This window comes from Microcebus murinus, chromosome 10 (genome assembly GCF_040939455.1).
Source record: "Microcebus murinus isolate Inina chromosome 10, M.murinus_Inina_mat1.0, whole genome shotgun sequence".
Classification (NCBI taxonomy): Eukaryota; Metazoa; Chordata; class Mammalia; order Primates; family Cheirogaleidae; genus Microcebus; species Microcebus murinus.
Window position 1 is genome coordinate 42612415 of NC_134113.1, and position 72089 is coordinate 42684503.

Here is a 72089-nt window from a genome sequence, read left to right on the forward strand (position 1 = left end):
CCTTATGGGATAATGCTTTCAATAATTTAAAAAGAAATCTTACCTTGCTTTTTTGAAATGTAAGACCAAGTAATATTTTTATCTATTTAAAAATTTATTAAGAAGGTAATGCAATAAACAATGAAGATAATTTCACTTTCAATCAAGATTTTGGTTGAGAATTTCTAGTAAGGATTTCTAACTAAATGTCTGTCTCTAGAAAAATGCCTTTAAGACAAGTATCAGATGAAAAAGTATCACTCAATCAATCACTTATTCTTTTGTTTATTCACATAAAGAGTATTTTTATTCCCTGATAAGTAACTATGGTAGAGAATAAAAAAAATTAAACCCAACTGGCACTCAGTCTTCCAAAAGCTAACTTTATTTGTTTCACATAAATGATGTTAGAGAATCAAAATAATTTTTATTGTTTGTTCAATTAATGAACTTGAAAATTTTTGTTTGTTAAAAAAGTAAATGAAAGAGTTTTATCAGTTAAAGGAAATTAAAAGGTTAAGTAAATATTTACAATTCCTATTAGAAGTAAAATATTTCACATCAATATATAATGAAACTATTCTGCAATTTTTTAAACTCATAAATAGATGCATAAATAGTAACAAATACATTAATCAATCAATCAATAAGTAAATAAATTTAAAAAGTCCTAAAACAACAGATGATATCATAGATGCAGAGAGAAGGGAATGCTTATACACTCTTGTTGGGAATGCAAATTAGTACAACATCTTCAGAGAACAGTATGGAGATTCCTCAAAGAACTAAAAGTAGACCTATCATTTGATTCAGCAATCCCACTGCTGAGTATCTAAACAAAAGAAAAGAAGTTATTTTATTCGAAAAGAGATCTATACTCGAATGTTCATTACAGCACAATTCACAATTGCAGAGATATGGAATCAACATCAATTGAATTAACAAAATGTAACATAGTTATGCCATGGAATACTACTCATCCCTGAAGAAGGATGAATGAAAGCCTTTTGCAACAATTTGGATGAAACTGGAAATGATTACCCTAAATGAAATATTGAAAAATGGAAAAAGAAACACCGGATGTACTGGTTATTAAATTAGAACTAACTGATGAATGCACATGTGCACAGAGGGAAGTAAAACTCAGCAGCAATAAAGCACAGGGGTAGGAGGAGGAGAGGAGGGATTAAAAACCTACCTAACGGGTACAATGAACACTATTTGGGTGGTGGGCACACTTATATACATGGCTTGAGCATTACAAAAACATTCCATGTAACCAAAAACATTAGTATCTCTATAATATTTTGAAATAACAAAAAACTGTAAAAGTTAAAACTATATCCTTTTACCCAGATGTAGATATAAGCCCATTCTCCCTATTTCTCAGGCTAACTACTCATTAATGAGGTAAATGAGTAATTGCACAATTTTCTTTTCAAAAAATAGAAATAATGTTCCATGATTATAATAAATTAAAATAAAGGAATGAGTAAATTATAAATTTTTTTAGATTAATTTTCTTTTACTTTTGGTAAATGCTAAGGCTGAAAACAATTATCTTTTTTCTAGAGGCCAGCATTTTTTTTTTTTTTCAGAAGTCTCAGGTAAGGTCTCAGGTCCTGTCAGTTTAGACTGTTTCACATGCAACTCCTCAAAGTTGTATACAAATTTCACTCTCTAAGAAAATGATTAAAAGTGTTTTTCTATAAGATAATAAATACCTTCTCTTCCATTATTGCTGTCCCACAGGTTAGAGCATCTAATTTGCAGAAAAAGTTGTAACAAACATTTTTACAAATTGCATTATCACTATTCCAAAGTGTTTTAGTTTTGTAATTTGAGACAATAGAAAATATATTCCAAAATCAATGAGTTTCTGAATTTTTTTCGGGACATAAGATTGAGTTTTTTTATACTATAAATTTAGTCTCCACATCACTATGTTACACCAGTTTATCACTATCCTTGGACATACAATAGCAGCACTCAAGTGGTAAATTTATGTATTGCAGACAGCCATTATTTTGTAGACATATTTAGTAATATGTAATTAAATCCTTAATCTAAATATTTTTTTCAAATTTATAAATTTTGAGAACAGCTAACTCTACACATGTCCAACAGAATTTTAGAATAACTTTTACCTATTTGTGACAGCTGGAAAAGCCAATGTTCATGCTATTTACACAGAAATCAGTGAACAAAACAAAACAGCGCAGGAGTTCGGAACCTGTGTGCTGGAATCCGACTATTAGCATTTAAAACCCGTTACTGCTGCTATTTATATATGTTAGAAAAATTACTTCATTGCTCTGTGGTACTATTTTCTCATGAATAAAATGAGAGTAACAATATAGTTTGTTTGTTTAACTCAAAAATTTTGAGAATTGAATGATGTGATAACATAAAGGCACCAAGATATATACCTGACACAGCATAAATGCTCGATAAAGATATGCTATTATTTTCTTTGAAATACATGTGTAGAATTCTAAAAAACAATATATTTAATTCCATTCTTTCAAAGGAGTGCATATCTAAATGCTGAGTAATTTCTTGTGAGACCTTATGGGATATACTCATAGCTCTTTTTTTCTATTGTTTCCTCTGGAGTTATTCAGAAATGCATTTCGTTTAAGCAAGTTCTAATGGCTGTCACTATGATTTAAAGCTTTCTACAGAATCTTTCACATAGGGTATGGCTGCCTAAATTACTTTGGACCTAATTTTAGATAAACTGCCATAGCAAGTGTTGAATAAATGCATGAGTAAGCAAAGTAAAGCAAAACAGATATTTAACATTTGTGACTGGTGTTATCTTTCTGAAGTGTTTGAATAGAAGTAGTTTAGGTTGGTTAATTAGGTTCCCCCCACAACAAAAATTCATGTTCAGAAACATTACTTTATATTTATCATCTCTCTAAAAGGCTTGTCACTGAATTACCTCTAGCTTGAGAGAGAGAGAGAGAGAAAGAGAGAGAGTGTTCAGATCAATTCCAGATGCATTTCCTTCCAAGACACCATTTCATCTTTAACACAATAATACCAAAGTATGAGGTGAAACTCTGTTTCAAAATACATTTGTGTCAGCAGGATTTTTCAGCAGAAAAGCTCCATGATATACACGGTTGTGTTGGTAGAATTAAATTCTATTCTATTGCCACAATGTACATACTGATTATACACATTAATTATTAAACTGGATTAACATCTTAAAAATAAAATAAAGCAATTTGTTTGACAAGGTGAAAAATGGAAGAAATAACAACATTCTACAAACTGCAGCTGAATTTTAAATACAGCTGAATGTATAATAGGAATGAAATTATGGACATTTAGAGAGAAGCTGATGCTGCCTCCTCCTTTATTTACTCTCCCTCACTGTATGTAACATTCACAAAAGTCTTGTAGAGCTTTGAAATGACTAGAAATATATTATAAAATGGTTTCACTTTAGTAGTATGTTTTTTAAATCTTGACTATTTAAATAACTTTTAATTAGTGTATGTGAATAATTTCCACTTTTTCAACTATGAATTTGTTTTAGGCAATTTTGGCAGACGACTAAGACATTGGCCTCTGAAACTCCTCATTAATAGCCAATATTATAAATGCACAAATGCACTGAATCAAATGCATCCTTTGAATGCAAATTGACCACAGGATGAAATCAATAAAGTACACCCAAATGCTAAATGAGATCAAAGAAAAAAAATAGAAAAATCAATAAAGTGATGAAAGATGGCTAAATATAAAAGTTATTATTATCAATCATAAGCACCAGATTCACTCTTAAAATGTCAAGGGGAAAGTTGAGCATTTAAAAGAAAGAAAAACAAGTGCTTTATTAATTTAAAGATTATAGTTTTCTTGTCTGGAAAATTGAATACTTGCAACTTTATGTTATTCTCATAATTACAAAAAGGCCTTTATTGATAGTTGAATCATTTAAAATTCTTCCTAGGTCTGTGTCATTTATATTCAACCATTTCAGATTTAGTTGACTTCAAACACAGTGAACATTTTTTTCATAGAGTTTTGGAGAAATGTTTTGAGCCTTTGGAATTTTAATGTCTGTGAAAAAGTGCATTTACTAACAAGGCCAACTAGCTTGGTTAGCAAGTTACACTTATGCAACACATTTTTTTAAAAAGTCAATTTTCCAAAAATCTGGATCCCCTGGCTTTCAACTACACATCCTAAATATTAAATCATCAAAGCCAATTGCTGCTGGGCATTTGAACTAATTCAAAAGGAAATTCTATGTCAATACTGTGCTTCAGTTTACTAGTATTATTACTGCTACTCTATTTTGGCCATCCAGTCTTCCCCTCCAGGTCATATGACTGGCTGCTACTGTAGCAGATGGACTATATATTTTCCACATAGGTATGCAAACCATTTTTTCCAAGATGTTCTTCAATTCTAATTTCTGCTCTATCACTTTTAGCTTCATTCTTCTTGGATCCTCCCTTAAATCCTAATTTCTTCATTTTTCTATCTCTATGTGTATTTTTGTCTTTTCACTCAACAGGCAGCATCTACCACAACCTCACAAATATTTAAGTGTGTTGAGGATCATAGTTGCAGTTAAAATAAAGCATTCTTATTGTCTAGCTCCTTACTCCTCAACGATTTGCTAGAAATGCAGGGGATATCCCACCCAAATCTATTGAATCTGCCTTGTAACAAGATCCCCAGGTGATTTGAAAACATACTAAAATTTTCAAAACACCAAAGCAACACAGTTCATTCAGCTGAGAAGGCAACATTGTGCAGCTGGAACTAAAGGGATGGAGAGAACATGGGTAAGTCAAGGAAAGTTATTCTCTTCCCGATATCCAAGATGCATGTGAAAAGGGCTGGCTGAACACATGCCACTGGAGCACACTAACCATCAAACAATCCAGCTCTCTAAACAGAGTTCTCCAGCACAGTGCTGTTTTATCACATGACCCCAGTATGTTACTACAATACATAAATATTTGAAATAGATAAAATACTAACTCATTCTAAAAGACTAGACAGTAGATAAGCATTTCCAAAAATAAACTTGATTTTGTGAAATCATATTCCACCAAGAACAATGTAGCAACTGTGCAAGCCAACCATTCATCAAGCAAATGAACCCAAAAGACACGGGGTAGGAGGAGCTTATTTATAGAGAACACAAAGATATAACTTTGTAACTGGAGAACTGGAAATAGATCTTATTTTTAGGAAGCAAATACCTACTCCTTCCATTATGTTTTTGAGTGTATATGATGTTTCTAGGACTGTCTCATTGTCAGTGCTATGCACTTTCAACATATATATGTATGTCTCTGCTGAGAAGTCTGCTGTTACACACTTCTGAGAGGTCTTATAAGCCAGAAAGGATAGGGGCTCCATTTTTTAGTCCTCTAAAACAGAAAAACTCCCAGCCAAGAATTCTGTATCCTCCAAAACTAGGTTTCATAAATAATGTGCAAATACAGATTTTTCAACATAATAATTAAACATGAAAGGAATTTGTCACTACTCACCTTGCCCTAGAGTAATGCTCAAAAGTGCACTATACATGGAACAGCATAACGGATACACACCAGTATAAAAATACCCAAATGATAAAGGTCACAGCTCTTATAAAATAATACCAAAAGAATGAAAATGAAATAATAAGATACTGTCCAACATGATGAATAGAACAGTATCCTACATATCAATACTAGTACTGAATATGAACAGCCTTAATGCCACATTTAAAAGAAATAGACTGGCTAAATAGATGAAAGAAACAAAACCCAATTATATACTGTCTCCAAGAAACCCATTTAACTCATAAGAACTCACATAGACTCAAGGTAAAGGAATGGAAAAAAATAGTCAATGCAAATGGAAAACAAAAATGAGCAGGCGTAGACATTCTCATATCAGATAAAACAGACTTTAAATCAAAACTGGTAAAAAAAAAAAAAAAGACAAAATGGTCATTATATAATGGTAAAGAGAACAATTCAACAAAAAGACAACAATACTAAATATATATGAACTAAACACAGGACCTTCCAGATTTATAAACAAATTCTATTTGATCTAAGCAAATAAATAAACAGTAGCATCATAATTGCCATGGACATCAAGACACCACTGACATAACTGGACAGATTATTTAAGCAAAAAATGAATAAAGGTGGGTACAGTGTACACTGTCTGGGGGATGGACATATTTGAAGCTCTGATTCAGGTGGGCAAAGGCAATATGTATAACCTAAACATTTGTACCACCGTAACATGTTGAAATAATAAAACAGATTGAATTGTGCAAAAAAAATAAAAAGAAACATTGGACATCAATGGGACTCTAGAACAAATGGATCTAACAAACACTTATAGAACATTCTATGGAAAAACTACTGAATATACATTCTTCTCATCAGCATATTGGACATTTTACAGATCAATCATAACTTAGACCACGAAACAAGTCACATCAAATTAAAAAAAAATCAGAATCATACAATGTATCTTCTTAGACTACAGTGGAATAAAACTAGAAGTCAATTCCAAAAGAAACTCTCAATTTTGCACAAAGTCATGGAAATTAAACAATCTGCTGTTAAATGATCCTTGGAGCAAAGATAAAATTAGGATGGAAATCAAAAGATTTGTTGCACTGAACAACAAAGGAGCCAAAGATTTAAAAAAAACCTATAGAATATAGTAAAATCAGTGCTAAGGGGAAAGTTCATAGCCTTAAATGCCTACATAAAAAAGACAGAAAGATCATAAATGAACAATCTCATGACACATCTCAAGGAGTTGCAAAAAGAAGAACAAACTAAACCCACAGCCAACAGAAGAAAAGAAATAACAAATCTCAGAACAAAAATAAATGACGTGGAAACTAAAATACTATACAAAGAATCAATGAAACAAAAAGTTCTTTGAAAGATAAACAAAATTGATAGACTACTAGCAAGACTAACCAGAAATAGAAGAGAAAGGAGTCAAAGAAGTTCATTCAGAAATGAAAAAGGAAACATTACAAATGATAGCACAGAAACACAAAATATCATCTGTGAATACTATGAAAATCTCTACACACACAATCTAGAAAACAGAGGAAATGAATAAATTCTGAGAAACACACAGCCTCCCAAGTTAGAATCAGGAAGAAATAGAAAGCCTGAACAAAGCAATATTGAGCAGTAAGATTGAAGCAATAAAAAAAATCTCCCAATAGAAAAGAATCCCCAGACTAGGTGGATTCACAGGTGAATTCTCTCAGACCTTCAAAGAAGAGCCAGTACCTATTTTACAGAAATTATTTCATAACATCAAGAAAGAAGGAATCCTCCCTAACTTATTCAGAAAAGTCAATATCACCTTGACACCAAAACCAGGAAAGGACACAACAAAAAAGAAAACTGCAGACCAATACCCTTTATGAACATAGACGCAAAAATCTTCAACAAAATATTAGCAAATTGAAATCAACAACACATGAAAAAGGTAATTCACTGTAATCAAGTGAGTTTCATCCCAGAGATGCAAGCATAGTTCAACATTTGCAAATCAATAGCCAAAGCAATCCTTAACAAAAAGAACAAATCTGGAGACATCACGTTACCTGACTTCAAATCATAGTACAAGACTATAATAACCAAATTAGCATGATACTTATGGAAAAGTAAAGACATAAAACAATGGAACAGAATACAGAACCCAGAAATAAAACCAAATATCAATGGTCAACTGATTTTCAACAAAGGAGAAAACAATACATGCTGGGGAAAGGATGATCCATTCAATAAGTGGTGCTGGGAAGATCGAACAGCCACATGCAGAAGAACAAAACAGGATGCTTATCTCTTGCCACACATAAAAATTAATTCAAGCTGGATAACAGACTTAAATGTAAGCCAAGAAACCATAAAAAATTCTAGCTATCAACCTATGCAAAGAATTTATGACTAAGACTCCAAGGATAAATACAGCAACAACAAAAATTAACAAATGGGATTCAATTAAGCTAACCAGCTTCTATACAGCAAAAACAATAATCAACAGAGTGAATGGACAACCTACAGAATGGAAGAAAATATTCACAAACTATACATCAAAAAAAGGGCTAATATCCAGAATGTACAAATAACTCATACAAATCAGCAAGAAAAATATAAACAACCCCATGAAAAAGTGGGCAAAAGCCATGAACAAAAGTTTTTCAAAAGAAGATATAAAAATGGCCAATAAACATGAAAAATTCTCAACATCACTAATCATCAGAGAAATGAAAATTTAAACCACAATGAAATACCACCTTGCCCCTGTCAGAATTGCCATTATTTAAAAGTCGAAAATCAGTAAATGCAGACAGAAAAGGTTGCTTATATACTGTTGATGGTATAGCAAATTAGTATAACCTCTATGGAAAATAGTACTGAGATTACTCAAAGAAATATTAATAAATTTAGAATTACCATGTTATCCAGCAATCCCACTACTGGGTATCTACTCAAAGGAAAAGAAGTCATGTTATCAGAAAGGTCCATGCACTCAAATGTTTATCACAGCACAATTCACAATTTCAAAGATGTGGAATCAATCTAAGTGCTCATTAATTCATAATTGGATAACGAAAATGTGGTGGATATATATGTGTGCATATATATATGTACATATACATATATTCACACACATACACACACATGTGGAGTATTACTCAGCCATATAAAGGAATGAAATAATGACTTTAGCAACTTGGATGGAACCAGAGTTTATTATCCTAAGTGAACTATCTCAGGAATGAAAAAACAAACACCACATGTTCTCACTAATAATTGGGAGCTAAATCATGGGCATACATGGGTGCAAAATATGTTAAGGACATTGGAAACCAAGAAAGGTGTATAGTGAAAAGTGGTGAGCAATGAAAATTTATCTATTCGATGCAGTGAACACTATTCTGGTGATAGGCACACTAAAAGCCCTGACTTAAGCATTATACAAGCTATCCTTGTAACAAAAACATTTGTATTCCCTTAATATTCTAGAACTGAAAAAACAACATGCATGTAGGGAAGATTATTTCAAAATATTATCCAAAGTGAGGCGACACGAGAACAAGAAAATGGGCTCCACATCTACTCGCCATCAAATTGGTACTGACTGATTAAAACTATGGTGCTCAAATGGTGGTAGTGTTCACCAGGGATTGGGGGCACCCACATCTTAGGGTTATGGCGAGCATGGTGGGATGGGGAAGGGAATACCTCTAACCCTTCTTAGGGAGAGGCAAAGATATACAATGTAACCAAAATGTCAAAAAAAACCCCACAACTTTTATCGGGTGGTGGGCAGGTGGGAGGGGGGAGGAAGAGAAGGATATATACTTACATAATGGTCCCGCTGCGCACCACCTGGGGGTTGGAAACGCTTGATGTTCTGGCAGGGGGGAGGACTGGCAGGGGCAATATATGTAACTCTAACAATATTTGTATCCCCATAATATGATAAAATAAAAGGAAAAAATTCTAAACATAATCATATACTGACAATAAAGACAACTGAAAAGAAAAAAAATATGGTACAGGCTCAGAGGCTGAAATTTTGAATTCTGTTCCAATTTGCAGCGCTGATTTTATAAAACAATAGCAATGGCACAATAAGGGTACAAAAACACTGTGTAAAATGTGTTTAGGGCATGTGTACCACAATAAACAAAATGCATATCTTTCAAAGCATGGTACTATTCCATTTTAGTTAAAGTATACACTGCCATTCTTAAAATAAACACTCCACACTCCTGCTGTCCCTCTTCTAAGGTGTATGGTACACGTGTACACTGCAGTTCTGATGGAGTAATATTATTTTCATGTTGGTTCACCATGTATGCAAATATATAATTTGCAATTTATATAAAATGCAATAAAATAAATAATTATCAGTAAAATGCAATGAAAGAAATTTAAGTTAAAGAGTAATAAAATTAATTGAAATCTATTTCCTTATAGGAGTATGCCTGGATTATTATTTAAAAGAGTAAGCTTTGTTGTTAACTGTTCTATTTGTTGTAGCTCCTTTGGAAACTTCATAAAGACAATTATTGTTAAAAATGAAAAGTATTTTGTGAACTTTCAATTGAAGTAAAAAATGAATAGTAGTATTTCCAAATTCTTGGAATTCAATCTTCTCTCTCTCTCTCCCTCTCTCTCTCTCTCTCTCTCTCTCAATCTGGGTAGTACATCATAATTCCCAGAGGACAGTTGACTAAATAACTGGAGTTATGACTGACTCTCTCCCATATACACACACAGACTGACCAAAAACATTATGGATCAATACTGACGCTTATGAAATCCAGGGAGCCATTAAAGACTGCTTTTGCTGAAAAAAAAAAAAAGGCTCATTGTTAGCTCAAGTAATATTGTTAAATATTTTCCACAAAACTTCCGTAAAAATTCAAATGTTAGGACTATACAAAAGTAAATTCATAAATTTATATATAAAAGCTCAAATGTGATGAATAACCAGATTATAAATGGCAGTTAAAATAAGACACTTTCTGAGTAGTTACTCAGCTAACTGATTCTCATTTTTTAATCTGTATTGCAAAATATTGGTGAAATACTACACATTCATGTGATATGTGAGGTTACCAATCCCAAAGTTGTTTGTCTAGTGATACAATTCTGTATCTCCCTAATAAAAGATAGATGTCATGATCTTAAAGTGTAGCAGATGATTGATTTTCTCCTGTACCTATTTTTCTCCTTAGCAATGAAAGTTTTGATTATATACTAATCATCCATGCAAACTTGTCAGTTCTTACTCTGTTAGAAACTACAGTTGGAAATGAACTATGATCAATTTGATTTATTTCTAATAATGCTGACACTTTACAAATTATAAAGGAAGTATTTTTGTCTCTGATGTTATAAGATCTAGACTGGAACAAGAAATGAAGTATAATCTTCCAAGAGTAAGGACTAGCTGGAGCTTTACTTCTCTGTGTAGCTACAGAAAACAATCTAAAGGTCACCATCTTACAATGAAAGCAGTGTGAGAAGAGTCGTCATAGGAGGGAAGGCTCTTTAAGGTCCTATCCACTGGTGTTGTCATGGCAGGTATTGATGCTTCAGGTGCCTAAATTTAAAGAAGGAAACAGGACTTCCTACCCTAAACCCCTATGGTGAGAACAAGAATAGGACAGCAGGCCAGTGTGAAAAGGAAATACCTAGCTCAATTTACCAAGATCCTTAGGCAATAAGATGATGCCTTAACTTGTTTCCTGACTTGAAGCTCCTGGTTGTCAATGAAAGTTGCAGAGCCCAAGTAAGACAGTACCTATTAAACCAAAATTTCAGATTATATAAAATGTTTAGGGCTTTGGTCATTAATCCATACTGCTACATGCAATCTTAGATGCTCAACTTTCAAAAAATTTCAGGTATACCTTAAATACAGCCTGAAAATGTATAAGAATCTAATTTCCAGCTTTGGGGAAATATACCCCAAATTAGTTCCCATATTTTTTTTCATATACATACTTTTATTTTTACTCAATAGTAATAGGTAAATTTTCCAAATCATTAAAACTGACGAGCACCTGCATGCAGTCTTTCTGAATAGCCATTGGGGAATATATCTATAATTTATTCATTTTCCTATTTTATATGCAAAATGTAAAAGTATGATCACTATAAAGTTTAGTCCAATTGTGTTATCTACAGTAAGATATAATATGGAAGTGTTATATAATTATTGCTGCAAAGTTACACTATTGGCAAACTATACTGAATGGAGCATGTTCATGTTTTTCTACAATGATCAAAACTGCCACAAGCAATACCCACGTAAGAGTCTGAGCACCTGACGTTTTGACATGTTGATGAATCCAAGGAGCAGCTGCTGGAACTCAATGACAAATCAAGGTTTTAAGAAGCTTGTGGTGTTTTGTGTCAAGTGCAGTCAAATGAAAAAACTGATGAGCATACAGTTAAGACAGGGGAAAATGGTAAAAGAAAATGAAGATCTATATTAAGTACTTACTCCAAAGTTCAGAAAAGAAAAATGTAATGATAGAATGTAAGAATGGCACAGGGATAGTATGTATAATGTTTGAAGAAATTTGGGATAAACGTCCACAACACCCTTTTTATCGAGAAAAAGACAAGTCTTCTTCTAGTCTCTCCTTTATACATCAGTAATTCTTTTCATTTTTCATCCTAATGTTCTGTTCATTTGCCTTCTTTCAGCCCTTCAATTATTTTCCTCCCTTCTCATACCTCATCTGTCAGTCAGACATCAATCTCTATAGGCCTTGTTCATCTCCAAGAGTAATACTTAGAAATAAAGGGTTTGTTCTTCAAGATCCCTCAGGGTTAGGATGAAATCTGGAAAATTATCACCTACAAATAAAAGTTTCCCATAAATCACTTTATAAACTATTTTGATAATGAAGACAGTGTCCAGGAATCATTATGAAAAAGAAAGAAAACTACATGTTTCTATATTAGAATTATAATGAGAAACTAAAATACAATATCGAATATGTTAACATCATCAAGAAATAGAAAGTAAAAAAAATAATATTTTAGAAAAAATATATACCTATAGAGGAAATTGTGGGTAAATTAAAGAAAAAAACATATTGGAAAAAGGAAACCCATTGGACAAATCTAAAGGCTAAAAGCACCACTAGAAACTGATAACACTGTACTAGCATATGGTAATAAGTACTTCTTAATAGTCTCTAGAAAACTCAGTTCAGCAATTTGAAGAATTTACTTCAAGAAGTAGATTGTGATTTCTCATTTGTAAAGCCTATGAGGATATTAAATGTATCCCAGAAATGCAGAAATGAAGGTAAAGATAACAGAATCACTAGCCAATTTTGAGCAACATTTATGGTTGTTCAGGAGGATTTCAATGTGTGATCAGAAGGTAAAGAATTGAATGAGAATGAGAAAGGGGCCCAGAAGGACTGGCAGAAAATACTAGATAGGCTAGGGGAAAAAATTCAGCATCTCTAATTTCAGTGATGCAGATATAAGTGTAGATATGTGGTATTAATCCTCAAGTGTTCTACTCTTTGACAGTGTGATATGTGTAGGGATTTAGAAAAAAGACAATGAAATGTTTCCCTTATAACTGAAAGTGTGTTTTCATATGACTGAGCTTTATGTGATTTGATGGTTCCAAATACTGGTTTAGAATTATCGTAGTCATGTTCAGTACCTGACCTTTGGAGGACTTGCCAGGGGCCTTAAGAAACAAAACACACTGTATTACATTCTCCCATTACCAGCATTGTCATCTGTCACTCTGGCACTTGTTAGGAAAAAGAAAGTTTCAAAGAGTGCTTTTATATATGACAAGTCATCACTTTCAAACAATAATGCATACTATACCACATATTGTCTAATACATGCTTTATGTGGTATGTAGACCAATAAATAATTTTACATTCTTTGTTTTAGCATCCCATTGGTTTATTTTGTACTCTAGGTTTATAAATACCAATTATGCCATGTTGCTCAACCTATATGAACCTTAGATTTGTCATCTATGACTTAAGAATAATAGCTGTCCCTGTGCTTTTCATAAAGATTAAATAAGATTCTTTAAGTACACAAAGTTTGGCACACTGTAGGAGTATAATAAATAGCAGCAGAACAATAAATAGCAGCATTTCTTATTGCTGCTGCTGCTGTTAACCCTTATCCCAGAGAGCACATGGATATGAGTATGCATGTGCATTGATGTACACCTTGAAGGCTTTAAAGGATGGATATTAAAATGTAAAAAGGCTAACTAAGGTATATTTTTTATTTATAAAATAAGATATGATAATAGTACTAAGAACTGAAAATGTCTTCAAGGTAGATATCTTGTGTGTAGTCTATAAATATGGACTATTTATTGTGATTGAAATGTATTAATTTGAAAGTACTACTCTCTCCCTTTCTTTTCCAAAAGTGGAAAGGAAAAAGAATTTTATCAAAATATTGACTTATGTCTCCTAATAAGGTAAATTATATAAACACATCAATTTATTTCTTGGCAAAAAGACCTCTTTCAAGTGCCCATCAATAAATGAGTGTTAATAAAATGTGGTATATGTGAACTATGGAGTACTCAGCTATTAAAAAAAAATATTAAACTAAAAGTCCTTTTGTAGCAAGCTAGATGGAACTGGAGACTACTCTTCTAAGGAAAGTATAGCAAGAATAGAAAAACAAATACCACATGTACTCACTATTAAATTAGAACTAATAATCAACAGCCTTGTGCACATATGGTAGTAAACTCAATGGAAATTAAGCAGGTGGGGAGGGGGACAATTAATACACAACTAATGTGTACAATACATGCTATCTTGGTGATGAGCACACTTATAATTTTGACTCAAACTGCACAAAAACAAATCATGTAACCAAAATGTTTATATCCTCCTAAATTTCTGAAGTAAAAAATAAAAATGAAAAATAAAATGAAAACTTCCAATAAAAGACCTCTTTCATACACATGAACATATATACACACACTCATACACACACATAATTTCTTGTATGGATCAAATGCTTGTGTGATCGTTGAAAAGTTCTTTAACATTTAAGTCTTAATGTTTCAGCCTATAATATCAAGTCAAATAAACTATTTTTGATGGTATTATTTTGAAGCTCAAATTGGATAGCTTATGGAAGTTCTTTGTAAGTTAAAGAAGTTCAATGCAAATAACTAACAAAAAGAAAATAGAGTGTTTGTAAAAGTATTACATGATCTCTTAGATCTGTACTTCTTGACATTTTAAATCTAGAAAATGCCTCAATTCCAAAACCTGGTATAGTTTGCCTCTTAATTTATCTTCTTCCAGCTGCTCTGCAAAGATCTCTCTTGTTCTACTCTTTCTGTCTTCTTAGTTGCTAAACTTTCTTTTTCTAAGAGGGTCCTCAGCCATATCTTCTGTATTAGAAAATTATGTTTATCTATCATTCATAAGTGTATTTCTTTTAAAAGTTCATTAAAATAACACAACGCAAGTGCAAATTTCTGGTTGAAATTTTGCCAATCACTAACAATAGTGATAAGATGTTTGCTATCAGAAAGATCATCACAAGTGGAGACAGACCATAAGACACACAGAGTCACACCTCCAGCATGTGGATTCCTTTGCCTTCCCCCTCTTTCAGAAAGCTTTCTCCCTCTGCTGTCTGGATATTCCAGCCTTTGGTGGGGTCTTCTCAAGTCATTTTCCAGATAAAGATATTCAAACTGCATTATTACCTGTTCCTTTTCAGCTGCTTCTACAAATTACTCTGCCTATAGAAGGCATAAATAATATTCAATAGATTCTAGGCAAAATCGGACTTCTATTTTAATTGATCCTTATCTCCTCAGATTAAACATGATACTATATGGAATATATGTTTCCACACCAGACAATTTAAACAAAGACCTATTGTCCCCACATATTTGCCCAAAAGTTATTTCACTGTTGGTAAAGTTTTACATTTAACTGAAACTTGTGCAGCTACAAAAAGGAGTGGCTATGTGTTTAGATTATCTCAAACTGTTCTATATCCACTCAAATCATTTGAATACTTCTGAGTGAGTAGTTCAGGATTATTTTTTCTTTTCTGTGTATAAACAGTCTCAGTGTGGATTATTTTTTAAAATATTAAAATGGAATAATTTTCCTTGTTCTTACTTGTATAAGACACTGACATGCTTTGTATGCAGTTCTGAAATAAACAAGAGGTTTTTTATGTCCCACATTCCTAGACACATAAAGATACCTTTTCCTAACTGAATACTTTTAGTAACTCATAAAGAATGTGAAACTCTACTTGAATAAATTTGGCAAGTTTCACTTCTATGTGAAAGAAATAGATTCAAACCCCTGAGGAATAGTAATTCCCATAAACCAAATCATTTTACCTAAGAATTGGCAGCTGTTGACATTGTAATACCTTGCAAGGGTGTTTGTAGTTTTACATGGTGATCATTATTAATATAAATAACTGTAATATAATGAGTTGCCTAGGTGAAAAATAAAAGATCTGGAATAATTAAAAATAAGTAACATGGGAGCCTGAGTTGCCAGTTTAAAACAGAAGGTAATCCTGCTTAATAAATATCACTTTTTAGAGATGTAGCAGATTATAGAACAACTAATTACTAACAGACCCTATCCTGGTAAGAATGAGTATTTCAAAAACACCCAGAGGCATATACAATCATCAACCAAAAATTGATTATTCACAGGTCAATTGCCCACATGGCAGTCTCCAGTCAGAATATTTCCTTGCTCAGCTGCTTCACACCACCTCAGGCAAACTTTGCTCTCCAGCATAGCATTTCTGCTCCTCAGCCAGGCTGCTCTGCTCTTTGCAAATTATGCACGGTCTTGGACACCCCAGTCTGTCTTCCCAGCTCTGCAAAGTCCAGTCAACCTCACCTGGCCTCCCACTGCCTTTGCATTCTCAGGTGACTCTCCAAGGTCCACAGGTAAGTGCAAGACTCCAAAACATTTCTAATTTGCCTTCCATTAGAAGTCTTAACTGTTCCCTAAAGATCACTATGCACAAACATAAATCTCTTTCTAATCCCTTTTCATTCCTTTTATCCCAGCACAGTATCTACTTCAGGGGATTGGGAGAGTCTGAACTGACCCAGAGACATTTCTAGTTGTAATAAGCAGTTCTAAGAGGTTGCCTTGAAAAAGGTCAGAAAGACAAAAACAACAAAATGGAAAATGAGTAGGCCCTCATATCACTCTAATCAGGACTAGGAAAACATTGAAGGGACATGCATTTTTGAGGAGTCCTAATATTTATGTAATCACAACATATGGAAGAACTTAGTGCAATTATAATCAATCATTCATATAATTTACAAACTACTGCTATTTAAGGCCTCATAAAACTAAGAACTATATATATCCATGTCACCTTTGTAATTCCAGTGACTAACAAGTTGCCTTGTACAGATACAGCCCAACAAGTAACTATTAATTGAATATAGAATGTTCATATAGAGAAATGATTTAGATTTGCCCTTATTTACAATTTATAAGAAATCCTAATTGGACTCAGTGGTGAAAAAAATCAACTGGGTGTTAATAATTAATCAAACACTTAAAATAACAAATACCCCCCAAAATAATTTCTCAAAATTATATTATGCAATTTATTGAATTGAATGACATATAATTTGATTCTCCAATTTTAATGAAAAATTTAAAAAATTTTTTGTGAACACTACAATAAATTTCTTTTTATGATGAATTTATATTAGATCCTATTTTATGTCATCACTAATGGGAGTTCTATCTTTCTCTTTTAGTCCTTTCTTCTTTATGTCTTTGATCTATTTGTTCAATATTTACTGAGGATCAAGTCCATGTCATGCACTAAGCAAAGACAAAGTACTCCCTATATTTGCTTCTGTTGCCTATACTTTTGAGGTCTTATAAATTACAAATCTTTGCCTGGACCAATGTCTTAAAGCATTTCCTCAACGTTTTCTCCTAGTTGTTTCATAGATTAAGTCTTCAATCCATTTTTTATTTGTTTGTTTATGATTAGACATAAAGGTCTGCTTTCATTATTCTGCATATGGTTATCCAGTTTTCCCACCACCACTCATAAAAGACAAATGGGTATTTGCATCAACTTAAAGTTTCTGCACAACAAAGAAAACAATCAACAAAGAGAAAACCTACAAATCGGGAGAAAATATTTGCAAACTATCCATCTGACAAGGAACTAATAACCAGAATATATAAGGAACACAACTCGATAGCAAAAAAATATTATAATCTAATTATAAATGGGAAAAATATTTCAATAAGCATTTCTCAAAAGAAGACATACAAACGGCCAACAGGTATATGAAAAATTCCCAACAGCACTAATTTTCAGAGAAATGCAAATCAAGACCACAAGGAGATATCATCGCACCACAGTTAAAGTGGCTTTTATCAAAAAGACAAGCAATAACAGAGGCTGGTGAGACTGTGGAGAAAAGGGTCCCTCCTACACTGTTGGTGGGAATGTAAATTAGTACAGCCACTATGGAAAATAGCATGGAGGTAACTAAAAAATTAAAACTACCATATAATCCAGCAATCCCTCAACTGTGTACATATTCAAAATACACAAAAAATAATTATATTAAAGTAATATCTGTACTCCCATTTTTATTTTAGTGCTATTCACAATAGCCAAGTTAATAGATAAAGAAAATGTGGTATATACACACAATATTATTCAATCATTAAAAAGAGTGAAATTATGTCATTTGCAGCAACATAGATGGAAATGGAGGTCATTTTGTTATGTGAAATAAGCCAGGAACAAAAACACAAATATTGCATGTTCTCACTCATATGTGGGAGATGAAAAAGCAGATATCATGAAAATAGAAAGTAGGTTGGTGGTTACAATAGGCTAAAAAGGGTAGGGGATTAGGGAAGAATGAAGAAAGACTAAATAATGGTTCCAAAAATACCATTAGATAGAAGAAATACAATACAATGTTCAATAGTTCAGTACTATGACTAGAGTTAACAATAATCTATTGCATATTTCAAAATAGTTAGCAAAGAATTTGAATGTTCCTAGCATAAAAATATAAATATTTGAGGCAATGGATATCCCAATTACCCTTGATTTGATTGTACATTATATTAATTTATAAAAATATTACATGTCCACTGAAAACATGTACAACTATTATGTATCAATAAAATAGTAATTCCTATAGTCAAATTATGGCTGTCACAAAAGTGACTTATTATAGGGAACATGATCTTTTCTTGGGCATCAGGAAAGGCTACCCTGAGCAACACACTGTACATTCTGAATAGGCACAGGTTGAATATTGTAATCAAATAAAACTTACAGCCATTTAATATGCCTTTTATTGATCTGCATGATCACTGCTAAGTAATTAGAATAAATATTAGGGAGTTGACCAAAAAGACTGGTAGTAGTATTAACTTCACAAAATATAGTATTACTATAATCAGCTCTGACTCAGGAGGTTTTATGGAAAATAAGACTCCCTTTAGAAATCTATTGAATCTTTACCATTGTATCCACATTTTTAAATTGGCTTGGTTGGGAGTGGGAAGAGAAGAGCAGGTTTGTAGAGTGGCATACAAAGTATGATAAGACACTTTCTTCTTCACCCCTATTGAATACATGCTGCTAGATCCAGAGAACAAATACACTCAGGTAGCAAGTGTACTCTTCCAGAAAAGTGGGAACATAATGTGTGGTTTCCTGTTTGTTCTGTTTGAGAGATATAACCACATAATGGTACTGGGAGATATACAGAGCAAACACTGGGTTCCCACAAAAAGCAAATTTGTTGGGTTTGATCTATCTCTCAATGACATAAGTTGAGCAATTACAAGCCAACTCCTTTAATAGGAGTTTGGATTCATAGCAAGAGAGACAGGATGAAATGTCCATGATCAGAGTAATTGAGGCGGGATAATGAAGAAGAACCTGATAACAAATTAAGACAATGTTTGGCCACTGAATCAAAGCTGGAGAAGGTTAGGAAAAATAAGGAAGGCAGTCTATGATTTCCCATCACTGTCAAAAACCTTCCTGGTACATAGTGTGTCTGTGCTGGGATAGTTACAGGTACAGAATCAAAAGCTACATGACATTAGAAATACAGAACATAGAGTGAGATGAAAAGTATTATAGTAATAGCAGTGATAGACCTTAGACGTTAGGAAATGTTAAAAGGAAGGATAGTAAAAAGACTTAACCATGATGCTAAATATGTGACAAAAAAATGATGGTTTATAAAGAGGAAACAGAGGAAAATGATAAGGAAATTCAGTTTGCCTGTTTGTATTGAAGGTGAGATCAGAGTACTCAGGGAAAATTTCAGTAAATACATGTGAGTAAATTTGGGTTGGAGAATAGGCTCACAAATGGAAATATGGATATGAAGATCATTTGCATAGAAGTGATAGTTAGAAGTCATGGCAATGGATGAAATGATAGTGGAAAGAGAAAGTGGTGAAGGATAAAAATTGAGAATCCTCCACATGAAAGTGGGGGAAAAGCAATTGTGAAGATGTGCTTGGAGAATCAGAATAATGAAAATATATTGCCACAGACTCCAAGAGGGAAGAGTATTTAAACATTAATCTCCTAATAGCCCAAATCAGAGATATAAATGAATTAGAATTTCCTTGTTAAATATCAGGACCTCAATCACTGTTGCACTTCTCTGATCAATACAATCTCTTGTGCAGGTCAAATGGCTTATTTGTTTCCTCTGCAATTATTGTATTAAATAAGAGTTAGAAGCATCTCTGTATTTGCCATGCAAAGAGCTGATCTGCTTTTCTTTGGTCAATATTAAAATTCTTGTTTTTCTTTGTATGCTCTCTCATGCAATTACATATGTAGTATTTGGTAAAATATGGCTGCATGGGGAACATTAATTGTACTGTTATTTGATTCCTTTTCCTTTACGATTCTCTGGTGAGTCTTCTTGGAAAGAACTTAGCAATACTGTACATATCACTGATTTATTGCTTGTTTTGTGTTTTCCCTTGGTGTCTCTGAAATCATAGCTTAAATGTTAATAGAAATCTCTGTATTTTAATAGAATATTCTTGTCTACAAATCCAATATGAACTCAATTATATATTCTAAAAAGCTACTTATGGCTTTAAACCTAATGCAAATAAGGAAATTTAATTTAAAACCTGAAAGTTACTCAACAGTAATAGAAATTTCATAAATAGAAAATGACTTTTTTGTCTAATAGATATGAATTACCCAACATTTTAAATTTATGCTAATTCTAATTACAGTATTATACCATGAAAATGAACTTGGAACTTAAGAACATTATCATTGGAGGCATCAAGAAAATTGGTTGTTAACTTCCTACACAGTTGAAATGCCTTTTTATTATTGCCATATTTTATTCCAACCAAAAGAAATCATCCATATTCCAGCAATGAACCATTACAATGATTTTGTATAAAAATCCAACCAATAAACAAGAAAGATTATTCCTAAGTTTAGTTAATCAGTCCCCATTCTACAACAACACATAATAGTAGAAAATGAAGCTGAAGATATCATAGGTGCTTTCATTTTCATTATAAGAATCTCTTTTCTAGTGCAAGGAAATATACATGTTATAGAAAGGCTGAGAGAATATATTTGTGATGTTGATATTTTCTAGTACATGTGAGAGAAAAGTAATGTGCTATCTTATTGAAAGGCCTACATATGTTTAAGGTGATTAATTTCTCTTCCAGTTCAGCTCTTTTCTCTGTCTGACCCTTTCCCTTTTGTGTCCATATGAACTCACACAAGCACAAATGTGATATATTTGCTCACTGACCTCATATTTGAGAGGCTGGCCAGAGAAATGCACGGGGAAAACCTCTCCTGCCCCCCCCCCCTTTGTAAGAATCAAAGTCTTTATATCTCCACTAACTTTGGCTTTGGTTTGCCTTTGAGTATCTCCAGGGTTTTTATTATTATTATTATTCTCATAATATTTGTTATGTTGAATTACTTAGCTAGTAAGACTGAGAGGATAAAAAATATGCAAGCACAAATACTGAAAATGAAAAAAGGAAAAGAACTGTTAAAAATACTTAGTTATTTATAGCCAGAGATCAGAGTAAAATCTTTACTTCTGATTCATATCCTAAAAACAAATGTTCATATTTATTTTCTCTCTCTCTCTCTCTCTCTCTCTCTCTCTCTCTCTCTCTCTCTCTCTCTCTCTCTCTCTCTTTCTCTGGCTGGACAAAATAAAAATATCCTTTATCCTCTTATAAGAAGAAAAACCAAAAAAAAAAAAATTATAATTTAAAGAACATATTTTAGAATGCTGACTTCTTAACCAAATTTTGAGATATTATGTTGCAGAGTAGTTTTTTTGCTCAATCATCAACCCATGACAAAGTAAAGCTTTTTTCTTAAAAAAACAAATTATTACTAAAACCACAGAGCTAGAGTCAGATACAGAATCAAAAATATTTTTTACTAAATACATTATAGAAAATAAATACAATTATTAAGAAAAATTTCTGTTTTGAGTAGGATGTTGGAGACAACAAGTGGACAGAAAAATGATCTGGTATTTTGCAAAACTATACTCAAATAAAAGAATATATAGAGTTTCTTGTGTACTGAGCTTTCACAGAAAGCTTAACTTGCTTATTTTGATATGAAATGTCAGCATAACAAAGCAGGGGAACAGGAGTGCTGGCAACAGAAGAGTGCCCAGGAGCAGTGGTATGGAAGTCTCCAGTCAGGTCGCCTTTGGACTAAGACATCTGTATGCACAGCTGTTTCTAAGATGATGCCATAGGAAAACAGACTGCATGCTGAAGCCAGAGGGTTTCTCCTGCAACGCCAGGTGACACTAAACTGAGTAGATTTTCTAGTCCATCTCTTACCCTTGGCAGAAAAAGCTCTAAACCAGAAAGATTAAGACCACCTATTCAGTTCTCTGATCTGCCATGGGCCATGGGCATGAGCTTTAGAGATAATCCATACTATGTGATTGGACATTGAATGTATATTTACAAACTGTTTATCAAATTCTAAAAAATTTTTTTGTAACTCATTACTTCTAAGTGACTCCTTAAAGAAATCTATAAAATGATGGGCAGTGTATAGTGCTAAAATTACTACCAGAGAATTCCATAACTATTTTTCTCAGTACTAGTATAGATGGTTAACAGAATCATCAAATCTCAGGTTTACAAAGTATCTTAGAGATGAACTCTTTCATTTTACAGAAAACTAAATTAAAACCAAATGAATGAAAATCATTCTGTCACTATTATATAGCTGAGGGCTTTAGAATAAGCCAACATTTCCTTTTCCTGTTATACTTTTGAGTTTAAAATATTGACCTTGATGAAAGCCTAATAAGTTAATGAAGCACCCACATACTAAAGAATAAACCACTCAAGGCAACCAATGCCATTTCAAATAAATAATATATCAAAATCAGCCCTTTAACAAATATCTAGGGGCAGATGAGGGCTTTACTGTTGTTAATAGCATATGTCTTTTTTTTAGGTTACAGTCACGATAGTTTAGCTATCCACCATATAATTGCACATAAATGCCTGAAAATAACAGATGGTATTTTAAACAAACATAGTTCCCACTGTATCATCAGCATAAAGTTAGATACAGATTGCCTGTTTTCGTTCTGACGTAGCGTCAGTGAACTCATCATTAACACATCTTGGTTAAGCTCAATATTAATTATAACTCAACTGTATCTTCAGAGTGTAAAAATGTTGCTACTTAAAAAAATTAATAAGCCAATTATTTTTCTTTACTTTGTCAAATCTGAAATATAAATTGTATTTTGACTAAGTGTAGCAATTAAATTTTTTCAGATTGTAATCCAGATGCATAGGTAGATTAGCATAAATGTGCTTCTCTTTGCTGATACTGACAGAGAAAAGAACTAACGAAATGAAAAAGAGTGAAATGTAACTCAGAATTCTCGGAGACTGCTGTCCTGTTGTGCTGACTGGGAAATCTCTAGCTCTTAAACTACATGGGAATTTGACAGTATACCCTCAAGCTTAACCCACTGTGCTTACCAAGTGTAAATTCCAGTTTTTTTATTTTATGTTTTCTATATAAGTATCACTAACCTATTGAGGTTTTTCTTTTCTAAAAAAGATATTTTAAAATTAAAAACAAGCAACCAAAAGACTTGGCATTTCCAATGCTTGATAATAAGATTAGGAAACATGACACAGACCTTGACTCGTAAGATGTGCCTCAGCCACAAGTATATCCAGGGGCTTATTTTTAAACAGAACCATTAGGTAGGCAGAGTAAGTGAAAACAAAAGAAACTGCTATAGCATTTGCCTTGCAAGTACATGAGAAATTAATGTTTTAGGAAGGATATACTTTTGGAAAAAATAGTGTATATACTTACTAAATATTAGTATAAATAAGTTTACATTGTAACATATGAAATAAAAGAATACAAAATATTAGCATATTTTAAGTATGGACCCAAATACACACTAATGTACTTATAGATTTTAAATTTCCAAAGCATGTTTAATATATTAATTATAATAGTAATTATTCAAAATTCCATTCAGTTAATTAAAATGTATGTTTATTGAGAATTTATAATATGCTAAGTACTCTGCTTTAACAAAGTATTTAATAATAAAAAAGATAAAAATCTTTACTTTTGTGGATAGTATAGCTCTTCATAATATTTAACTATTGCAAGAAATGTATTTAATAAATTGATATTAACATAATCTATTCAAATTATTTTAACATACTTCATGTTTTAATATATAATATTTAAAGGAAAGCTATAATGTATTTCTTCAGAAATAATCTGTTTTTTCTTTCAGTTTTTTCATTGTTGTAAGATAGCATGACAAATAATTTACCATTTTAAATATATAGTTCAATATTACCAGTACTTTCATATTGCTATGCAGCCATCATCACTGTCCATCTTTAAAATTCTTTTCATCTAGCAAGACTGAACCGTTAATACTTAAGCATATTAAATACTCACCACTTACCCCTTCCTGCAACTACTGGCAGACACCATACTACTTTCTGTCTCTATGATTTTGACCACTATAGCTACCTTGTACAAATGAAAACATACAGCATATACCTTTTGATTTATTTCACTTAATATAATGTCCTCAAAGCTTTTACTTATTGTACCATATGTTAGAATTTCCTTCCTTTTTAAGGCTGAATAAAATCCATTGTATTCATTAACATTTTACTTATCCATTCATTTGTCCATGTTTATTTGAGTTATCCCCACATTTCAACTACTATGAATATTGCTCCTATAAACATGATTCTATGGTCTGAATGTTTCTGTCCCCCCAGTTTATTATATTCAAGCCTAATCACCAACGTGATGGTATTAGGAAGTGTAGCTTTTAAGAGGTGATTAGGTCATAAGGTTGAAGGCCTCATGAATAGATTAGTGCTGCGTAAAAGAGGCCTGAGCGCTGCTCTGCCCTTCTACCATGTGAGGACACAGTGAGAAAGCTCTGTCCATGAACAGAAAGTGGGCCCTCATAAGACAGTGAATCTAATAGCGATTTGATCTTGGACGTCTAGCTTCCAGAACAGAGAGAAACAAATTTATGTTGTTTATGAGTTACCAAGTTTATGGTATTTTGTTATAGGAGCTTGACTAGACTAAGACAAAGAGTGTGCATCTTTTTGAGACCCTGTTTTTAATTATCTGGGATATGTACACAGAAGTGGATTTGCTGGATCATATGGAAATTCCATTTTCAATTTTTTAAGGAACCACCATACATAATTTTCCAAAGCAGCTGTACCATACTATATTCCCACTAACAGTGCACAATGGTTCCAATTTCTCTCTATCCTTAACAACACTTGTTATTTTTGTTTTTTGTTATTTTTTTTATAGTAGCCATCCTAATGGTTGTGAAATAATGTCTCACTTTGGTGTTCACTTTGATTTCCCTAATAAATCAGTGAAGCTGAGTATCTTTTTATATGCTTATTGGAATCCATGTATCTTATTTATAGAAATGTCTATTCAAATCATTTGCCCTTTTTTTTTTTTTTTTAATTTTTTTTTTTTTTTTTTTTGAGACAGAGTCTCGCTTTGTTGCCCAGGCTAGAGTGAGTGCCGTGGCATCAGCCTAGCTCACAGCAACCTCAAACTCCTGGGCTCAAGTGATCCTTCTGCCTCAGCCTCCCGGGTAGCTGGGACTACAGGCATGCGCCACCATGCCCGGCTAATTTTTTATATATATATCAGTTGGCCAATTAATTTCTTTCTATTTATAGTAGAGATGGGGTCTCGCTCTTGCTCAGGCTGGTTTTGAACTCCTGACCTTGAGCAATCCGCCCGCCTCAGCCTCCCAAGAGCTAGGACATTTGCCCTTTTTGAATGTGGTTATTTATTTATTTTTGTTATTGAGTTGTAGGAGTTCTCCATATATCCTGGATATTAGTCCTTTATCAGTTATATGATTTGTAAATATTTTGGCCTATTCCATAAATTGCCTTTCCACTCTATTGATAGTTTACTTTCATGAGTTAAAGTTTTATTTCTGGACTCTGTATTCTATTAAATTAATCTATGTCCATCTTTATGCTAATACTATACTTTTTTGATTCCTGTAGCTTTGTATTAAGTTTTGAAAACAGGAACTCTGAAATCTATAACTTTGTTCTTCTTTTTCAAGATTATTATGGCTACTCAGGGTGTCTTTTGACTCTATGTATATTTTAGGATGGATTTTTATAGGAATTGCTTTGAATCTGTTGATCACTTTGGGCAGCATTAACATCTTAACAAATTTAAACCTTCAATCCATGAACATGGGATATATTGCCATTTATATGTATTATCTTTCATTTCTTTCAGCAACATTTTATAATTTTCTTTATACAAATCTTTCATCTGCCTGTTTAATTCCTAATCTTTTTATTCTTTTTCATGTTATTATAAATAGAATCATTTTCTTAAATTACTTTTCAGATTGTACATTGTTATTGTATAGAAATGCAACTAATTTTTGTACACTGACTTTATATCAGACAACATTGCTAAATTTGTGTATTAGTTTTAATACGTTTTGTGGAATTTCTAGGGTTTTCTTCACATTATATTTTATTATCTGCAAACAGATATAATTTCACTTCTTCCTTTCTAATGTAAATGCCTTTTATTTCCTTTTCTTGCCTAATTGCTCCAGTTAGAAATTCCAGTATTATTGAATAGAAGTGGCAAGAGTGGGCATCTTTGTCTTCTTCATGATCTCAGAAGAAACATCTCTGTTCTTTCACCATTAAATATAATGTTCACTGTGAGTTTTTTATGTTGTGGCCTTTATTGTGTTAGTGTAAATTCCTCCTCTACCTAGTCATTGAGTGCTTTTATCATGAAAGCATGTTGAATTTTGTCAAATGATTTTTTCTGCATCAACTGAAATAATTCTGTGTTTTTTCATACTACATTCTATTAATGTGTTGTATTACCTTATTTTATTTCTGTTTGTTGACCTATACTATCATTTCAGGAATAAATTCCACTTGGCCATGATATATAATCCCTTTAATAGGCTTCTGAATTTGCTTTCTAGTATTTTGTCAAAGATCTTTGCATCGATGTTCATGAGGGATATTGGCCTATAGTTCCTTTTCTTGTAATGTATTTGTCTGGCTTTGACTTCAGGACAATGTTGGCTTTTGTAGAATTAGCAATTTCCCTTGCCTCTTCAATTTTTAGAAGAGTTTCTAAAAGTTTGGTCTTAGATATTCTTTAACTGTTTGGTAGAATTCAGCAGTGAAGCCATCCAAATTCTCCTTATGATGGGATTATTTCCTCAAAAAAATCATTGTAAGTCAAAAATACATTTAACATCCCAATACATCCATTGTAAAGTAAAACGAAACAAAACAAAAACAAAAATGATAAGCCAACCATTATAAGTCCAGATGCTCCATAAGTTATGGTGAGGTTATATCCCAACAACCCATTATAAATTTGAAAAATCATAAATTGAACCAAAGTTAGGGGCCCATCTGTATTGAGGATCTCTTGAATGTGATGAGGCATGTCTCTTTTGCTATTTTCAAGATTGTCTCTTTGTCTAGGATTTCAAGACTTTAAATACAATGTGCCTCTGTGTAAGTCTCTTTAAGTTTATCTTAGTTTGAGTTTGTAGAGTTTCTTGGATATTTATATTTATGTCTTTCATAAAACTTAGGAAGTTTTTGTCATTCTTTCTCCAAATAAATTTTGTTCCTTTCTCATTCTCTTGTCATTCTGAGACTGCCAGAATTCATATGTTGGTTCACTTGAAAATGTCCCCCAGGTTCATTAGCCTTTGTTCATTTTTCTTTTTTTTTTCTTTCCTTTTTATTTCCCAGACACAGAAATTTTAATTGTTATACCTTCAAGTTCACTGATTTCTTTTGTCTTCTTAAATATGCTAAATCTGCTTTAAATTCCTCTAATAATTTTTTTTTATTTCAGTATTGTACCCTCAGCTTTATAATTTCTTATTTTTAGGTTTTCTTCCTCTTTATTTATAGTTCCATGTTTTTCACACATCATTTTATTGGCCTTTTCCATATCTCATTTTAGTTCTTTGAGCATCTTTAAGAAAGTTGTTTTAACGTCTTTGTCTAGCTGGTCCCCTATCTGGTCTAAGAGATAGGGTTTTTGTTTGTTTGTTTGTTTTTGTTTTTCTTTTAATAGGCCATACTTTCTTGTATCTTTGTATGCCTTGTTGTGTTAAATACTGGAAATTTTAACTTAATAATGTGGCAACTCTGAAAATCATATTCTCCTCATTCCCCAGTTTTGTTTCATTGTCTTTTGTTTGTATTTTTTTTTTTATTGTTGTTGTAGGCTTTCTCCAAGCCAAGGATCAGTCTAAGGTCTAAATTTAGAATCTTCTAAATTTTTGTGTCTGTTCATTTCCCTCAGTATTCACAGTGGCTTTCTGTTAATAATTACCCATGTAAATGTAATTGCTTTCAAGTATCCTAGTCTTCAATGTCTAGCTCACAGATAGGTGTAAAAGAGAAAAAAAAAAAAAGGAGGTAAAAAGGCACTAGATCTTCAAATCTACCCCATGGAAATTGCTTTAACCAGAGGGGCAGGGACTTGCATGAGTGTATAGGGGATGGCTGCCCCTGTTTCTGCACCTCTATGAGGAGATGTAGCATTCAGTGATCAAAACAAAATCCCAGACATTCGGATAACAAGGTCCTTAATGCCTAATTTGGCTCCCATGAGCTATGTGCAAGCTGCTCCTAAAATTCCTACAATGCATTCCACAGGGCTGAGGATAGAGGATAGAAATCTTCCTTTGGGATAAGAGCTGAACTTGACCAAAAACTTCAGTTTATCCTTTAATTCCTCCTCTGGAAGTCACAAGCCTTCAGTAGACCGTAAAGTTCCATCAGATTGATTGAGTTACATCAGATTGATTCTGTGAATGCAATGATTTTCTAGATGAAAAGACAGATTCCTAGTGTTTTCTACTTAAGCCGTCCTCCCAGAATTCTCTAATAAATAGGTATTTTGTAATGTAAATAGTATTATATATATATAATGTCTATTATTTGTCATTTTTAAGGTAAACTGATATTTCAGTAATCTTGATACTTAACCCTGAATTTATAAAGTCAAATATTCTATTGTTAATAGTGCTTTCTCCTATAAAGACATTTCTTACACATTCAGGTAGAATACATCATTCCTTCAGGTTAATCCAGTATATGCTTTATATAGATTTCTCCTAGTTCATAAATTTTGTAATTGACAACAGGAATTTTGTCTTATTTGTACCTAGAATAATTTTACTTCTGGTTATAATATTCCATCTAAAGTATTCAAAAATTGATAATTAAGATGACAAATTAATATTATAAGAACAGATGCCACAAGAAATCAAAATAAAATAGCATAGCTGAAAGATGGAAATGGGTGTGACATACATTGATAACATAGTCCAACTCTGTTGTAGTAATATATTCTTCACTTTTTAGATTTGGAAACTAGGATATAGAGCAGTAGCCTTTACTATGTTTGCACTGCAAGTTATCTATATAAGATGACCCATGAAAGTGAAGAACAAATATTTGAAATACTATATTTTTTACCTTACATTGCCCTTTGTAAAATCTATTATTATGGATGTTTAAAACTATTAGTGCAGTAGCATTGATACTTATACATGATTCATGAATAATATATTTGTGTATATGTATGTGTACATATCTATATACACATACATGCATACATACATGTGTATATACATATACATGTATATACATATACACATACATGTATGTATATGTGTATATCTATATGCACATGAATGTGTATATAGATATATACACATACATACATACACACATATGTTTGTGGGTAGCACAAAATATTAATGTAGTTAAGAGACTTGTCTAAATAAATAAGCTAAGAAGTAAAACTGAGATTTCAACCTAAAGGTTTTAGCTTAGTTCTTCCATGCTGGAACTGAAAATCTTAAAATTCTGTCTGTATGCCACCCTCCGCTTTTGTTCTATCTGATTCTGTTTATGTAATAGTTCACCAAATTCATATTCATTCTTTGAAACCAAGCATCATCACCTCCACTGTAAAATCTACAGTCTTTCATGGGGCTTCCTGCACATATATCTGTTATAGCAGTTACCACATCATATTAAATTTATTTTGCATGTCTTACTCTTCACACTGTTATTTTTTTTTAAGCTGCAAGTATGCCTTACTTATTCAGTTTCTGGCATGGAGCACAATCACTGAAACTTGATGAATTCCCTATAAATGATGAAATGGAGAGGGTGGGAGTTAAAGCCAGGATAGGAAACATTTACTTAGTAGTGAAGTATGTTCCAAAGCTTAGAATTACAAAAAGAGTACAGTGTTTAAGGGCAGCCATGCCAGTCTGGTTGGAATAAACAATTTAGGAAAACAACATATGGCCTCATGTAATATTTAATTCAACTAGAATAATTAAGTAATATAGAAAGCTCTAGTGAGTGTAAGAAAAAAATGTAATTTAAAATTTCAATTAGTTCAAACTACTATATTTAAACTACTGCCAGAAGGAAGAACAGTATGTATCATATGTAGATCTAGACATCAGTTTCTATGAGTAAAATTATGAGTAAACTGATTTTAACAAATTCTAGGTCAGTATCTTCTAACAGTTACCACAAAATGGGCTACCATGTCATTTAGCTCCTTGCTATCTTTGGAAGTTTTCAAGTAAAGTTCAGATGACTCCTTGTCTGGGCATTCCATGACGAACTGGAGACTGAACCAGAGATACTTGATCTTTCTAACTCATGAGGAATTTTAAATGTCATTAATAGAAAATAGGCATATTTTGAGATGTCAGGATTCCAGTTCACGGGATTACTGATTCCCCAGTCAATGTTATATCTTCTATGGACAGTCGATAGCAAAGGTGCCTTGGTATGGATTTAGAATATTTATATAGACATGTTTGAAATAATAAGACTGCCCTTAGAGAGAAAGGACATCTCACAACAAGACCAGTGCTAGAGGTGTTGGATGTCTCACTTTTCTAAGAGTCCATGAAATATATTTAATTTCTAATCTTTACTGAATAGGAAGTAAGCCATTTACTCAAACTCTGGTAGTCTAAAGTTCTATTTTTCCATCAAAAATCTACATTGCAAGAAAAAAAGGCCCTGGATATTTTACTTTAAAATGCCTTTTAAAAATGTGTATTTTAGAGAAAGGATCAACAAGCTATAGTTGGCAAGCCAAATCCAGCTTACCTCCTGTTTTTCTAAACAAATTATTATTGAAACATAGCTACACCCATTCATTTATATGGTAATTTTATACTTAAACAGCAGAGCTGAGTAGTTACAACAGAGACTGAATGGCCAGCCAAACCAGAAATATTTACTATCACTCCCTTTATAGCAAAGGTTTACTTATCCCAGTTTTACATTATGGAAATTTTCCAGAAAATAAATGAATATATTTATTATGGCATTACAATTTTGCAAGCCCTACTGTATTAATACATCTAGGCATTAGTGACAATCATGACTACTATAATCACAAAAAGATAGACAAATCTATCTTTCATGCTAAAACTACACAATTACACTTAAAGGTCTTTAAAAAAACATGACAATTATAATCACAAAAAGAGAGAGAAATCTATCTTTCATGCTAAAACCCTACAACTACATTTAAAGGCCTTTAAAAAATTTCAACAAAACCAGAAATCTTTAACAGTGAGCCTAAATATAATTTAGCATCTAGATCATAGTGTGTCTAATGTATAGGTAATGTAGGAAAGAGAGGAATTTTTATTTAATATCATGTACATACCATGAGCAATGCCTACATGGTATGAAACTCTGCAGAGCAAATAATTCAGTTTCCCCAACAAATAACTTAGAAGGAAAATAAAATAAATATAAAAAATTAAAACTTAAAAGGTTCCAATTTCAACCAATCACAATGCATGTACTGGAGCCAACCCCTGCATTGATCAGACACTCTGGGCTGAGGGCTCAGAATGGCGTCAGTTGTAGCAACCTGGGATCAGAAGCCAGTGGGTGCTGCTGTGCTTGCTTGCTGGTGCAATAAGGATGTACGGTCTTAAGCAGTTTCTTTATCAGTTTGGAGACCTGCGTTAGTGGGGTGCAACCTAGCAGCTCAGTTTAGGGTGACCAAGAGGAGTGTGAAGCCCTGGATTTCCCTCCTCTGACCCTTTCCCACATGTTGGACTCTCCCCAGGTACCTTCTGATCTTGCTGAATGGATTATCCTACCTTCCTTTCCTTCACTTTGGAAGTCTGCAGTCATTCCTCTGATGAGTCACAGTGCTCTCCCTGAGGCAGCCTATCCCTAGGTGATTGCAATTCTTGATCCTCTCCCTGAGAATGGTGGGTGCAGGCTGCTTCTAGCCTGATGTGTTGGCTCCCTCCCAGAGTATTAAACTTTTGAAGAAACATATTAAAAGATTTATGAAAACAATATAAAGTCTATTATTTACTTCAAAATATTAATAATCATGTGGGGGTGAGGTTGTATTGAGTTAAATTGGGCTAGTGTTGCATAGGGATGGGTGGTGAATGGAAGAATTAGATTAGGGTAAATTAAAAGATTGGTTATACTGATTATTGTTAAAACTGGGTGATGGGTAAATGGATATTTATTATATTTTTCTATTTTTGTGTACTTTTGAAACTTTGCATAATAAAAAGATTTTAAAAACAAAAAAGAAGGACAAGTAGAAAAATCACCAAGGGGGGGTTTTAAAACTATTATGAAGGTAGTATTTTCAAAACTCTCCCAAGAAATCCTCTTCTTGAGTCAGCCAGATTTTGGGGGAAAAATATGAAAACTGCTATGTACTGGAACAAAAAGTTTCTGAAAAACCTTTCTTCATTCCAACAGATATAGTCGTCAGTTTATCCTCAATTATAAATACTATGTAATGAAGAATTTTGCTTTATAATTGTCTCACTCATATTTCCACTGCTCATGAGTAGCAGGTTCTGTTTGCCCAATGAGACTCTAAGATTTTTTTTTCCAGCTATGAGTTATTCAGAGCAAGAATGAAACATAAATTCTTTAAGAGCTTTTTCACTAGAAGTGATTAGCCTGTCCTTTCAGAGACCAAATCCTGAGTCCTCAGAATCAGATCCTAGCAAGTTTGCCTGGGGAACCCCAGGATAAACTCTTTTTAGAATAGCCCCACGGTCTGTAAGTTACTATTGTGAAACAAAGAAACTAAAAATTGTTGCTTTCTTTTTTTAAAAGGACCTGTGACCAATGGTGTTTTTTTTTTTTTCTCTCTCTTCTCTCTCTTCTTAGAAATAAAAAATTTGTGAAGATTTTTTTTTTCTTAGCACTTGTGGAAACATGATAACAAAACTTTTATTCAGGTACCAAGGAATTGAGGTCATTGCTTGTCTTTAATAAAGTTCAAGAAACACACCAGGTAATACTATGATTCTATGAGATAAAATAAGAGCATCTCCAGAGTTCAGGAATTACCAGCAGAAGCTGGTAGGCACAAAACCAGGCAGGAACAAAGAAGCACTAGACAGAAGTCACAGGAGTAAGTAACTCCATCAAGTTTTCACAATAGGAACAGTCTACTAGGGGCTGCCATCCTGGACAAGATGTCATTGAATACTTGGTGCCACAGTCTATTGCCCTAGGATATCTCTGGTACCACTGAGAGTGATGTCTTAGCTATTCCTGTGATAATCTGTGATTTTACATTACTGCCTTTTAAAGTCAAGTCCAGTATTAGGAGAATCTGATTGGTTTAGTCTAAATGACATAATGCCTTGGGGTTTAATTGTAGGACTGGAGGTGGATTACCACTTCTTTCCTAGACTCACAAAATGCCTCACTTCTCAAAAAAAAAAAAAAAAAAAAAAAATTAAGAGGCAATGAGTTCAGATGTCATGCTGATAGCCAAAGTAGAACAATGGCCAATATGCCATCTTTGCAACAAAATCTGTTCAGCAGCCAGTTGTATGACTAATCACAGAGGTGAAGCCTCATTTCTCATTTGGCTTATATATCAAATGCTATACCTGACACTCAATCTTTCAAAAGGAACCAAGTAACAGAATAACTTACTAGTTATGAAGAAAGTCTATGTAGCTAGACCAGCTATGATTTCATATTCTAGCTTCCCCATTATAAGATATAAAATCATGGGCAAGTTATTTAACCTCTTGAAAATTTAGTTTTATTATCTGTAAAATTTGGATTAAAACAGTATTTACCTCAATGAAATAGAATTATAAAGGGCACAAAACCATTTCTGGCACATAATGTTTAGAAAATGCAGATATTATTATCAATTTTATTAGTATTAGTAAAAGTGTTTTAAAAATAAATAGAAATGAAAATAAATCCTTACAAGTATTGTTGAGAACTATTCATAAAAAAAAAAAAGAAAAGAAAAGAAAATGCAAGTACAAGGAAATCACCACTATAAAGGAGAGTTTTAGTTTTATCAATAGTTTCTCTTTACTAAGGAACTTCTCTGTTTTCTAAAATGTACAATGGACATTTATGCTCTGAGCTGGATTATCTTGCAGAAATCAAACAGTATCTTAAGAATGGACCCAAAATTTCTCACAATATTTCCTCAGATGCAGACTTGAGTGTTCTTATAATCTGAAAACCAAGAATATATTTTAAAAGTTTGCATTTTAGCTGATGCAAACACTTGGGAACTGTATAAATTCTATTAATTTAAATGACCAAAGATCACTATATATTCTATCCAATGCAAATGTTTCTTTCTGCCTTTCCCCCTCTGATCAGCCAGACTATCTCTTTGATTTAAACATTTATAGCTTTCCACTATCAGCCCTTTGTCCTCACTCACCACAGAGATGAAAACTTCCTTTCTATGTGATAAAACCTAACATTTTCAATTTTTTCCCCCCAACTATGACTGACTAAAGAAAAGGATGCCTTGGGAGAATGTTTAAAATCTTGGCAGCAGTTTAAAAACCTCCCCATATTGATTTTTCTACTTCTTTTTTTTATTAAAAATATTATGGAAAGTTTTAAATATATGCAAAAAAAATAGAAGCATAATCAACCTCCATATAGCCATCATCAAGTTTCAATAATAGTCAGCATGACAATCTTGTTGATTTACTCAAACATAATTCCTCTATCCACCACCCATCCCTACCCAATACTAAGTTAACATAACATTCTCTTTAAACCATTGAATATCCTAATTATTTCTCTGGAGAATAGTAGGTAAACAATAAATGGTGGGCAACAAATAAGTTTTTAATTCTATAAAATAGACTTCAGACTCAAAATCAAGATTTTCTTAAGTTTGATATCAAAATTAAATTATTATACTCATATTTGTTAAAAAAAACCTATTGAAAATAAGAGTGGATATTGAATTTGGTCCCTTTCTTGCTTTAATACTAAAAAGACTACTAAAAACAAAAATTCACCATTAGTCATTTCATTGAATTTAATTGAAATAATGTAATTGAAACTGCTTTGTAAACTGTTATGCTACATACAAATAGAGTATTATTACTAACCATCTGTTCTACCATATGATGTTATAGTTTCGATTATGCAAATAAAATTTTACTGTGAAAAAAATATTAAATGGTAAAATCATGTCAAAAGAAAGTGTAAATTGGTTTATATTTGGTTGGGTAATGTATAACTTATCACTTATTTATATATCATATGTGTATATATCATAATATATTATATATCACTTATACAATAAATGAAAATATATACACATATATGTTTTTTAAAGTCAATATCAAAATTAATTCATGGCATTTTCAAGCATAATAAGAAGTTATAGTTCCATAAAAGATAAAAATAGGGCATTAAAATTTCTATTTTATAAATATGAAATTTCTAGACTTTTACAGGTCAAATTTCAACCATGGAAAGTGCAACAGCATATACTGATCAATCCATTATTTCATTGAAAAGATGAAATAAAATGACTAACATTTATGTATGCATTTACTGCTATTTGCAGACATGCTTTTAGAGATCTCACTAGAAAGTCTTTTCTTTCATTTTTTAGAACTAATCTCAAATAACTCTTTCATGATTAACCTACATCCTCATCCAAAGTATTATTAATAGAATACAAATGAAATTTACCTTCAATTTCCATAATAATCACTGTAATTTACATAACATTTGCATAATAACAATCATAATTAAGTAGCATTATAGTAATGGTTATAAAAACAACCATCATAAATAGCATATGCTGATATAAGTTTGACAGAAATAGGGGCTTTAAGCAATATCCATATTTATTTTATTGTCTCATTTTACTGGAAATGTATTTATGCCACTAATCTATTGTAATATTTGTGTTTAAGTTCAACACAGAGCTATAGGAACATATTCCTTTTTTATTTTGAGAATAATATGATGTATTTTGGTGATTGGAAAACCAGAAATGTATTCACAAATTTTCCATTTGTGGCTAACACATAGAAACTAATGAAAGGATTAAATGATCAACTTTTTTGGTACTGTACCATTGTAATCTATTTTTTATGTAATTTATATTATTTTTTTATTTTACTTCTCTCAATTCATCCATTATTTTGGATCAGTTTTACCTCGTGTTCTATATTTAACACTTTTTTTCCAAAAATGTTTTTTTCCTGTGATACTCTGATATTTTATTCTGTTGTTTTCGTCGTGCCAGGAAAATGAAATCTTTCATTTCCTACATGCTAGTGTAGGAAAATTGAATGAATAGCTTGATATATAGTGAAAGTAATATTTCTCTACAGAGTACAAATTAATTAGGACAACTGTCAAAGAAAACTTGGACAGAGTTAAATAGGCAAGGAAAACTTTATTGAAGACTATTGCAATAGAGGAGAGAGATTGAGCTCAACTCCACTGAAACAAAAAGTGGGAGGGTTTTTAAGTGATGAGCTGAGATACTAGAAAAGTATTAGAGAACACTAAAGGTAGATCGGTCATTACAATTAGGCTATCTGCATTTGTTAGTTGGTGCTTATCAAAGATATGCTGTAAATATCTGCAAAAATATCAATATGGGGTGCTATTTTGTTTCTTTTTAATTTTTTTATTGTTGTAAGAACAGTTAATATAGCCACGTGCGGTGGCTCATACCTGTAATCCTAGCACTCTGGGAGGCAGAGGCAGGAGGATTGCTTGAGCTCAGGAGTTTGAGACAAGCCTGAGCAAGAATGAGACCCCGTCTCTACTATAAATAGAAAGAAATTAGCCAAACAACTAAAAATAGAAAAAAAAATTAGCTGGCACAGTGGCACGTCCCTGTGGTCCCAGCTACTTGGGAGGCTGAGGCATAGGATCACTTTAGCCCAGGAGTTTGAGGTTGCTGTGAGCTAGGCTGATGCCATGGCACTCTAGCCTAGGCAAGAGAGTGAGATTCTGTCTAAAAAAAAAGTTAATATAAGATCTACCATATTAACAAATTTTTACACTATATGGTATTAAACAAATTTTTACACTGTAGGCACTGTTGTACAACAGATCTATAGAATACCTGTTGAATAGCAACTCCCTGTCACCACCTCTGCCCAACTCTAGCAGCTACCATTCTACTCTGTTTCTATGAAATTGATTATTTTACATATCTAAGTGGGATCATGCAGTATTTCTTATTCTGTGACTTGATAATTTCACTTAGCAAAATGTCCTCTAGATCCATCCTTATTGTCACATATGGCAAGATTTATCTTTTAAAGCTAAATAACCTTTCATTTTATGTATAAACCACATTTTCTTTTTTTTCCTTTTTTTTTTCAGATTGGGGTTGTTCCATTTTTATTGTGGATTGGAGCTTAGAGGATAAGCACTGGTCAGCATCACTGGCTGCTCCATCTGCCATCCTCTGTGAGCAACCTCTGTAGGAGTCTAAATTTAGCCCCAAGGAAACAGGATCAAGAAGGGGGGAAAGCTGTCGGTACATCACCGCTCCCACTGTGTCTACAACTAACAGTCACTCACCTGTGCATGACAGTTCTGCTAGGGAGAATAACTTATTTGCCTACACCTTCACTCTCTCTTCCATGAAAGAAAAGCTGGCTTCTAGAAATAGATGTGGAATTAAAGAACACTCCAGGGAGCTGAGATGAGGACTAATCACAGACTTGTTTCTCCAACACTGTTATGAATGCATTCCCTGCACCATCATACATGTTTTTCATAGGGTCAAAAGTGTTTCTTGCGCTCCAGAACCAGGAGTACCTCTGTCACGTCCCCCAGCAAGCCGCCTGCCGCCAGGCCTTTACGAATCACAAGCCTCTCTAGAAGTCCTGAGACTGGGCACTCTCAGAAGCCTGGAGGTTTGTGCGGAGCTTGTACACGTGATCAAGCGCGCATGTGAGAAAAGCCCTGCTGGTGTTGATCTCCATCAGGGTCAAGTTATCCAGCTTGGCGTGCGCCTCCTGCTGTCTCACAAAGCTGTCAGTGGACACTCGCAGTTTGGCTATGCGAGTGTCCCACATGTCCTTGACCAGGGTCCGGATCTCATCTGCTTTCGGGATGTTGTCCGACGCATGATTTAACAGGAGTTTGGTAAGTTCCATGTAGTACGGGCTAGGCATCGGGGTGAAAGTTTCTTCCTTCCGTTCATGATCCCTCATCTTTTCCAACTTTTCTACATCCATCCACTCTGGAGGGAGCAACCGGCATTTCTGTCTTTGTTTCAGGTTAATTGCCAACCACAGAGGCACCTCCACTGGCAAACCAGGGTTAAAAGGCCCCAGGTCCCCCCCATGAGGTAGATCTTATCCAAACCGAAGTTCGGGATAATAGTAACCAGCTCCTTCTCGGCCAGAAACTCCACCTCGGCCGCGTCCATGGCGGCGCAAGCTGCCGGCCGGACACTCCGCCGTCCCCTCAGGCCCCTCGGCGTCCGGGAGGAGACGCCATGGCCGCCGCTCTAAACCACATTTTCTTATTCCATTCATCCATGGATGGACATTTAGGTTTTGTCTATAACAAGGCTATTGTGAATAATGTTACAGTAAACCTGGGAGTACAGATTATCTCCTTGAGATCCTTATTTCAATTCTTTTGGATATATACCCAGAAGTGGTAGTGATGGATTATATATGGTAATTCTATTATATGGTAATCATATGGCAATTTTGGAAGAACCACCATATTGTTTTCCATGGGTGCAGCAAGAGTTTACATTCTCATCAACAGTGTGCAAGGGTTCAATGTCTCCATGTTCTAATACTTGTTGTCTTTTTGTATTTTTAATATAAACCATCTTAACAAGTATGAGGTGATATCGCACTGTGATTTTAATTCACATTTCCTTGATGATTAGTAATGATGAGCATCTTTTCATACACTTGTTGGTCAATTCTATGTCTTCTTTAGAGAAATGTCTATTGGTGTCCTCTGCCCATTTTTTAGTAGGGCATTTTTTTTCTATTGAGTTTTTTTTCTATTGAGGACTATATCGTATATTTTGAATATTAATACTTTATAAGAAATATAGTTTGAAAATATTTTCTCCATTTCTGTAGGTTAGCTTTTAACCCTGTTGATTGTTTTCTTTGCTGTGCAGAAACCTTTTAGTTTGATGTAGTCCCACTTGTCCAATTTTGTTTCCGTTGGTTGAGCTTTTGGTGTCATACCCAAGAAATCATTGCCAAGCCTAGTATAATGTTCTCCCCCTTTTACTCTATGTTTTCTTCTAGGATTTTTACAGTTTCAAGTCCTAATTTTAAATTTTAATCTATTTTGAGTTGATTTTTGTATGGTGTAAGATATAAATCCAGTTTTTCTTTTTTAACAATGAACTATCTGAAAAAGAAATTAATAAAAAATCCCATTTATAATAGCATCAAAAAGAAGAATAAAATACATAAAGATAAACTTAACCCAAGAGGTGAAAGACTTGTATGCTAAAAACTACAAATCACAGGTAAAAGAAATTACAGAAGACACAAATAAATAGAAAGATGTTCCTAACAGGTACAATGAACATGATTTAGGTGATGGGCACACTTATAGCTGCGATTCAAGCATTACAAAAGCAATCCATGTAAGCAAAACATTTGTATCCCCCTAATATTTTGAAATAAAAATAACTTTTTTTTAAAAAAGTCATTCAATGTTCTTGGTGGTTTAGAAGAATTAATATTAAAATGTCCAAAGTACTTGGATTCTGTCTTTCTTGATGATTATATTCCAACAGGATGACTGCCAGGTTCTTGAGAAAGACATTCCTTGATTGTAAAACTGGTCAGAGGCTGAGAGAAGATTCACATTTTAAAGGGGAAATACTCTACAAAAAGGGAAGTAAGGGGGCTATATTCAAGAAAAATCTGTCTAAAGTGTATTTATCTCATGCAACAAGAAATACAAGTATTGAAATTCAACAATACCATTAAAGAATCAGGATTCTTTTAATTTTCTTCTCCATCATCCTTAACATGTAGTTTTCCTCATCATGAACATAGGTTGCCTTGAGTCACACAGCCTGTGAATCCAAGCAAATGGATAGGATAGAGAAGGGACACTATTAAAGTTCTCCTTACATTTTATTTCCATAATTGGCAATCCTTAGCTGTGTTACTAATATAGCTGAGTTACTAATATAGAGGCAGGGAAAAAAGTTAAAAAACAATTTGTGAAGTACTTTTTTAATTTTTAAATTTATTTGGAAATTAGTTTAGATTTATAGAAAAGTTGCAAAAATAGTATGAATTCCTTTATGTCCTTCACCAATCTTGCAAAAATGAAAAATCTTATAAAAATCAAGGTAAAAATTAATATTGGTGCCAAAGGAAACTATAGACTTTATTTGGACCTTTCCAAACTGATTTCTTATCTTATGATGAGACTGAGGTTATGGATTTGGTGGAAGCATATAACGGCAGTGAAGTACCAGTCTCATCACATCATATCCTGAGATAAATGATAATAGAGTGACTTATCAAAATTGATGTTGATCTTGATCTCTTCTTGATTAAGGTAATGTCTGCTAGGTTTGCTTACTATAAGTTATCTTCTCTAACCCTATTGTCTGAATGCAAGTCACTAAGTTCAGTCCATATTCAAGTGGGGAGAGGTGGTTAAGCTCTACTTCTGAGAGGAGGTAGTACCTACATATATTATTTGGAGTTCTGAAAAGATTTGTCTCTTCTCCTTCATTCATTTATTCATTCAGCCATTTATTCTTATCAGTATGGATATATTTATGTTTATCACTACTTTAGGTTATACTCCAATAGAATGCTATTAATTTTCTTGCTTAAATTTTTACCACTTTGGCCATTGGGAGCTCTTCCAGATCGGCTCCTGCCTCTCTTGTGTGCCTCCCCATTTCCCCAGTCTTTTGTTTTTGAGTACTTCTTTACTTTCTATCATAGAAGATTCTTCAGGTTCAGCTTTCATTTTTCTTGTCCTAACCTTAAAATTGTACATTTCTGCAAAGAAACCCCAGTTCCTTATATAGAGAATGTTATGTAGACAGTAATATCTGGGCACTGAGGATGCTCACTGCTACTGAGTTGTTACTTTTAGGACTTTGTGGCCTACAGCTAGGAAATAAAGGAATAAATATCAACACAAGTATATACACATTTTCATATTTATTTATGTATCTCTCAGTACATATATGAAACTAGTTTATACTAATATTGTGGGGTTTTTGGTAATAGACAAATATATCTCTGTAAAACAAACAAGGATAATTTAAAAGCACAATATTGGCCAAAAAATGTAATAGCCCAGTAAAATATATTTATTATAAGAAATAATTTCCAAACACCTCTGCAAACTCCTTGACACTCATCTCATAAAGAGATGGAGTCTAATTCATAATCCTCCCTTGAATATCGCCTAGATTTAGAGACTTACTTCCGATACATACAGCAATAAAATGTAATAGAAATGACTTTTAAAGTAAGTTAAAAAAAAAAAAAAAAAGCAATTGGATGGTCTAGCTGGCTCTTTCTCCTGGATGCTCACCTTTGAAACCAAGCCACCACGTTTCAAGGAAATCCAATGAAGAACCATATGTACAAGTTCCGGTTGACAGACACAGCTGAAGTCCCAGCAAACAGCTAACATCATCGGTGGGAAATAAGCCTTTCCACGGTCCAGGCTTTCAGCTGTTCCAGATGATGCTAAGTGGAGCAGAGATGATGAACTATCCCTACCCAGATCTGCCCAAATTGCAAATTTAGAAGAAAAATAAGAGATATTGTTATGCTGTAAGTCAAAAAGCTTTAGGAGTGGTTTATTATCTAGACATATATAATTGACCAGTTAAAATGTGTATGTTTTCCAGAAGGATTCAAAACAGCACTATACATTGTTTATCAATACACATGTGTGATAATAGCATATTAATATGGATGGGAGTGATAAACTAAAAGTTCAGAATACTGAGAAGGAGGGAGAGAAAGGGCCTTGGGAGCTTACAAAAAGCTGTAAGGTTTTTGTGGTGGTGGTTGTTGTTTCTTAAATGTCACCTGTAAAATTAACTAAAATTTGATAAAGCTTGATGATGAGAATATGGGTTTTTGATATATTAGTCTAACAATCTAATATTATTGAATTGTATCCTAATAAGAAAAATAATTAATTTGTCCTCAGAAATTAAAAAAAGAGGGAGATTAAAGTTCACAGAGGCAGCACAGTATAGTGGAAAAGGCTGAAGTTTACAATTAGAAAACTTCGTTTTTGGTTTTGGAATTTTGTGGATGCTAATCACTCACCACCAGAAACCACCTTAAAGACAAACACTGGGGACCAAATAAGAATCAAAATTATCACGTGTTTTGTTATAGACAAAACTGAGTCACCAAATTTAACAGAAACTTGTGTTCTATCCCTGACTTCAAGCCTCAGGATCTCAATGTCACTGACTCCCACTGAAGCATAGGACAAAAGATGGAACTATTTGGAAAAAAAGAAAAAAAGTGATCAGATAGCTTACTGCATGGAGTTTCATAACCAATACTATGTTTGATTCCTGATTCTGCCACTTGCCAGCTTTGTGACCTCACAGAAATTATTTGAACAATCTAAGCCTGAGCTTTCACATTTACAAAAAGAGGCTATTTACATCTGCCTCGCAGGGTTTTATGAGGATTTGAGATTGAGGGCTTATTGTATAGGACACATGTACACAGATACCCAATAACAAGCAATATTTTAAATATTGAAGATAATCTTTTTTGGAACAATTCCAAAGATATTTTGAATCCTTGTTGAATCAGGATATCTGTTCATCTTTGGGACGATTATTTTGAGCTGATCCTACAAGCATGTATGAATTCAAAATAAATGGGAATTATAATTACATAGACTAGCAGAAAAATGATGACTAATTTTTAAATAATCCAGTTTCAATAAGCTGCAGAAACAGTATTTGTAGTGATTTTAACACAAAATAGATTGCTCACTATAATCTGTTTGACTTAAAATTGTAGATAACCCAATTAACTGGAATAAAATTTTCTAATGTATGTTTAGAACAAACATGAAAATAGATCACTCATTGTTTAGAGTCATAAAAGTTGCTGCAATAGACTGGAGTAAAAATGTGAGACGGTGACTCCTCTGAATACATGTTTGGACAGTTTAGGACAAGTGGCCTTCCTGATCAGTATAATATCCCCAGTGATGATGATGAGGTAAGATGGCAATTGTCTCCTAATAAATGGATATCTATTCTTCTTCTCCTCAAATCCAAGCTAAAGGAACATTTCTGCTACTTTGGTGACAGAAAGAAAGCAAATTTTAATGAAAAGACGATGAGTTTTATAGTCAGATAGAAATTTCTAAGTCTGACCTCATCAGTTCTCCATATGTGTTAACTCAATGATAGTAATGATAATAATAATAATAATGCTTACCTCACTCACAATGTTATTTTGGGAATTAAAGTAATATATGTAAAAAACACATTATACAAAATAGGTGCTCAATATATACTAGCTCATTTTTATTTTTCCCAATCAGTTTCAAAGAATGTCCTATTATTGCTCAGTTCAAGCGCAAAATAAGATGAAGCATGACATCATGCAAAGACATAAATTCTCCAGGTATGGATTAATACCAGGGTGACTGAACCATACATAAGGAAGATAACTTCTCTGATCTGAAGAGTTAATTTATTGAAACTTTTGCCCATAGAATAAAACACAGTCTCTCACCAAATTAGAAGAAAATTTTCTAGGCCCCTCCAGGAGCTTTAGGGGGACAAATATGGAGATAGAGGAGAATACACTAGACTATAAAATAGGGGATTATAATAATACGCAACACAACAGAAGATTGGTTGGTGGCATCCATGTCTCTGCAAGCAGACTACATAGGCATAGAGGCCATAGCAGGTATTATATTCCTCATGCATACATTCACTCTGATGAAACACAGACACAGCACAGCCTATCTTGGGGAACAGCTCTGCCAACAGAATGGTATCCAACAGACATTTCACAGTGAAAGTTCCCTCCCCTAGGAACTTTAAGATATACTAGAGAATACCCAGTGATAGAAACCCTGGAGCATTGGTTGATAATAATTAGTCTTTGGACTCATTTGCATGCTATGGGAGAGAACGGTTGCCAGCCTCTTGTATTTATAGGTTTCCAGGGGGGAAGTCTGAAAGTCCTAAAGGTAACTGAATTTCACGGTGAAACTGCTGTACTGTTCCATTTCAAATGAATAAGTGTGATGGTCATCTCTAGCATGAGAGAAGAATTCATAAGAATGTATACAGTCCTTATTAGGACAATGTGGGGAAATTATAATTCTCTAAAAAGGATATAGATATAGAACAAGTAATGAATAATCTTAAGAAATAAAAAGTAGAGTAGATAACAATTCAGAATGAGTATTCTTTTCTACTTTGGAAAAATAGACTAGGAGTATTATAGAACAAAGAAAGGAAAAGACTTAAATTGAAAAACAACAATGACAACAAAAGATTATCAGACTGAGAAGAAGAGGGCAGGCAGAAAATGTGAACCATCACCACCTAGTTTATGATTAGCTGAATTACATCCTCATGACATATCTCTAATACAATGTGTCATTGTACACACAGCTCAGCTCTCTGTGTCCTTCTGTTGTTTGTGATAAGAGCAATCATCTTATTTCCTATTGTTCTTTAAAATATAAACAGAGCTATGACTGGAACCAACATTACCAAAGAGTCTGCCAAAATGTGCTGATAGCTAGGATGTTTCAGAGCTGTCACATTTAGTTTCTCTTTACAAAAATAATCCAAAATAAACCAATAAGTAAATATAGATTATGCCCACACCATGGAATTCTGACATAATATTGTGAAAGTATAAAATAATGCATAGAATATAGAATCATTTGACAAATTTCTAATACCTTCATTCTACGTGCTCTAAAAAATCACAACTTATTTCTTCATAACACACTCATAAGAAGGTCATTACTTTAATTTCTCCTTTACAATACTCAAATTTTGCCTTTTAAGGCCAGGGAATAGGAATTAACTTGGGATCAAAATGTGGGAAAATTATGACCAAATTTGTCATTTCATTGCTAATTTTGGTCTGAAATAAACTGACCAAGAAATCTTCAATGAAGTGTCATTTTCTTCAGATAGTGCTGTGCTTAGGATGTATCAGAATTACTTCTAGGGGAAAACAGCTGAAAATGCACAAATATGTTAGTGATACATATTTGTATAACTTTGAAAAAGCTTCTAAATGGATTCTTCAATGTAACCAAGTTTGTCATAGTTTGAATAGATATTGTCTTGAAACTTGCTATTATTTCAGAAGCTAGAATGACATTTGTCTTTGTCCATTTATGCAGCTACAACAGATATACCACAGACTGGGTAATTTATAAAGAACAGAAATTTATTTTCTTATAGTTTTGAGGCTTGGAAGTCCCAAATGAAAGCAGTAGTAGGTTTGATTGTCTGGTGAGGTCTGGTCTCTTCCTCCAAGATGGCATCTTGCTGCTGTACCTGCAGAGGAAAAGAATGTTGTGTACTCACACAGCAGAAAGCAAAAGGGCAAGATTCCCGAATGCTGCATGAAGCCTCTTTTGTAAGGACCTTAATTCCACTCATGAGGGAGGAGTACTCCTAGCCTAATCATCTCTTAAAGCCTCACTTTTTAATATTATCACATTGACCATTTATTTTCAACACCTGAATTTGGGAAGAGACACATTCAAAGTATAGCAACATTCTTAACTAAAATGTAACTTACTAGAAGACAAAAGAATATCATCCTACATTCTTCTCTTTTTCCCTGATGGTGGTATAGCATTTTTTTACCTGCATATTAGAGGCTGAAAAATAGTTATTATTTGACAGAACTAATTGTTACAAATTTAAGTATTAGCTCTGGAGAATCTAAGTGGCCTAAAGTCAATTATCGGTATCCCCCCTATCTTTTTTTTTAACTTCCACTTTTTCATTTCTACCAACCTCTTCTCATTTTACATATTTGCATCTTTTTCTTTTACTCCTTCTTTTCTAAATGTGCCTTTCTATGATAAAAAATAAACAGTGACCCCTGCAGACCATTTTTATAGTCCCACTCATGGTACTCATAGCTAACGGGGTTAACTGACCACTGTCCTATTCCCTAGAAAACAAGGAAGTGATGTTGAATTGACTTAGCTTCAATTGAAAATATGCACATGAACCTCTGAACAGAGTGGAAGTGAAACAAAAGTTACTGCTAAAAATAGCTCCTTTTCCACATTTAATGTCTTTCACCATATTTAATAAATCTGAGAATACCTATTCATTGAGTCAGTGTTTTTGTTCATCTTATGAGTATCATGTATTGATTTCATTTTAACATATAACTGAAGAAATTTATTTTTACCTAGGAAATATAGTTTTTAAAAACAAGTAAATTTCTCTATTAATTCAATTGCTAAAAATCCTATCTTTGCAATAAAACACATTTTTTATCTTCTCACCCAAACAGCCTACATGGAACTATGTTAAATTAGGTGTGTTTCAGTCTTTCATACTCTACCCTCCAACATCTATCAAATTGGAATAAAGGTACAACAAAAATTCAGAAAATAAAGATTTTCATGAGTTCTATGCTTCTTGACAAAGGGGGAACTTTTATGTATTCATCAATATAAGTCACAGAACACAGATTTAATTAAAGTCATTAAGAATACACTCTATAGAGCTCTCCTTTAGCACTCCTTGGCTTTTAGATATCTATTAAATAAGAAGAAACTTTGAAAGAAGTGGATCACTGACACATATGAAATATTTGAGTTATAAGGAAACTATTTTAGATAAAATGAGGACCCTGGCTGATCCCGGCCCACTTTTGGAGATACATTCAAACCTTAAGCTTTTGTTATTTCTAAAATAGGTTGTTAAGTGATTTTCCTTTATATTTTCTTCCTTTCTGCCTGAATGGATCTACTTTTAAACACCCACATTGGATGGTAAGGGCATTTCTAGAATAATAGAGAATAGTTATAAATTTTCTCACTCTTTTTACTTACAAAATAGGTCTTTATGTGTTTTTTTTTTCTTTTTTGTCTTGGGGTTGTATATGTCAAAATTCTAATTGTTCAAATAAGTAAAATACACAAATACTAATCAAATAAGCTAAATTTGGAATGCTAATCAAATATATGATTTGAAATTCTGAGCTTCGTATTCTAAGTTTCAGTACAGATTTCTGGAAACCATGCACTTGCTTGAATTTCACAATGAGAAAAAAGAATATACCAATCACAGGGAAAGGGTCATCATTCTGTTGAACCAAATTTACTCTCTGTTCTATTTCTTTGCATTGCTAACAATAGAATTTTTAGTCCAACTGTGATAATACTTCTGCTGTGAACACACCCTTCCCTGTATGAAAGTAACAATAGGCAATTGACATTGGGATGACTTGGAAGAAAATAAATATACACACATATAAAACTTATACAGAAATAGGGAAGAAAACTTGAACCTACACATGTTAAATATAATATAAATGTCATGAACATCTATCAACATTAGTTTTTCCTGTCCTTCTTGACAGTATCATTGTAGCTCAACTACCAGGAAGAATCATCAAGCCTATCAGAGACCAAAGAAAGCAAACCAGTGACTAAAAGGTGAACTTTCCCAAGTAGAGTATTGTTAAAATAGCATTGTTACAATAGGCAACACAAGTCAATACACGTATTAGCCATTCGCCTTCATGAGCAAAATAAGAAATTCCCAAAGTCCAATAATGACACTAAAAGTGTTTTTGTTATAATTGTTTCAAGGTTAATAAAATTAATATTTCAGGCTGGGTGTGGTGGCTCACGCCTATAATCCTAGCACTCTGGGAGGTGGAGGCGGGCAGATTGCTTGAGGTCAGGAGTTCGAAACCAGCCTGAGCAAGAGCAAGACCCCATCTCTACTATAAATACAAAGAAATTAATTGGCCAACTAATATATATAGAAAAAATTAGCCGGACATGGTGGCACATGCCTGTAGTCCCAGCCACTTGGGAGGCTGAGGCAGTAGGATTGCTTGAACCCAGGAGTCTGAGGTTGCTGTGAGCTAGGCTGACATCATGGCACTCACTCTAGCCTGGGCAACAAAGTGAGATTCTGTCTCAAAAAAAAATTAATCTTTCACCTCCATTTCTCGAGTAAGTTAAATATGGAAAGCATTCCTCTAATTACCACCTATGTTGTTTATGATAAAATAACATAATTGATTAAATGACATATTAGCCATTCTATACAATTATATAGAAATGTCTAGGTCATGAATGATACAGCTTATTTTAGCCTTGAATAAATTCTCACTGTATTTAGTGTTGTATTTAATTTGTAGATTTTGTAAGTATCCGTATTTTGATATGTCTCTGGATCTTTTTATATTCCTAGATCTTGATATATTCCTGAATATAGGAGGTTGTGAATAAGAGACTCTTTGAGAAATGAAAAATGATACTAATGGGTATAAACACAGCCCATAGAATGACTGGGAGGGTTGAAAAAATACTGTTTTTCTAGGCTTCCAAAACTGACTTTAATATCACAATGGTACAGATCACCAAGGAGGTCGATGCCATGACCCATGACACTAAATTGCATGCCCCAAACCCTTTCTCCTTTCATTACACAAGTACAAACCACAGTATTATATGAATGTATCTGATGTCCCCAAACTAAATCAATCTGTAACTTTATCTACAAGGAGACCGAGAATAGTAAATTTATGTCTCCAGCTTCTGCATTCCCATAAAAAAAAAAAAAAAAAAAGGATTGGAATGGCTTTTGAGAGAGCAAATCCACTTTCTTCCTCTATTGCATTTGGAAACCAAAATATTTATAGGTAAGGACTAAATAGACCAAGATTTTACTGCACTGAAGGTAATTTGGTTTTACCATGAAGCACCATAATTTATTATAAAAGCACTCCATTTGTACATGATTTCTAGCTAACAGGAGTGAAATGAATCATCAGAAATCCATCAGCATTCATTGGGGAAAAAAATCCTAATATTTCTGATGCTCCTCCTATTGACTTATGAAGCATCAATAATTTTAGTCAATATAAAGTAATTTTATTTATAAAATTGTGAAAATCATGTTCATGAGATCAATCTTTAGTTAATCTGAAATTTATTATAATTTTATTTTATATACAAGTGCATTGCATCATTTCTTGCATATCTCAAGCTCAAGCATATTATGAGAGCTTTAAATAAGAACATTGATAAAGTAATTCTAGATATGTTTTAAAGTAGTAGGTTTGTTTAAATATACAATAAAGTTTTCTAGGAAAAAAAAACAACCATAAAGGTTAAAAATACAAATTTTAAAAATTTCATTGTAATGGTAAATGAGGCACAGATTGATGTTGAAATGTAGAAATGTCAGTTCTTGTTTTATCTCTTCTCCAACATGAGGAAACTAGAGAGTTCAAGGGTGCCTGAAAGTACAGGACGACACTGATAGAAACATTATAGACATTATATATTTGGGTATTACCAGGGTATTCATTGGAGAATTGTGGGAGGTTGAGAAGTACAACCAATTGGGTTTGTAGATGGTTGAATTATCAAAGACACATTTATGTTGTGATGTCAACCTTAGAGAAAATTGATGTATGAGAAAGGTACTAACCCTGAAACTGAGGTATTTAATATTTCAATTACAATAAAATGAATTACTATTTATTGAGAGTTTAAGATATACATCATAAGGTTCTCAGAACTACACAATGAAATGTACAAATTTAGTAACTACATTTTACAGATGAGGAAACTAAAGGGTAATTAATATAAATTACTTGCCAAAGGTAACACAGAAGACAATTTGATGAGGTCAATATTTGAACACATGAAATCTGATCAGCCTTCTACTATACTACTGCCAGAAAGTCAAATAAATGCATGGATGACAAGCTATACAAAATACTATTGGCCCAATAAGTATGCATTTAGCTGACAGAAGAATGAAAATTAAGATAAATAAATGAATAGCTGTATACAATTCCTTTATTTAATGTCTAGCCTGCAAGTACTCTGATTTTCAATGTCATCTTAGTCATTTTTTTAACAATCCGTAAGATCTGTATAATACAATGCTCACAAAATGGCCATTTGAGAAATGTTTGTGGAATGGAATAAAAATTACAGGAAATGAGATCTGGTTTTATTGGAGTCCATACGTGTGTTAGACCATGCTCCTAATGACATGTTTAATATCCCTCTCCCCAGGCTGTAGTCCAATAGATAAATTATAGTTCCACCAACTGAGGGATTAGTTTTACAGAGCTGAAATGTGATTGTTCAATGTGCATAGTGTCATTATCGTATGGCCTGAGAAGAATGCAGTAATATTCTAATGTTGGTATAGTAAGACATTTTACCAGCCCCCAAATGTTAACCTGGAAACCAAATCTCACCAGAAATTCCTTAAGCACTATATGATAATTATGCAGGATTTTCCTGGTGACATGGCTGTGGGTCCAGAGGGTCAGAAAATCTTAACTCAGTCTTTCTCACAATCTGACATGATTTGCACTGGACAAGATGACCACTTGACACCATTAAGATTTTCTCCTGGAGAAGAGCTATGAGAGACTGGAGATACCATATTTACTGAGCATTCCATTCTTGTTGTCATCTCAGACTTCTATGCTATAAACCTAAGGCAATAAGCAAAATTTCAAACATCTTTGTTTATTTTTCACCCCTATTGGACTATTCCAATAGAATATTTTGTGTTCTATTACAAAATGGATTTTTTTTTTTTTTTTTTTTTGAGACAGAGTCTCACTTTGTTGTCCAGGCTAGAGTGAGTGCCGTGGCGTCAGCCTAGCTCACAGCAACCTCAAACTCCTGGGCTCAAGCGATCCTCCTGCCTCAGCCTCCCGAGTAGCTGGGACTACAGGCATGCGCCACCATGCCCGGCTAATTTTTTTATATATATATCAGTTGGCCAATTAATTTCTTTCTATTTATAGTAGAGACAGGGTCTCACTCTTGCTCAGGCTGGTTTTGAACTCCTGACCTTGAGCAATCCGCCCGTCTCGGCCTCCCAAGAGCTAGGATTACAGGCGTGAGCCACAGCGCCCGGCTACAAAATGGATTTTAAAAGTACCTAATTTATCAAACAAGATTGACTAAAGGCTCTCAGAGTATTCCACTAGGATTAATTCTAAGCCCAGAGAAGATACCATTTCTATAGAGGTCCCAAATTCTTTCATGGGAAGGATTGATCAGAATTGCTAAATACCTCCATATGCCCACCTCCACCTCAAGTACAGGAGCATATGGCTCATACATTATGCATCCTGTCAACCCCTACTATATTAACTGTAACAACAAGCATCAGCTTACCATGAGATAAAGCAACCAAGATTCTCAACTAAGATACCTCCCCTAAAGATGTTCATTGAGTTAATGTGGAAGGGGGCCCACACTTTCAAAAAAAAGATTCCCAGCTTTCTTTTCTTATTTTCTACTACATAGCTAGAATTGAGAATCACTGAAGCACATGATAAGAGATTGCCTTATAATTGCTGGGTCATATTTCCAAGAACCAGGTGAATCCCACTAGGTCCAGTTGATGAATTTCCCAAAGACTAAATTTACCATTGCTCACCTTGTTTCCAACTATATCACTCCCTACCCAAAGCCTTTCCAATCATCTATCATTGACAACTATATCAATAATAATATCAATTTATAATGATCTATATCCTCCACTCACCCAACCTACATTAAACCTCTTCTTCCAAAACCCTCTCACTGTGTCTTCTGGAGAAAAATTAATACAAAAACAATATCTCCAATAAAGAAGGCTATTTTTCCCCTACAATAATTTTCCTTTCCGAGTGGATTGTTAGGGTCATAATCACTCTCTTCATCAATTCTCCCTACGGGAAGGTCTAATCTAATGATACATTGAGATTTTATTTATTTTTTAATTTCAGGATATTATGGGGGTACAAACATTTTGGTTACATGTTGACTTTGCCTCACCCATGCCAGGATTTGAGGTATGCCCTTTCCCCTATACAATGCTCACCACATCAATTAGTTGTGAGTTTAATTTCAATCATTATATTTTTATTTTCAAGAGTTACATTTGTGTTACAAACTTATTTTATCTTTATAAGCTTCTGTTATTTGTGTATATTTTCAAATGAATTTTCTATGTTTTTAGATATACTAAATATTTTGTTTGGAGTTTGATGATTTAAAAAATTCAAGATCTTCACTGATTTGTATCTACTGGCACTATTTCTGCTGACTTGTTCATGGTGAATTGTTTCCTTATGTGTTCTGTAAACTTCAATTCTGTACCCTTGTTGTTTTGGAATTTTAATTGCACAAATTCTTTGAGGTCCATTTTGAAACTGCATTTTTCCAGAAAGCATTGTGTTGAATCCTTCAGAACCCAGGGGCATAATGAACTTATAACAATTTTAAATTAAATTCCCTACTTGAGGTGTTTCTGTTTATATATGTTCTATAATATATAATACACAAACTCTTGTGGGGGAAGGTTTATGGTTACTAATTTGTAGGTATTTCATTTGCCACCACCTAGCATGGGAAAGGTGAAAGAGGAATGGTAAATTTATTTGTCATTTACCCATACATAGATGGAATAGCTTTTTGGGGTCTTGTCTGCATGAGAAGCTCCTTTATCTCCAGCCTATGCTATGATGATACAGCTACAACATTGAAGCTTATGAGCAACAGAGTATGACAGAAAACTTGTGACAGAAAAGTTCCTCAACATTCATGTATCTTACAAGGCCCCCATTTTTACATTGTTTTAGATCTCTGTGGATTTCTTACATTTGTCTCTGTTTTGCGATTTTTTTTTAAGACTTTACTTTTGGAGGAGTATAAGGTTCACAGGAAAGTTGAACAGAAGGTACAGAAATTTTCTACACACATCCTGCTGCCAAATAGATACAGATTCTCCCACATCAACATCTCCAAGGTGGTACATTTGTTAGAATTAATGAACCCACATTAACACAACAGAATCAGCCAAAAAGTCCATAGTTTACATTAAGTTTCAGTCTTGGTGTTATATATTCTATGGGTTTGGATAAATACATAATGACATGTATCCATTATTATAGTATTATACAGAGTATTTCATAGCCCTAAAAAGCGTCTTTTCTCTGCCTATTTATACCTCCATTCCTGCTAACTCCTGAAAACAGTGATCTTTTTACTGTCTCCATAATTTTGCCTCTTTCAGAATATCATATAGTCAGAAGCATATAGTATGTCATCTTTAGAAATTGGCTTTTTTCACTTAATAATACACATTTAAGATTCCTTTGTGTATTTTCTTGACTTGATAGCTCATTTCATTTTAACACTGAATGATATTCTGTTGTTTGGACGTATCACAGTTTATTTTTCCATCCACCCACTGAAGCACATTGTGGTTGCTCCCAATTTTGGCAATTATGAATAAAGTTGCTATAAACATCATATTATCAATGTTTTTAAGTTATTTTCAAGGTAGGGATTATTACTTAGGCTATCTAGTCTGATAAATTACCAGAAATGAAAACATACAAAATTGCTGGGTATGTGTTTACTAGACAAAGGATTTTGTGGACACATTGGGGCCAGTGAAGGCCTATTACATGGAAAACAAAATAGATTTATTTTATTAAACTTCAAAAAAAAACTGGACTCATAGGTAAAAAATGTTTGGAGTTCACATGCACATGCTCATGATATTCTGTTTTCTGTGAGATGAACAGTTATGAATAATACAGAGTTTAATGTGAATTAATATGAGGTAGAACATTCAAACAAAGCTTTTGAAAAATGGAGGGAGTAAGCCTGTCTTTCACTGGAAATGCTTCAGAAAAAGCTAAATGATTTTTTCTATGTAATATAAAAAAATATCATTTCATGATTGACTACATAAATTCTAAATTATCTTGTACTATAATATGCAAAGAATTTATAAATCAATGATTTAAAATCATGTGAATTTTTATTCAAAAAATTTGGGTTCCAAATGTCTGAAATATTTTCCAAGTTATTGTTCATCCTTACAATTTGTATATCAATCACTTCTTCAATTCTATTCTCAGATAAAGTAATAAAGAATTCTATTCTCATAGAATAGAATAAAAATTCTATTCTCAGATAAAGTAATACGTTTTTAAAATATATCTTGATTCTATTAAATCTTGAATTTATTACAGAAGGCCAAAAATAAGTTGCATGACTTTATAATTTTTGTCATATCAAATTCTCATGTGTCAACCAAAATTATCAATTTAAGGATTTCCACATTCTTAATTTTATTTTTTTTACTTCTAACTTATATGCCAGAATAAAAGCGTGATCACAAATTTAAAATAAAAGTACTTCAACTTCATCATGTTAATACTGAATATTTAGAGTTTGATTGTATGGACAGATCAGTATTCAGGTTTAATAGCAGTGTTGTCATAAACGAAACAAAAAATCACATCAAATTATAAGTACAAATAAAGGCATAACATCAAAAATTAGTCCAAATGTATGTGTCTCTCTTAATAACCTTGTACAATTCACATAGTACCTATAAAATTGTCATTTTCTATAGAAGTCAGATAGTATTTGTTCATCACACAATTTCCATTTGTTTGCTTGTTTTTATATTGTTATGTTTCAGAAAATCCCATTTCATGCTTCCTGCCACAATGTGTTCCTAGAAACCAAGCCATAAAATAGTAGTAGTGTTAGAATTGGATGTTGTGATCCTGACCAAGAACTCAGCATTGAATAAATCTTAAATTGAAATAACATGTGTCATAAATACAAAAAAATAGAAAACCGCACAAGTCTATAATGATTTAAATTATAAGAAAAGATGCTCTGGACCATATTAAATAAACATAAATTCAATATGCATTTGATTAGGGGGAAAACTCTATAGCAATGTTAGATGTAAATATTATATCAAAAATTTTATCCAAAACTACCATGTTTCCCCGAAAATAAGACAGGGTCTTATATTTATTTTTCCTCAAGAAGACACCCTAGGGCTTATTTTCAGGGGATGTGTTATTTTCCCCTCATAGTCTCAGCTTGCAGCACGCACAGGATGGCCAGGACCTGACAGGGGGAGCCAACCTTGTTGGTGGGCCTGCCTGCACCTTTCCGGTCACCTCTGGGATAGTAGCTGTCACGATGGGGCAGATGAGAAGGGCTGCCCCAAAGTCTTTGCTGCTCTGCGACGAAATGCATGGGTTGTGCAGACACGCTGGGTAGCCATGCCCATCATTAGCTCTTATTTTCGGGGTAGGGCTTATATTGTGCAAATGCTTAGAAATCCTGTTAGGGCTTATTTTATGAGTAGGTCTTGTTTTGGGGGAATCGCGGTAGTAGCTAGAAGAGGCATAAAGCATTTAATTAGGAGTGATTTTGCTTTATCTTTTTAGACTTCAAAGGAATATATAGGAGTTGAAGATACTGGTATCTTTTTTTTTATTTCAGCATAATATGGGGGTACAAATGTTTAGCTTAGATGTGTTAACTTCACCACCTTCCTCCCCAAAGTCAGAGCTTCAAGCATGTCCATCCCCCAGACAGTGCGCATCACGTTCATTATGTTGTATATACTCATTCCCTCCTCCCCCCTCCCATCTGCCTGACACCCAATAAATGTTATTCCTATATGTTCACTTAGGTGTTGATCAGTTAATACCAATTTGCTTGTGAGTACATGTGGTTCCTTTTATTCCATTCTTGAGATACTTCACTTAGTAGAATGGGTTCCAGCTCTATCCTTAAAAATACAAGAGTTGCTATATCACCATTGTTTCATATAGCTGAATAGTACTCCATGGTATATATACACCACATTTTATTAATCCACTCATGTATTGATGGGCAGTTGAGTAGTTTCAATAGCTTTGCAATTGTGAATTGTGCTGCTATAAACATTTGAGTGCAGGTACCTTTTATATAGAGTATCTTTTGTTCCTTTGAGTGGATGCCCAGTAATGGGATTATTGTATCAAATGGTAGATCTACTTGTATCTCTTTAAGGTATCTCCATTTTTTATTGCTTTCCACAGAGGTTGAACTAGTTTGCAGTCCCACCAGCAATGTAGGAGTGTTCTTATTTTTCTGTATCCATGTTAACATTTATTGTTTTGGGACTTTTTAATAAAGGCCATTCTCAGTGGAGAAAACTGATATCTCATTGTGGTTTCCATTTGCATTTCCCTGATGATTAGAGATGTTGAGCATTTCTCATATGTTTGTTGGCCATTATTCTGTCTTCTTTTGGAAAGTTTTGTTCATGTCCTTTGCCCACTTTTTGATAGGGTTGTTTGATTTTTTTCTTGCTGATTTTCCTGAGTTCTAAATAGATTCTAGTTATCAGCCCTTTATCATAAATGTAGCTTGTGAAAATTTTCTCCCATTCTGTAGATTGTCTGTTTGCTCTAGTGACAGTTTCTTTGGCTGTGCAGAAGCTTTTTGATTTGATCAGGTCCCATTTATTTATTTTTGTTGCTGCTGTGATTGCCTTTGGGGTCTTCTTCATAAATTCTTTGCCTAGGCCAATGTCTAGAAGAGTATTTCCAATGTTTTCCTCTAGAATTCTAATAGTTTCACACCTTAGGTTTAAGTCTGTTACCTAGTATGAGTTGATTTTTGTGAGAGGGAAAATGAGGGAAAATACAATCCATATATGACAAACTCACAACCAACATCATACTGAATGGGAAAATATTGAAAACATTCCCACTTAGAACTGGAACAAGGCAAGATTGCCCACCATCTCTACTTCTATTCAACATAGTGCCGGAAGTCATTGCCGGAAGTCAGGCAAGAGAGTAGAGTTAAGAGCATCCAAATGGGGGCAGAAGAGATCAAATTCTCACTCTTTGCTGATGATATGATATTATACCTACAAAACCTCAAGGATTCAACCAAGAGACTCCTTGAATTGATAAATGAATTCAGTAAAGTCTTAGGATTCAAAATCAATACACACAAATCAGAGACATTCATATATGTCAATAACAGCCAAAGTGAGAACCAAATCAAAGACACAATTCCCTTCAAAATAGCAACAAAGAAAATAAAGTACCTAGAAATATATTTAACTAAGGAGGTAAAAGACCTCTACAGGGAGAACTATGAAACACTGAGGAAGAAAATAGCAGAGGATGTAAACAGGTGGAAGACCATATCATGTGTTTGGGTCGGCAGAATCAACATTGTTGAAATGTCTATACTACCCAAAGTGATCTACAGAGTCAATGAAATCCCTATTAAAATACTATCATCATTTTTCACAGATATAGAAAAATAATTTTGCGCTTCATATGGAACAAGAGAAGATCCTGTATAGCAAAAGAAATCCTAGGCAATAAAAACAAAATGGGAGATATCAATTTACCAGACTTCAAACTATACTACAAGGCTATAGTAATTAAAATACCTTTGTATTGGCACAAGAACAGGAACATTGACCAGTGGAACAGAACAAAGACCCCAGATATAAAACTATCCTCATATAGCCATCTAATCTTTGACAAAGGAGACAAAAACATACACGAGGGAAAATAATCCTTATTCAATAAATGGTGCTGGGAAAACTGACAAAAAGTTAAATTAAGAGGTTGAAATAACTTTTGCTTTTTAAAATAATTCCCTGTAACAGATGAAATGGTATTGGTCATGGTCATGATGAAAGGTAAAGGTATAAAGATTGTATCCCAATAAGAGCTAAATATCAGAAACTATGGCAGGTTCTCCATGTACTTTAACACTAATTACCCATAATATTTGGAACATAGGGTTATTATTTCCATTTTACAGATGAAGAAATCAGGGTGCAGAGAATTTAAATAATTTTCTCAATATCACAGACATATTGAAGAGAAACCTGGACTCTAAACTAAGCTAGCCTCTCTCTACAGTCTGTTCTCTTTTTTCCTCCCGCACTGACTTCCTAGGAACCTAGAGAGTGATGAAGAAAGCCCATTTGTGTTTAATTCCTAGAAAGGTAGATATGAAGGATAACTTGTTTTCATGGAATTCCACAAACATCTCTTAAACAGATATTTTGTGAGCACAGTGCCATGCTCATTGTATGGAGTATTCAAAAAATCTTTAAGATAACATTGTAGGTTCATGATTACAGTACAGAAACTAAGTAGAGTTTAATCTCTCTGTGCCAATTCTATCCTAGTTTTGATCCATTGATAAACTATATACATTCTGATTCTGTTTTCAGTATCAGACATAGTAGATACAAAAATTATTGTTTTCTTCCTATAACAGAAAATTATTTTGATAACGTGATTTTCACATTCTGTTTTCCTATTGAAGAAATTTTTAGAGAATTTAATTTTGGCTGTATAAAAGAAGTACTTTATCTTATAAATAAACAGCATGAAATAGGGGTGTGGATTGCCATTAGATGAAGCCAACTCCTCAGGTTCCCTTCATTCACCAATCTACATGGCTTAGGCAAATTCTACTGAGAATGTTTCCTGATGGGCAGATACATACTGAGTCACAGACACCACTAGGATTTCCCTGCTGAACTACAGCCACTAGATAAGCTCCCACAAGTTAACCAGTCTCAGTCCAGAGATTTTGGAGTTTAGTGTTGTGTACTTGAATGCTTCCAAATCCACTCTGGATGTTCCAGCCACATTTTTATTCAATGATTCAACCAAAAAAGAAATTGAAAACTGAAGTAAACTCAATATATTTGTTAAGCCAATATATATCCCTAACCAAAGCAAATATAAAACTATTCATTGGGCTATTAACTGAATTAGGCTTTGTGCTGGTTTGTTTGTTTATATATTTGTTTGTCTGTAATTTAGCCAACTAGGTCAAACAGGAATTAAATCCATGTATTTCTCAACTGAACAGGTTAAAAAAACAGTATAAAATATTTTTCTGAAACAAACTTAAGCCAACCTGGTAATTCATTGAATCCAAATATATGAGAGATAAATGGGAGGAAAAAATACGGCCTTGGCTTCACATATTGCATTGTAGTGGATTAAAGATACTCTCTTGATACTAAACATCAATGTTGAATTTCAGTAACTCATCCCTCAGGTGCTGTTATGTCTGATTTCCCCTTGATATTTTGCCAAAATGCTTTTCATTTGACTTTCTTCCACAATTCAGAGAACTAAAATGAATCCTCTGTCTCTCACTCGCGCGTACACACACACACACACACACACACACGAGTGCACACAAATTACAGCTGCAGTTCTGTTACTTAAAAACATAAACAGGCATAAGTTGATGTCGCTGCCAGCTTTACTAGGTATACATTTCTCAATATAGCTTTCAAGATCTTTTTTTTTTTTTTTTCGCTTAAAGTAAAAGTTTAATTTTCACTCATGTAACTTGTCCGTCACATTTTGGTGGCAGGGGTTTGTCTTTTTTTTAATTTTTAATTTTATTTTATTTTAGTGTATTATGGGGGTACAAGTGTTTAGGTTACATATATTGCCAATGCCCCCCTTCCCCCTCGAGTAAGAGCTTCAAACATGTCCATTCCCCAAATGTTGGACATTTTACTCATTGTGGTTGTATATACCCATCCCCTCCTACCCTCTCCCACCCTCCCGACACCTGATAAATATTACTCCTATATGTCCACTTAGGTGTTGATCTGTTAATACAATTTTCTGGTGAGTACATGTGGTGCTGGTTTTTCCATTCTTGAGATACTTCACTTAGTAGAATGGGTTCCAGCTCTATCCAGGAATATACAAGAGGTGCTATATCATCATTGTTTCTTAAAGCTGAGTAGTACTCCATGGTATACATATCCCACATTTTGTTAATCCACTCATGAATTGATGGGCACTTGGGTTGTTTCAACAGCTTTGCAATTGTGAATTGTGCTGCTATAAACATTCGAGTGCAGCTGTCTTTTTCATAAAGTGCCTTTTGATCTTTTGGGTAGATGCCCAGTAGTGGAATTGCTGGATCAAATGGTAGATCTACTTGTATCACTTTGAGGTATCTCCATATTGCTTTCCACAGAGATTGAACTAGTTTGCAGTCCCACCAGCAATGTAGGAGTGTTCCTATCTCTCTGCATTCACGCCAGCATTTATTGTTTGGGGACTTTTTGATAAGGCCATTCTCACTGGAGTTAAGTGATATCTCATTGTGGTTTTGATTTGCATTTCCCTGATGATTAGAGATGTTGAACATTTTTTCATATGTTTGTTGGCCATTGTTCTGTCTTCTTTTGAGAAGTTTCTATTCATGTCCTTTGCCCACTTTTTGATAGGGTTGTTTTATTTTTTCTTGCTGATTTTCTAAATAGATTCTAGTTATCAGCCTTTTATCAGATATGTAGCTTGCAAAAATTTTCTCCCATTCTGTGGGTTGTCTGTTTGCTCTCATAACAGTTACTTAGCTGTGCAGAAGCTTTTTAATTTGACCAGATCCCATTTATTTATTTTTGTTGCTGTTGTGATTGCCTTTGGGGTCTTCTTCATAAATTCTTTGCCTAGGCCAATGTCTAGAAGGGTATTTCCAACATTTTCCTCTAGAATTTTAATAGTTTCACACCTAAGGTTCAAGTCTGTTACCCAGTGTGAGTTGATTTTTGTGAAGGTGAAAGGTGTGGGTCTTGTTTCAGTCTTCTACATGTGGCTATCCAGTTTTCCCAGCACCATTTATTGAATAAGGATTCTTTTCCCCAGTGTATGTTTTTGTCTGCTTTGTTGAAGATTAGTTGGCTATATGAGGATGGTTTTATATCTGGGTTCTCTGTTCTGCTCCACTGGTCAATGTCCCTGTTCTTGTGCCAGTACTATGCTGTTTCCAAAATCAGGAAAGGATGCAACAAAAAAAGAAAACTACAGACCAATATTCCTTATGAATATAGATGCAAAAATTCTCAACAAAATCCCCAGAGAAGGAGAAAGACTGCCGTGTCTCTTCCTCTTTTTATAAGGTCATTAACCCCATCATGAAAACCTCACCTTCATGACCTCATTTTAAACCTAATTATCTCCCAAAGTCCCCACCTTTTAAATGCTATCACATTGAGGGTTAAGGTTTCAATACAGGCATTTTGAAGAGATACAAACATTCAGTCCATAACATAAGACTCTCACTTGTATGAGCTCATTTCAAAGTTTTATGAGGGACCCCAGCAATGTGTTTACATGGTTAGATGTAAAACTACAGACCAATATCCCTTATGAATATAGATGTGAAAATCCTCAACAAAATCCTAGCCAATCGAATCCAGGGGCTTGTCAAAAAAATAATTCATCACAACCAAGTGGGCATAATCCCAGGGATGCAGGGATGGTTCCACACATGCAAATCTATAAAAGAAATCCATCATATAAACAGAAGCAAAAACAAAGACTATATGATCTTCTCTACAGATGCAGAGAAAGACATTGACAAAGTTCAATACCCTTTTATGATAAGAATGCTCAACATAATAGGCATAGACGGGGCTTACCTAAAAATGATACAAGTCATATATGACAAACCCACAGCCAATATCATACTGAATGGGGAAAAATTGAAAGCATTCCCACTTAGAACTAGAACAAGACAAGGTTGCCCACTATCTCCACTTCTGTTCAACATAGTGCTAGAAGTCCTTGCTACAGCAATCAGAGAAGAGAGTGGAATTAAGGGAGTCCAAATGGGAGTAGAAGAGATCAAACTCTCACTCATCGCAGAAGACATGATATTATACCTAGAAAACCTCAGGGATTCAACCAAGAGACTCCTTGATCTGATAAATTTGGTAAAGTCTCAGGATACAAAATCAATACACTGAAATCAGAGGCATTCATATACGCCAACAACAGTAAAAGTGAGAACCAAATCAAAGACACAATTCCCTTCAAAATAGCAACAAAGAAAATAAAGTACTTTGGAGTATACTTAACTAAGGAGGTAAAAGACCTCTATAGGGAGAACTATGAAACACTGAAGAAGGAAATAGCAGAGGACATAAACAGATGGAAGAATATACCATGGTCATGGGTCAGCAGAATCAACATTGTTAAAATGTCTATACTACCCAAAGTGACCTACAAAGTCAATGCAATCCCTATCAAAATACCATCATAATTTTTCGTAGATATAGAAAAAATAATTTTATGCTTTATATGGAACAAGAGAAGACCCCATATAGCAAAATCAATCCTAGACAATAAAATCAAAATAGGAGGTATCAATTTACCACGATCTTTTATAATATGGTGATCTTATTCCATTAAGTGTTGCTGTTACAAAATACCTGAAACTGGGTAATTTATAAAGAAAAATGTTTATTTGATTCACAATTCTGGTGACTGGAAAGTCACAGATTGGGCAATTACATCTGGTGAGGGCCTCATGTTGCTTCTACTCATGACAGAAAATGGAAGGGAGGTGGTTATGTGCAAAGAGGTCACATGGCGAGAGAGGAAGTAAAGAGAGAAACCAAGAAAGCCAGACTCTTTTTAACAACTTAACTCTTACAGGAACTAATTTATTCCCATAAGAGTGAGAATTCATTTGCCCCTGAAGAAGGGCATTAATCCATTAAGGAGGGTTCCACCTTCATGACCAAGACACCTTCCACTAGTTAACCCCTCCCAACACTGCCACAGTGGGGATCAAATTTCAGCATGAGTTTTGGCAAGAGGAAACCAAATTCAAACAGTAAGACAATGGCCTTAATCTTTCCAGCATCATTGTATAAATTTCTCCACTAAAATCCTGTTACTACTAAATTGAAATAGTTCACTGTGATTAAAAGAAACCAATAATTTTCTGTTTCAATGGTTTGATTAATTCAATTCCTTTATCTATATTCTCTTTCTACTTTTATAGGAAATTCTATTGATAAGACTTTGTTAAGTCATTGTGGTTCACAGACCAACAACTTTGACATCACCTGAGAGCCCGTTGAAAACACATTTCATGCCCACCCAAACTTAAGGAGTCAGAATCTTCATTTCAATAAGATTCCAGGCATTGTATATGCACATTAGAATTTGTTATATAAAATAATACTTTTTCTATGACATTTGACTGATGTCATAATTTCCTCTTTTGTTCTTCATACTCAGAGATGAAGTCATTATTTTTCAAATATACAAGTATTTATTGAGTGACTACTATGTTCCAGGCAAAACCAAGGAGAGCCAGTCTTTGGACTAAGACTGGTTAATTTTTGAGAGCATATAGTTCAGCAGGGATGAATGAAAAGTTAATGGATGAAGAAAAATATATCATGTAAATATTAATTAAAAGAAAGTGAGAATAAGTATTAATATCTTAATTTAAAACATGGTGGATTTCACAGTAAGGAAAGTTATTAGGGATAAAGAGAAATATTACATAATGATAAAAGTACCAATTCTTCAAAAAAATTAACAATCCTCAATGTGCATGTGTCTACCACTAGAACATCAAAATATGTGAAGCAAAAACTGATAGAATTGAAAGGAGAAATAGATGAATACACTATTACAGTTAGGGACTTCAATATCCCTCTATCAGAAATAGACATATCAAGTAGGCAGAAAATTGATAGGGACAAACTGAACTCAACAACAAATCAATTAACTGTATATAATGTACATGTGTAGACTACTTCATCCAACAAGAGTAGAATATAAATTATTCCCAAGCTCATGGATCATTCAACAAGATAGACCACATTCTTGGCCATAAAATACACCTTAATAAATTTAAAAGAATAGAAGTTATATAGTATCTGCTTTCAGACCACAATGGCATTAAACTAGGAATCAATAACAGATTGGTAGCTGGAAAATTCCCCAAAACTTGGAGATTATCAAGCCCACTTTTAAATAACACAGGGGACAAAGAGGAACTTTCAAGAATAATTTTAAAAATATTTTGAACTAAATTAAAATACATAGCTCATTAAAATTTGTGAAATGCAACAACAGCAGTGCTTAATCTTACCATATGATCTAGAAATCATGCTCCTTGGTATTTACCCAAATGGGTTGAAAACTATGTCCATACAAAAACTGGTACATAGATGTTTGTACCAGCTTTATTCATAATGCTAAAAGGTGGAAGAAACTAAGAAGTCCCTCTCTAGATGAATGAATAAATAGTGGTGTACCCAAAGAATAGAATATTATTATTCAGCACTAAAAAGAAATGAGCTATCAAGCTGTGAAAAGAAATCATAGAGGAAACAGCAACACATATTATTAAGTGAATGAGGCCAATCTGAAAACTGTATGACTTTCTGAAAGATGCAAAACCATGGAGATAGTAAAAAGTTTAGTGGTTGCCAGGAGTTAGTGGAGGGGAGGAAGGAATGAATAGATGGAGTTCTGAGAATTTTTAGGACACTGAAACTATTCTGATACTATAACAATAGATATATGGTCTTAAATATTTGCCCAAACCCAGATAATGTACACCACCAAGAGTGAACCCTAATGTAAACTATGAACTTCGGGTGATAATGATATGTCAATGTAGGCTCATGGACTGTAACAAATGTATTACTGTGGTGAGGAATGCTGAATGTGTGGGAGTCTAGGTACTGTGAAAGTAGAGAGTAAAAGGGAAATCTCTATACCTTCTGCTCAATTTTATTGTGAACTTAAAACTGTTCTAAAAAGTAAGTATATTTAAAAAAATAAACTCCAGTGACATTTACCATCAAATATTTGAGATAAATGGACAGTTGCTATTATCATTGTAACTTATGTTTATTTTGAACCTTCATAGAAAAAGTTCAAATATGATACAAACATTCACTAAAGAATTATTTATACTTTTCACCAAGTTTTATTCTAACAGCAACTATTATTTAATGAGTGCTTATATATGCCAGGCACTTATATGCATGTGGGTTAAATTTACTTTGCCATCTTAAAAACTTTTATGAGGTAGTCATTATTATTCAGATGCTGCAGATTAGGAAACTAAGGGATAAAGAAGATAAACATTTCCAAAGTCATACACTTTACAACTAATAGAAACAGAATTTGAAATACAAAGTTTGATTCCTAAGCCTATTTGTAAACACTATATAATAGTCTCTCTTTAGAATGTGAAAGCTTATCTGATGGTAGAACAAAGGCGTGGAATTTGCATTGACAGGAATGTACACTCTAAATTGGAATTTCACACCATTAGTACAAATGACATTTGGGATTGCATAATCTTGTGTCTGGGGCTGTCCTGTGCATTGTAAGGTGTTTAGCAGCACCACTGGCTTTTGTCCACTAGACTCCAGTAACATCCTCAATCCATGAGAATCAAAATGTCTCCAGATATTTCCAGTTGTGGCCTGGGAAGGCAGAATCATCCACTGTTGAGAAGAATGCCATATTTTTTTTTAAATTTAAATGATAGTTTTTACATTTTAATTAGTTATTGATATACCCTCATAATACAGTATGGTTAGATGATCTTGCTTCATCAAGATATAGCTTATATATCTGTGAAAAATGATGATGGTATTTTGATAGGGATTGTGTTGACTCTGTAGGTCACTTTGGGTAGTATAGACATTTTAACAATGTTGATTCTGCCGATCCATGAGCATGGTATATTCTTCCATCTGTGTATGTCCTCTGCTATTTCCTTCTTCAGTGTTTCATAGTTCTCCCTATAGAGGTCTTTTACCTCCTTAGTTAAATATATTCCAAGGTACTTTAATTTCTTTGTTGCTATTTTGAAGGGAATTGTGTCTTTGATTTGGTTCTCACTTTTACTGTTGTTGGCATATATGAATGCCTCTGATTTCTGTGTGGAGATACCTCAAAGTGATACAAGTAGATCTACCATTTGATTCAGCAATTCCACTACTGGGCATCTACCCAAAAGATCAAAAGGCACTTTATGAAAAAGACACCTGCACTCGAATGTTTATAGCAGCACAATTCACAATTGCAAAGCTGTGGAAACAACCCAAGTGGCCATCAATTCATGAGTGGATCAATAAAATGTGGGATATGTATACCATGGAGTACTACTCAGCTTTAAGAAACAATGGTGATATAGCACCTCTTGTATATTCCTGGATAGAGCTGGAACCCATTCTACTAAGTGAAGTATCTCAAGAATTGAAAAACAAGCACCACATGTACTCACCAGCAAATTGGTATTAACGGATCAACACCTAAGTGGACATATAGGAGTAATATTTATCGGGTGTTGGGAGGGGGGAGGAGAGGATGGGTATATACAACCACAATGAGTAAGATGAGCAACGTTTGGGGGATGGACATGTTTGAAGCTCTTACTCGAGGGGGGATTGGGGGCATTGGCAATATATGTAACCTTAACACTTGTACCCTCATAATACGCTAAAATAAAAAAAAAAGATATAGCCTATATAGAGCATATTTTATTCTGAAAACTATCTTGTTTTCACATCAGGATATCTTTTCAGGTATAAAAGCTATATTTGGAAGTTCTTCTCTATCAGCCTCTTCATTCAGTCTTTCATGATATCCATCAACTGAAAAGAAAAAGACCACAATAGACTAAAATAGCTGATAAGAAAAGACATTTCAAGAAGCCCCCCTTCTCTTAAAGCTACTGCAAATGAGACATTATGTGCAAGCTCTTAAGGAATAGCTCTCAGGTAATAATGGCTTTTTAAAAAGGGAGTTCCTGGTACTAACATATGAGACTAAACTAAATGCAATTGCTCTTCATCAGCTCTTCAGATAGCCAGTTTTATACAGAAGATGAATTATGTCAAGAAAGTTCCAAGGCAATGTAAGAGATTGTTAGTAACTTCCCCCTCCCCCATTCAAATTACCAAGGTTTGGGAAGTGTGACTGCTATGGTTTCATCAGTGTCACACTTGCAGACATTTTCATTCTTTCTTCTGTGAGAATGTATCACATCATTATCAAAATCAACTAACATTATTATAATCGGCCACATCATCATCTGTTCACACATGGTCACATAAGAATGAGTCGCATGTGTAAGTGCAGATTACATAGAGCATTAGATAATTTTCTCTAATAATTATTTTTACTCATGGGCTCCTTTATAAACTCCTAAATTTGTAAACCAAAGCTTTATGTTCAGCAAACTGTGAGAGGAAGTGGGAACGTGAGTTCTCTTTCATAAGCAAGAACAAGAGCATAATTTTTAATTGGCCATCTGACTCACCAACCTAGGTGGTATGAACATTTGACTGTGGAAAGAGTAGCTCCATGTGTCTTAAGTAAGATGTGACACTTTACATTTTAATCAGAATGAGCAAGCACAAAGTTTCAAATAGACATTTTACATTAGAAAATTCCTGCTACTAGTATCCTTATTTCTTATGTTATGTAGAGAACAGCGAAGTCAACTTTTCCATAGTACTCTTTTTCTCTCTTATTTTTTATGATCATTTTATGAACTGAAAGAAATCAGTTAAATTGCCATTATTCTGTTGACTAGTTTTAAATGAATATATAAATTACCATTTTTATTATTTTTTATACCTGAATTTGTCAAATATTTAAAGTGTTTAGTTGACTTCATATCTTTCTTATTGAAAAAGAAATTTCAATCATGGTGTCAAAACCATCAGGTAAAGTTTTTTCCTAGGTAAAGTACCAGTTCCTCTATATCAGTTATCTATATTTCTGTATAAGACACCCCAAAACTCAGTGGCTTATAATAACACCTATTGAAATGGATTTTCAGTATGCGGGTTGGCTTGACAGCTTTGCTGATCTCAGCTTTGCTCACTCATACATCCACAGTCAATTCATGGTTCACCTGGGAGCTGGCAGGTCTAGCAAGGTCTAACCTAAAACAGTGTAGCTCTATTCCATATAGCCTCTTATTTTCTAGCATATCAACAGTTGGGTGGTGTTCTAAGAGCCTGAGCAGAAATGCTCAAGGTCTCTTTGAAGGCTAAGCTTGGAAATGGCACACTATATCTGTTACATTCTATTGGCCAAAGCAAGTCACAAGGCTAATCTGTATCTAAGAGGAGGGAACATAGACTCTACCTCTTGATAAGATATGTTACAAAGTCAGTATAAATGGCATATATAGGAAAAAAAATACTGTAGCCCTTTTTTTGCAATCTACCACACCTCTAATAGTGACAACTTTATCATTCTGAAAGTAAGCAAAAGGAGCCTTGTGTACATACAACTATCTTGTCGACATGTGGTAGGAATAGATTGATCCTGTCCAGCAATTTGATAACTCAGTGTGAAATTGTTTAAACTAACCAGTTTAGAGATATAATATGGGAGATAGATTTTTTTAATGGGTTTAAAATTTAAGATTTATACTGAAACTCTTTACTAATAAACATGACAAGCCAGCCACAGTAACAGAGAAAAATTTGAATCATGTCCTTAAAGTTCAGGTCTATTTTAATCAAGTTCATCTAACACAGCACCCTATGGATTACTTTTTTTTTTTTTTTCCAGTCAGTAGGGTCTCAGTGCATAGATAGGATTTGAAGGAGATGAAAATGAGCCAGAATGTTCTGTTCTTTAATGTGGGAAAAATTGTAATGTGCACACATTCCATTGCAATAGAGAAACCCCATGCAAATGTAGTACTCCAAGCAGAACTAAGACTCACTACAATACTGCCTAGTAATATTACTTCTAAAAAGCTATCATAATGCATAGCTGGATTTCAGTAGTCTTGTTGCTCATGAATGTTCAAATTGCAGGGAAAACATATTTAGAATAATTATCTGTTTTAAACCACAACAAAGATATTTTCTTTTGTTCCTGCCTACTGTGGAAATGTGTATAGAGGTATAAGTGGAAATACAAAATTTAGAAAGTGGAAGAAAAACATCACCTATATTATGAAAGTGAATTATATATGAATTACATTAAAGATATACACATTTTTCAGATCCAATCAAATGTGGTTGACTTCTTCAATGTTTTGGGAAAACAAATGCTTATATAGGCATATGACTACTAGCTGCATGTAAGGAATGCTCTGAGCTAAGTTCAATAATAAAAAGAAAATCATATGTAAATATCACTTTGCAAACTGTGCTCACATAATTTGTTATTCTCATCCTAAGGAATACAGGGCATTATAATTATCAATTTTATATGAAAACACTGAAGCTCAGTGACTCAAGTTCAGATGACTTGTCAAATGTCACACTGCTTGTATATAGGAGACTATGGAAGAAATATGGGTTTTCTGATTCCACATTGAAGGTTCTTCTCTATACATCATGATTCCCTTTTTCATATAGAGATTGAATAATCATGCTGCTATATGATTCCAAACATCGAAGAAGAATAGAGATGTTCCTGGGGTTTTTATTTAAATCTAACTAGGTTCCAAGTATAGCAAACTTGCAAGATGGTCTTATAAGAAGTCTAAAGGACTTCCTAGGAAAAAATGCATGCTGAGAAAGAGAGACAGAAAGAATAATTTTTTTCCTGCAAAAAACTTAGTTATTAAAGAGAAATAATAATCTTGAATGTGGTGGACAACACTTAAATCCATCATAAGGTCAGCTTTGTGGATGCATGGATTCATGCCTGGATCAGGGTGGGAGAAGAATGAGAGGGTTGTGATTAAGAAAATGTAAAGGAACAGTTTCATGACATCCTGTAAATATTGCACAGACGGAACTGTGCCATAAAACTCCTTTATCTAAATGTAAACTGAAAGAGGTAAGTATCCTCTCTCTTCCTACAGTGCCATAGAGCTTCCCAACAGCTTTTTCCTAGTGCTGACTCTAATTTAGTGGGTGACTGTGGTGGCTATTAGCTCCACATTGGTGACTGCTAGGAGACTGTGGTTTCTTGTTGGGCAGCGGTGCTGTCTGGTGGGAGACCATAATGGAGCAGAAAGAAAGGTTCCAAAAATAGAGAAGAAAAATCTGTCAGAGAAGAAAACTGTAAAACATGGTATTCCAACATTTCAAAGAATGTATTTCAAGAAGGAGAGAGTATTTAATTCTGTCAAATGTTGCTGAGCAATTGGGTAAAATGAAGACAGGGAAGTGACTATCCATCACTGAAAACTGAGCAAAATAGTTGAAGAATACTATAGACAAAACACTGAGTAGGGTAAGGGAAGAAAAAAAGGCAATGGAGTAAAACAATTATTGACAACTATTCTGATAAGTTGTGTTGTGAAAAATACCAGGACTAAGTGGAGGAGGTTGTAGGTTCAAAGAGCTTTTGTTTTGTTTTTGGTTGTGTTAATGTTATTATTATTTTTAATATGGGAATTACTAAATCATCAGTCTTTATTTCCTAAAATTATTGATAATTTCTGATCAGCAAATGCAAATACTAACAATTTCTACCTATTCATACACTCTTAGTTTTTTTTTTCCCCCCAGATTATTGGTTTGAATCTTTTAAATATGTTAATATTTCCTGTGATTTCCAGCAGCCGGGGACAAGAAGAGGAAGCAAGCATTTGTATTCACTACCTTGACTCATTCCTGATCTGTAATTATCAAAAACCAGATTAGGATATCAGCAGTACCCAGAGTCCAGTTCATCTCAGTGAGTTTAGTAAGAAAGCATAAAGTCCAACATGAAAGATTATAAAGGTTACATTGTACATATCACTTTGGTTTGTGTTGATTTCAATTGTTTAGAAATTTCAATGTTGGTTTAATTGTTGATTCTCCATTAAACTATTTTTATGTGTCCAAATACTTATATGTCCAAATAACTCAGTAATGTGGATCACACTGTGTCTTGAATTAAACATGTCCATCTAGCAACTCTCCAGTTTCCTAATGCTCAGGAATTTACTTCCACTGAGCACTTCACACTTGACATAGCATTTTATGAGTGCATCCTATTCCTAAAGTGATATACTGAGAAGATACCAATATTAGCTAAGAAGTATTCTTTTTCAAAATGTTTCACCTGAATTTGATCATGAGCAAACAATCAGATAAATTCAAATTGAGAGCCATTCAGCAAAGCAACTAATTTGAACTCAACAAAGATGCCAATGCCATACAGACAAATAGAAGGCTAATCTACTGTTATGAGCTAAAGGGGATTAAAGAGAAGTGGTAATGAAACTCAATATGTTTATATTAGATTAGATTAGAATTTAAAAATAGCTAACAAGAACAGCATTCAGACAAGTGGAGATATTTGAATATAGACTGTATATTAGATAACAATATTCCACCAATGTTAAATTTCCTGAGTATGATAATTATATTGTGGTTATAAGAAGAATGCTCATGTTTTGAGGAGCTAAAAGCTGAATTATTTATATGAGTTATTTTCCCCTTTTTGCAATTTATTTTTAAATGCTTCAGAAGAGACTAATGGGCAGAAAAAGAAGAAATAAAACAAACAAAAGCAATAAAATTTTAAATTTGGTGCATCTCAGTAAGATATACAGGTGTTCATAATACAATTTTGCAACTTTCTCAAGGTTTACAAAAATATCTAAACAATGATTCTAAATAAAATATAAATAACACATATATGAATTATTTATATGCTGTTGTCCATATTTATAAATTTAATCTGCTTACAAATGCTTATATTATAGCATTCACTGT

The 72089-nt window shown here is 33.6% G+C and overlaps 1 pseudogene; it reads right to left on the bottom strand.

Annotated features, from left to right (window-relative positions):
• Positions 1-37886: 37886 nt before the first annotated feature.
• On the bottom strand, positions 37887-39008 carry LOC105856878 (DNA replication complex GINS protein PSF2 pseudogene; annotated as a pseudogene).
• Between the last annotated feature and the right edge of the window lie 33081 nt (positions 39009-72089).